Source organism: Callorhinchus milii, unplaced genomic scaffold (assembly GCF_018977255.1).
Source record: "Callorhinchus milii isolate IMCB2004 unplaced genomic scaffold, IMCB_Cmil_1.0 Scaffold19, whole genome shotgun sequence".
Taxonomy (NCBI): Eukaryota; Metazoa; Chordata; class Chondrichthyes; order Chimaeriformes; family Callorhinchidae; genus Callorhinchus; species Callorhinchus milii.
Window position 1 is genome coordinate 1529609 of NW_024704760.1, and position 70077 is coordinate 1599685.

At 49.6% G+C, this 70077-nt stretch overlaps 3 protein-coding genes across 3 annotated transcripts in view; all 3 read left to right on the forward strand.

Moving 5' to 3' along the window:
- The first annotated feature begins 1557 nt into the window (after positions 1-1557).
- On the forward strand, positions 1558-32304 carry pik3c2b (phosphatidylinositol-4-phosphate 3-kinase, catalytic subunit type 2 beta). Its single transcript, XM_042342106.1, has 32 exons — positions 1558-2619; positions 2749-2840; positions 3375-3529; positions 4911-5031; positions 6245-6356; positions 6527-6606; positions 6911-6974; positions 7405-7551; positions 8087-8120; positions 8372-8567; positions 9985-10107; positions 10550-10717; positions 14509-14620; positions 16510-16652; positions 19064-19252; positions 19911-20004; positions 20526-20620; positions 22013-22193; positions 22321-22428; positions 23267-23359; positions 23679-23808; positions 23929-24065; positions 24563-24732; positions 25169-25325; positions 25456-25565; positions 26047-26248; positions 26782-26906; positions 27591-27708; positions 28552-28633; positions 29471-29577; positions 29723-29848; positions 30421-32304. Exons 1-32 carry the CDS (start codon positions 1609-1611, stop codon positions 30613-30615), a joined length of 4977 nt encoding a protein of 1658 aa, XP_042198040.1. The 5' UTR covers positions 1558-1608; the 3' UTR covers positions 30616-32304.
- A 3711-nt stretch (positions 32305-36015) lies between these two features.
- LOC103182443 lies at positions 36016-44459 on the forward strand. Its single transcript, XM_007899466.2, has 3 exons — positions 36016-36159; positions 36328-37905; positions 41273-44459. Exons 1-3 carry the CDS (start codon positions 36016-36018, stop codon positions 41462-41464), a joined length of 1914 nt encoding a protein of 637 aa, XP_007897657.2. The 3' UTR covers positions 41465-44459.
- A 4140-nt stretch (positions 44460-48599) lies between these two features.
- plekha6 (pleckstrin homology domain containing, family A member 6) overlaps positions 48600-70077 on the forward strand; it is a 59805-nt gene continuing 38327 nt past the window's right edge. Inside the window, 4 exon segments of the mRNA XM_042342118.1 lie at positions 48600-48710; positions 49885-50065; positions 50342-50418; positions 50594-50651. Coding sequence (XP_042198052.1) covers positions 48602-48710; positions 49885-50065; positions 50342-50418; positions 50594-50651 — 425 coding nt within the window. The 5' untranslated portion in view covers positions 48600-48601.

Consider the following 70077-nt stretch of genomic DNA (forward strand, 5'->3'; position numbering starts at 1 on the left):
GATGGAATCTGAATTGCCGTAGGAACGGGGCTGACTTACCGTCTCCGCCAACCGACTGACGGGAGCGGGGTCGGCAAACCGGGAGCCAAGCGACCGCAAGGCTCTCTCCCGGTCTCCGTCGCCAGTGGTCGGGAAGGAAGCGAGTAATAAATCGATGTTCATGTGCGCCTTCATGTGATCAAATCGTTCCCAATTACCTGTTCCAGGAACCCGCAGAGCAGCTCACAGCGTAGAGAGGAAACTGCTTTTTCATATAAAAAAAATGATCTCCGTGGCAACAGCTCGTAAACCGAACCCTCGGTGTTGTGTGTGCGTGTGCGTGTGTGCGCGTGTCCTCTCTCTCTCCCTCTCTGTTATGCGTGTCTCTCTGTGTCTGTGTGCGTGTGTGTGTGCGTCTCTCTCGCCGTGTCTCGTGTGCGTCGTGAGTGTGTCCGTGTCCGGAAGGTGCTAATTAAATAGCGAGTCCTCCCTGCAGTGTGGCGTTCGCGTTTATTAAACGGGGGTTATACGAGCTGGCACGATAATAATAATAATAATCCTTGCATTTAATGTAGCGCCTTATCACCTCGCTGAGGCGTCTCAGTGCGCTTCACAGAATACACTGTCAAGTGAATTGACCGTGTATTTTGTGAGCGAAGCGCGGAGATAGAACGCTCAGCCATTTTCCCCGGGACTTGTAAGGGTTGGTTGATCTTGGCCGCTCTGCCCCGCGGCAGGTGTGGTTGGTGTGTTTCGTGTGATTGAAGTGAACCCGGGGGGTGAACCTGCCGGCGAGGAAATGACCGTCAATTAACTGGTCGGCAGGAAGCAGCTGGCCTGATCTAATCAGGATTTTTCAAGCCCACAGAATGTAAATAGTTTTGAGTTGAAATAAGGAAGGTCTACTCTCTCCCTCGGCAACTGTCCCCCATCCCCCCCACCTCCCCCCCGCCTCCCCTGCCGTTGGGGCGGTAGGTTATGTGCCTTCTGGGCCACTTGACACCCTGCCTTTATTGCTATCGCTGCAAAATTTATAACCGCCTTTAAAATGGTATCGGAGATGGGAGAAATATTGGAAAAGGTAAAAATGGGAAGGGCTGGGAGAGAGAGAGAGAGAGAGAGAGAGAGACGGGAGTGGGGGGGGCAGGAGGGAGGAGAGATTGGAAATGGAGCCAATCGGACAGATCTAGAAGACGTGAAAAGTGCTATATCAAATGCAAGGATTATTATTATTATTATATCCAAAATGTTGGGCAAAGTCAAGATGGGCCAAATGGCCTCGCTCTGTGCTGTAAAAACTTCCTTCAGCTTCTTAACCTGACCCCACCCTCCCTCCCTCCCTCCCTTAACCTTTGCTGCCTCTGTAAAGTGGGTGAAAGTTGTTCTTTGTGCGAGAACGAGTGCTTTAACCTTTTCCTCTCCTGTGTTGGTATTTTAGGAGATCCTGGTGATGATTTGGTCCACACTTCCCTCTCGTTCCTGAAGGGATAAGATCAGCCCCTCTCCTACCCTCTCCCTCGGCAACTGTCCCCCAACCCTCCCCTCCCCTCCCCTACCCTGCCAATCCCTCTGCCTACATTCCCCCCTCACCACCTCCCCTCCCAGTCTGGCTCGATCTCGCTATCCACCATGTCCCGACCGACGGGCAGTGAGGAGCGTTGGAAATGTTGGGAATTCTCCGGGATCAGCCGGCAGGAGCTGGTGTTGGCGGAGGCCCTCCAGATGGAGTACGACGCTCTCTCGCGGCTCAGGCAGGACAGCGAGCACCCCCGGCAGGAGCCCAAGGACAAACACCTGCCCGGAGTCCAGCTCATCTCCTTCGACACCCACCCGGTGGATTATGGTCAATCGCGCAACGACAGAAACTGTGTGCTGGGGTCTCTCGGGACACCCGGCCCAGACCCCAGCAAGGCCTCCGCTCCGTCAACCCGGGGGGTGGCTTGTTCCTCATCTACCTCCATCCCAGGACCCCCGGACCACCCGAGTCAACAAAGCTCTGATTACTACCCTCTGTGGAAGGACCTGATCCCCACTGACGTCAGCGTCAGCCCAGCCCCCCAACGTCCCTCTGGCCCGGACCCCCTCCCCAGGGCGGGCGAGACGTCCTGCCAGCCTGGGGGGGATTTCGCCGTCATCGACCGCATCCCACCCGTGCCTCCGCGAGCCCCCCTGAGCTCGGGCCGCAGCAGCAACACCAGCAGCAGCAACACACCAACGGACCCTTGGTCTAAGACCCTCACCGGCGACCACCTGGAAAAGCGGACCCCCCCCAATGAGATCAACCTATTCTCCTCCAGCGGAGACTCCAACAGCAAGATCCCTGAAGCCCCCAGCATCTACTCCGAGGAGAGCTTCGACCTCATGGACTACGACGATGTGAACGACGCCATCACTAAGCTGAACCTCATGTCCACCTACGGCGAGGGCTCCAAGCTGATCCGCGTGGGCAGCATCAGCCCCAACTCCATCCACAAGGGGCTGGAGCGCAAGCGGGAGGCAGTGGGCAAGCCCGTTAGCCGCAGCAAGACCCTGCCTCCCCAGGTGCCGCCCCGCACCTACATGGCCCGTCACGGCAACCAGAACAACGCCCTACACCAGGGCAAGGGCAGGCGGGTGTCTGCCGACCCTGCGAGACCTCTCGTAAGTCTTTGGTTGTGGGAGGGGGAGGGGGGGTTCTTTTCTCTCTCTCTCTCTCTCTCTCTCTCGGCCGGGGTTCTCAGTGCCTGTTTGTGTTGGGCCAGTCCTAAGTGTCACCGTTGGGTCTCGCAGGGAACCTTACGGCAGAACGGAAGCTACGAGCTGTTCGAGGTGTCGGAGGAGAGGAACGAGGAGGTCGCCGCCTTCTGTCACATGCTGGACTTGTGAGCATTCACCTTCTTACCTCGTGCCCGGCCCTCTCCCCCCCCCCCCCCCCACCCCGTCTTGCTTTCCAGGGGTAACAATCCCCTCCAAAAAAAGAATGTGGTCACTCAATCCACGACTGTTTGTGGGGTGGGGTCAATGCTGTGCGCAATTCACTGCCGTGTTTCACCCCCAAAATACAGTCAATTCACTTGGTGTTATATAATAATATATAATATTATAATGATTCTTTTATTATATAATAATAATCCTTGCATTTGATACAGCGCCTTATCACGTCGTCTGTAAAGTGAAGCGGTTGTATATTTTTGGGGGCGAAACCCGGCAGCCAATTGCGCACGGCAGCGTTCCCCACAAACAGTCGTGGATTGAGTGACCAAATTATTCTTCGTTTATTAATTCCACAAGAATAAGTATTTTGTGAAGCCCTTTGAGTGCGTCTCGAAGACGTGATAAGGCGCTGTATCAAATACAAGGGTTATTATTATAATTATTATATTATTATTATTATTATGTTTCTCTCCGCTCTCCAGGCTGCGAAGCGCGTATCACAACGAGGGTCCGGAGAACACAGGCTTGATCTGGAGCCCGGCCCTGGTCCAAAATGACCAGCACAGAGCCGGGGTCAGTCTGAAGGTCACCGTCAGCTCCAGGAGCCTATCGGAGCCACTCACCTTCACCTGCGACAGTGAGTGACCTAGTTTTCCCCCCCGAGTCCTACCGCCTGGTCAAGCGCTCTGGGACGCTACCCCGTGTGAGGGGCGCCCTATAAACCCAAGTTGTTGTTGTTGTTGTAACCCTGCAAGCCAAAGCACTAAGGGGTAGGGTAGTCCCAGTTGGACGACCAGTGGGAAAGCTTGCCAGGCAGTTCTATCAATGGTAAGCCATGCGATTTTAGTCGGTTAGACTTCAGCAGTTACCCAAGGCTTGGGGAGGAACCCAGAGCGTGTGGTGGGGTAACTGCTGGAGCCTAACCAGCTAAAACTGCACAGCTTACCCATTGATGGCACTGTCCGGCTCGGACCATCCTTCCCGTTGGGGCTTTGGCTTCCGGGGTTATTAACAGGAGCTGAGTGGGGGCATCGCCTGACCCCAGAGACTGTTCTGCACCCATAACAAAGCCTTATAACAGTCTTGTCGTGTAGCTCTCTTGTGTTCGACGTTGGGAGAGAAACTGTGGCAATGGGCCAGGGCGCAGGGCTTGGGAGGAAAGGGAAGGTTAGAGGAGCCCACCATGCGTCTGAAATCCTGGGAAAGTTGGGCTGGGTTGGCAGGGGTGGGGCTGTGATTTTCACACGCTGCCATGTCTAGACTTGTCACAGCTATTTTGTTTGCGGTGACCAAACCAGTTTTTTTTTTGTTGCAAGAGAGGGAGAGGTTTCCATCTGGGAGTTGGGCTGTGGTCAGGAGAGAACGACGGGCGGTTACCACCAGGCATTGGCCCAGTAACCAGCCCGGCTGGTGTGGCAACAGAGCAATTTGTTCATCTGAAATGGACCTCAGCCAAAACAGTGAACAACTCACTCCCTCCCTCCCTTCCTCCCTTTCTCCCTCCCTCCTTCCCTCCCTCAACCAGCACCACATTACAATTGGGTCCCAACTCTATAAATATATATATACATATATATATTTACATATATATAGGAAACCTCACATTAGTCATATTAGTTGGGACCATATATATATATTACATAACTTAGATGTGTCTGTAAATCAATCTAAAGTTCCCAATGTTAAGGGGAATAACACTCTGAGACGCCATCCGGCCTGGAGGGCACTATATAAATCCAAGTTGTTGTTGTTGAATGTTTGTGTGCATCCCAGGAATTCCTGTAGTGCACAATCATTCCCACGTGTCGTGGTGTGTTGCCACGCCAACAAGATCGCGGCTTTCGGTCATTCAGGGTTCCTCACCGAGGGCACGGCTTGTTATCGATGATCTTCTGTGTCCCTGCCTCCCCGCACCCCACCCCCCCACTCTCCCCGCCCCTCCTCCCTACTCCCCCGGTTGCTTTGCTTTGCTGTGATGGTGGGTTGGCCTCGTTGTCACTCTCGGTGCTGTCTTGCAGGCGGCTCCACCGTGGACCTGATCGTGTACCACGCGCTCTGCTACATCCACGACAGCCTCCGCGGGATAGACGTGAATCACTTTGTCCTGAAGCTGTGCGGCCTGGAGGAGTTCCTGCACAAGTCAGTCTAGGTGTTGGGCTGCAGTGGGGGTGCCGAGTGTGTGCGCGTGTGTGTTAGGGTGGGGGTGGGGGGCGATAGGCGTATGTGTGTGCACACGAGTCAGGGTTGGAGATTGTGTGTGTGTGTGTGTGCGGTGCTGTGAAATGGACTCGGCCTGACAGGATGTGTGGGATGGAGAGATTAATACGAGGTTGATTGTGAATGGGCGAGGAACACCGGACGCAACATCCTGTCATTTCCATTTCTTTCATGTGAGCTGGCCGTACCTTGACATTATTGGGGGCGGGGGGGGGTTTGGGGGGGTGGGGGAGGGGAAACCCACCCCAAACCTTTATGTCTAAGCTCCAAAAATTTCATTTATTTGTTTATAACAAAAAACACATTGCTTTTCTTATTCCAAATGAAATCGAAAACATCAAGCGCTCAAAAGTTCAGGAGCTTGTCCACTACCCAAAACAATCAGACGACAGCTGTTACAGAATAATCCTTCCATTTGGCTCAGAACCTCAAAGCGTTTCACAGGGAATCACTGTCGAGTGTAATGACTGTGTATTTATAGGTGTTCGTGGCAGTTTGTTTGCTCACACTTACCCGATAGTGTGGTCTAACCGTGTGTGTGTATTTATGTGTGTGTGTATTTATTGTGTGTGTGTGTATTTATTGTGTGTGTGTATTTGTGTGTGTGTGTATTTATTGTGTGTGTGTATTTATTGTGTGTGTGTATTTGTGTGTGTGTGTGTATAGTTGTGTGTACATATACACAGAACTGCTGAAAGAGCCAAAGAGATGTCCAGGGATACAATACAGTATACACTTGTAATGGCTCCTTTCATGTCGAGATGACGTCTCAAAGCGCTTTTTACACAGCTGGATGGGCAGTTGAGCCGAAAGTGATGGGTGGGTGGAGGGGGGGGGGGTGGGGGGGGAGAGTGGGTGAGTGAGAGTGAGGAGGGGGAGGAAATATGTCAAAAAGCGCAGTTAATGAAGTAAGACTTGAGATGGGCTGTGTGCGTGTGTGAGGCGGGAGGGAGGGGTTGGGGGGTGAGACGCAGGGAACTTGGTCTGAGCTGGGGTTCCAAAGAGCGGGGTTGGGAGGTGCGGGGGGGGGGGGGGGGGGGATGAGGGGAAGAGTGGCTGAAATCCAGCTTGCCTGCCGAAAGTTCTGGATGATGCAGCCCCAAACCTGCGGTGACTGAAACCTTTTCTGTGACAGTAAACAAACACTGGGAAGCCACCAGTACATCCATTTTTGCCGCAAGTTTGAGGTGGACATTAAGCTGCAGCTGCTGGAACTTCAGACCATCAGCCGGAGCCTGAGCCGCACAGTGAGTGTCCGTCCCTCCGTCCGGGGTCTCGGCTTTGTTCCCCGTCGTGTTGTCGCTGACCTGCTCACCGGCTCGTAAACCCGCGCCCCCCACCCCCTCCCTCCCCACCATGTCCACCCAGGATATCCCCACCCCACTCAGTCTCACAGGCTCCTGCCCTGTTTTCCCAGATCATCGATGACCAAAATCCTTCCTCCCTCAACCATTATATCCACCTGCAGGAGAGACCACTGAAACAGACTGTCACCAGGTGAGGTTTGCCCACAGACAGAGCTGGGAGCATGAGCGGGTTACAGTCTCTGTGTATTACCAGGGGCAGCGCAGCCCCTGGGAATCCACCTGATTTAGTTAGCGGGTGGGGAGGGGGGTGGAGGAGATGTAACATTGGATCTCCCTGGGGCTAAACGGGCAGTCGAGGGATGACAAGGGGAGCAGGATGTGACGATGGGGGGGAGCAATGATGGGGGCAGGGTACGATGCTGTGTGGGAGGGGAGGGCAGGGTGGGTGGGTGTAGATGTGAGGGTGTTGCTGATTATGACTGTGTTGTGTACAGACAAGCTCTCAGCCTCCTGTTCGACACCTACCACAACGAGGTGGACGCTTTCCTGCTGGCAGAGGTAAGCCCTGAATTCCACCCGGTCTCAGTCTGCGAGACCACTTTGCGTTACTCCACACGCCTCTGTTTACCTAGTGGTCAGTAGGAACCCGGTTGTTAGTCGATTGGCAGATGGATCACTTTCCCGGCATAATAATCCCTTCAACACAAATAGTAATACTTTGGTCACTCAATCCACGACTGTGTGGAACACTGCCGGACACAATTGGCTGCCGCGTTTCGCCCATAAAATACACAGTCACTCCACCTTGACAGTATATTCCATGAAGCGCTTTGAGACGTCTCAATGATGCTATTTAGGCGTTGTATCAAATCAAAGATTATTATTATTATTACTATTAAGTTTGTTTGGATGAAGAAGACTCTTTGCCCCATTTGATCTCATCCTCCCCAGAACCTCCTTAATGCCTCTCTTGCCTCTCGTTTCCCAGGCTGACTATTCACACCAGGCTGAGCGGGTGGTCCAATCTGTGATGGCCATTTGCAGCACGCTGGCCCTCGTGGAGACCAAGGAGATAACCAACGCCTTGAACCAGCTTCCGCCCTGCCCCTCCCGGCTCCACCCCAGGATACAGAAGGTACATCTCCCAACACTCAGGCCACCGTGAGCAGAGCATTCCTTTTGCTGCTCTCTGAAACTCTCCCCAGATCCCATCGCCTCACTCACACCTTCTCTTCTCTTCCCGCCTTCCAAACCCTCTTTAAATACTCTTCGACTCCCTTTCCCCCCCACCCCCACGTCTTGGGTCAGTCAAACTGTGTCAATCAATTCACGGCTGTTCTCGTTGACTTTGCCGTGTCCAAATTTGGCTGCCGTGTTTGCCCGAGAAAATACAGAAAGCTTGTGAAGCGCTTTGGACATACTGTGTGGAACGCCAGGATTGTTTCATTCCCCATCCCAGCGCTCCCCTCCCCTCACCCCCCCACCCCCAAATAAAAGCCTTGTCCCTTTATTTTGCCATCGCTGTTGTAGAGAACAGGTCCTTCCTATGTCTACACCGCAGAAGTTGGGTTAAACCCCAAACCCGGTCGTGTTGAGCTATGATGTACAGCGATGGTGGATCAGATCGGATGTTTGTCTCTGTCTAATCACTCGCTTCCATCTCTCCACAGGACCCCAATGCTCTGTCGAGAAGGGAGGCCCGAGGTAAGCAGCTCAGGGGGTTTTTATATGTGGGGGTGGGGGAGGAGGGGGTAAAATACATGATGCTGTGATGGGAGGACGGTCGGGCGGGTTTTCTGGAAGGATGAGATCAAAAGGGGCTTTCTTCAACCCAACCTCTCTCTCTCGTCACCTCATGTCAGAGATGGGTCGGAGCTGAGCGCTGTCTTCTTTTCTCTCTCTCTCTCACACACTTTCTCACTCTCTCTCTCTCACTCTCGCTCGCGGGGTAACAGCGAAGATAGTGGAGTCGCTGACTGCCGCCATCTTGGAGCTGGTAGAGCTTTACTGTAGCAGCTTCAACGCAGACTTCCACACGGGGCTGCAAGGCAACCGCAAGCACTCCCCCACCCAGAGCGCCTGCCAGGTGGACAACCCGCTCAACTTCACCATCTACGCTGCTCATCGCATTCCCATCTCATGGGCTACCAGGTAATAATCATCATCATCATCATCATCAGACTAACGATAATAATAACATCAAATGGAAAGATCGTGGTAAGTGAGTCATACAACTCATAACTGGTGACTGGGTTAGTTAGTGCTGTGTAATGAATGGCCGATGACTCCAGCTGGGACACCAACAATGAGCATTTGCTGCTGCTGCTCTAACCTAACGATTGGTGGAGAGCGAGATCCATCCCTGCCCTTCCCCCACTCCCCTTCCCCCACTCCCCCACCCCCACTCCCCTTCCCCCACCTCCACTCCCCTTCCCCCTCCCCCAACCCCGAAACAACTAAAGGTGCTCAGTGGCCGTATCAATTGCTTTGGAGTTGGAGGAGAAGCAGTGATGATGTGTGTGTGTGTGTTGGGGGGGGTGGGGGGGGCAAAGTTTGCTGAAATTCCTGGAGACATCACCAATTTTGATCTTTCCGCGAAGTCTCGAGTGATTGAAAGAGGCTGACACAAACTGAGGCTTCTTCTCCCGCCCCCCCACCCCAGCCCAACTCCACCCTCCCTTCCCCCTCTTCCCCCAACCTCCCCCCCCCCCCACCAGCCCCCAACTCTGGACACCAAAGCTTTTGTGCGTCTGCTAATACTCGTTGATTGATGATTGGTTCCGATACCCTGGGAAACCCTGCCTGCCCTCTGCCCTTTTGTCCCCAGATGTAATCCGCCTCCTACGTGTCGCTAGGCACCTGTCACTTGCTTGCCGTGCGCTGGGAAGTGTCGCTGAGGCGTGCTGGAATGGGCAGATGTCATCCTGACTCTGTGTGGCTCCCACACCGCCCTGGTGGCTGGCGGGGGGGGGGGGTGGGGGGAGGGAGGGAGGGAAGGAAGAGCATTCCTCCGCTCCGCTGTGTAAATCTCTCCTTGTCACTCTCTTGAGCAGCTCAGAAGAGAGAGAAGAGAGAGAAAGAGACACACACACACGTCCTGGCTCTCTCCGTTTCTCTCTTTTTCTTTCTTTCTCTGTCTGTCTGTCTGGATCCTGAAAGAGAAGGGAGTTTCTCCCAGTGTCCTGGCCTCCAAATAATATTACTCATTCACTTTGCGGCTGTTTGTGGCACATTGCTGTGTGCAGATTGGCTACCATGTTCACCTACAAAATGCACAGTCACTACACTACATAGTAAATCGTGATAAGAATAACAATCCTCGAATTTGGTCTGGAGCTTTATCATGTCGGAAGGACATCTCAAAGCGCTTCGCAGGATTTACTGTGAAATAGAGTGACTGAGTGTTTGTGGGCAAATGCGGCAGCACAATTATTATAATTATTAATAGTCACTATTATTATAATTTTCTCTGCTGAGTGAGACGAAGCAAAGTTGGGGTTGGTGTCTGCTGCAGTTTAAGGGTTACATGTTCTGTCTGTCTCTCTCTCTCTCCTTTTCTCCCCTGTAGTTATGAAGATTTTTACTTGTCGTGCTCACTCAGCCATGGAGGAAAGGAACTCTGTAACCAACTCCAGACTAAGAAAGCTCACGTCTACAAATACCTCTTCCACCTGCTTATTTGGGACCAGAAGTGAGTGACTGGACAATGGGCGCATACAATGGGATTGAGATCGATTCCCTTACCCGTACAGCCAGGAATCTTTTTTTCTCTCTCTAAAGTCACCAGCGCTGCCTGGGGAAACTGAACTGGTTTCGGGAGGGGGGGGGGAGAAATCAAGTCATTCAGCCCCTCGAGCCTGTTGTGCCGCTCTGTAAGATGATGGCTGATCCGTACCTCAAACTCCAAAGAATAATAAATAATTTTAAATGCTCGTACGTGAACAATGGACCGGTTGGTGAGGGGTCGGGGTGGGAGGGGGGGAGAGGAAGGGGAAGGGAAACTGGAGGGCAATCAAAGCCAAATCCCAGGGGGAGGCCACCCCGGAGATCTGGGGGCTGGGGTGGGGAAAGGGAAAATATTAGTAAAGGAAGATTCTGACTTCATCTGATATTTTTTCTCTCTCTCTGTTCAGTATCTGTTTCCCCATTAACGTGAACCAGCTGCCGAGGGAGACCCTGTTGACGGTGTCGCTCTTCGCCTTCCCGTTGCCGCCTCCCGGCAGCTCGTCGGAGGGGAACAAGCAGCGGCGAGCGGCCGAGACCATGGGCTGGGTCACCATGCCTCTCTTCAACTTCAGACAGTAAGTCCGAGCTAAAGCCGCCGGATATGGTCACAAATTCCATCCAGGATTAGCCAGGAGACCATTACATCTTTTTTGAGGGGGGGGGGTTTCTGCCACGTGCAGAAACCTATCACCGTTGCGTAAGAGTATCCAAACCCAAATGAGAACTCCGTGCATCCCACCTACACATGGGAATTCAAGAGATAGATTGTTGGAATGGAATGCGCTCTCTCTCTCTCTCTCTCTCTGGAGGGACATATCCTGATTACTTGGAGAATATTAGGCACAAGTTGGTGAGAGCCAAAGCTTTGGGGGAACTCCAGAGTGTGCGTTGGAGGTAACTTCTGGAGTCTTAACCAACTAAAACTGCACAGCTTGCCATCAAGTATGCTGTCTGGCACATTAGTCACTAGTTGGTTGATTTTATCTTAATTTAGATAGCGGCGAAATACAGGACACTTTTGCTGAGCTGTGTTGTTGGAGGCGCTGTCCTTCAAATGAGATGTTAAACCAAGATCCACTTTCTCGCCTGTTCAAACGGATGTTAAGACTCCTGCAACCCTGTTGGAAAAGCAAAGGGAGTTTCTCTCTGGGGGAGGAGATCCTGGCTGACAATCCCCCCCCGTCCCCAACCCCAAATAATCGGACAATTCAAAGATTGCTTTGCAAATCTCTGCTGTGTGAAAAAAGAAAATCTTTCTTTCCCATTCTCTCCACACACTGGAACTAGTCATTTTTTACATTGAGCAGATGGCTTAAATATAAAACCTTTTATCGTTTGGCAAAAAACCCTAAAATCCTAAATTACCATGAAACATCTTCGAGAGAAAGAATTTACTTTGGCCTCTCCCCCAATCACTATAGACTGGCCTCGGGTGAACTCCGAACGTTACTCTGTATGTGGAAGTTGTGTGCTGAAACTAACATTATTCCTGTATCTTACTGGTTAGAGCGCCCGCAAGCGAGAGGACCTGGGTTCAATTCCCGGGCAGGGCGAAGCGTTGGGCAAGTTTCCTTACTCCACTCGCCTCTGTTTACCAGCAGTAGGTAGGAATCCGGTTGTTAGTCGATTGGCGGATTGCTTTTCCCGGGGTAATAATCCCTTCCAAAAAAAACAATAATAATAATAAATATTTGGTCACTCAATAATACATGACTGATCGTGGGACACTGCCGGGTGCAATGGGCTGCTGCAGTTCACCGACAGAATATACTTCCTCCTCCCCCCACCTTTTCAGGGTATCCTGCGAAGCGTTTTGTGTCGACTCGGTGATGTAATAAGGTGCTATATCAAATGCAAGGATTATTATTATTATTCTCATGTGTTTTTTTAAGTGCTGAGCTCAGGGGTGTTGTTTTCAGCCAAGCTTTAGCCTCTGGTGACTGTTGGGCAGATTGAACATCTCGAGTTGTATAAAGGATCATCACGGGACTCGCTCGTTGGCTCGCAGGGTGGACAGCACCCTCCACGCAGGCCAAGAGCACAGCTGGAGTTTGTCAAAGTGCTGTAAGACTGCCAGATGTGAGCTCGCTGAGCCATTTATCCAAGCGCCCTCCAGTGCTAACGGCATTCATGTCAGAGACTCTCAGATTCCAGCATCTCGAAATTTTGGGTGTTTGATTTATATGTAAAAAAATATTCTCTGGATAATTTGTTTCTGGAACTCTCTTCCCCCCAAAAAATCTCTCCCTTGCCTCCTGGCAACTCCCCCCCCCCCCCCCCCCCACCACCCCAACCCCTCTTCAAAGCTCTTGTGAAAGCACAACTACAGGAGTGAAATCCCATAGCTCAGTGGTTAGAGCGCTCGCCTCGAAAGCGAGAGGACCCTGGTTTGAAGCCCAGGCAGAGTGAAACCTTAGGCAAGTTTCCGTACGCCACGCGCCTCTGCTTACTGAGCAATAAGTAGGAACCCGGTTGTTAGTTGATTAGTGGATCGCTTTTCCGAAGGGGGTAATAAACCCTCCCCCCAAAATAATAATAATGTGGTCACTCAACCCACGACTGCTTGTGGGACGCTGCTGTGCGCAATTGTCTGCTGCCTTTTGCCCACAAAATACCCAGTCAATTCACTTTACGTGTATATTCTGTGAAGCGCTTTGAGACGTCTCAACGACGTGATAAGGCGCTGTGTCAAATGCGAGGACGATTGTTATTCTTATTATCATCTGTTTGACCATTGCGCTTGTTAATGCCTTCATGTTCCCCCCCCCCCACACCCCCTTCCCACCCTGCTCAGTGATTTCTGTTTTCTCTCTCCGTCTCGTGCCTAAGGCGTCTATCCTCTGCGAAGCTGCTACACAAGAGCACGTTGCCGTTGAGACCTCCAGTCGCCTACCCTCCCTCCCCCTCCCCTTTCCCAGCGCACTGTGAGAGAGAGAGAGAGATGGAGGGGAGGGTGGAGGGGGTTCCCATGGCGATAGCCAGCTGAGCATCCCTTGGAGCTGAGCCGGTGTTGTCCTCCGGCTGGAGCGGTTGCTGGGACAACCTCGGGAACAATAGCTCGTCTCTCTCCCAGGGGCCGAATGAGAGGGTGGTGCTGCGTGAGATGGTACTTCAGCCATTCAGCTGACGTCTTGATGTGATGAGGGGGAGGGGGAGGGAGGGAGAGAGAGAGAGGGGCAGAGAGAGAGAGAGGAGGGGGATGGAGAGGGATGGGGGAGGGGAAGTCCGTTCACTCCTATTCAGAGAGTTCACTGAACTGAAACTCGTTGCTCCACTTTTCTTTATATATCGTGGCTCCACGTCCTGAGAGCTAAACAGTGAAAGGTTATCGCCACTGACTGGTTGGCGACTCGGCAAATAAAGTGGGCGATGGTGGTGGTTGAGGGGTAGGAAGGCGGGTGGGGGTGGAGGCATCAACTCAACATTATTACTGGAAAGATAAAGAGCGGGGGGGGGGGGCTGTGGGGGTGAGGGAGGAGATTAGGGCTTTAAATAACACAAAGAATTTGCAGGAGGTGAACTGCCAAGTGGAGTCGTTACAATAGAACTCTTGGAGGTTTAACATGTCAATGAACATTGGAGTAGATGCCTCCAATGAGATGTGTGTGTGTGGGAGTGGGGGGGCCGGGGGGAACATGACACAGCCATCATGAGCAGAATGGTCTCCTGTTGTAGTAGTAGTAATAATAATAATCCTGGCATTTGATATAGCGCCATATCACGTCTTTGAGACGTCTCAAAGCGCTTCACAGGATGCACTCTAAAGTGAGTTGACTGAATGAATGAAGTTTACCAACAGCTAAGGATTGAGTGACCAATTTTTTTTTTTAATTTGGGGGCATTTGTTGGCCAGAACACCAGTGGGAAAGAGAGAGATGGAACGAGAGAGAAACTCCCTTCGCTGTTCAAATTGTGCCTTTATTATTATGCTGACGATATGATGGAGCTGATGAGTTCAGCCCCGAGTGATTTGTGTGGCTTTGTTAAGCCCTCCATGGCCTCGCCCCCACCCTACCTCTGTGACCTCCTAACCCCCTACCAACCCGCCCGCTCCCTCCGCTCAGCCGGCTCTGGCTGCTCCACGTCCCCCGGCCCACCCGCCCCACCATTGGCGGGAGAGCCTTCAGCCAATCTGCCCCCAACCTCTGGAATTCCATCCCCCAGTCACTCCGCCTCGCCCCCTCCTTAGCCTCCTTCAAGTCCCGCCTCAAGACCCTCCTCTTCGACCGTGCCATCGGCCACCCCCCTTCCCCTCCCCTCCCCAGCTCGGGTCTGAAATGCTGTACACAGTCCAGCGCCGTGGGACATCCTCCCGATGTGAAAGGCACTAAACAAATATAATCTTGTTGTTGTTGTTGTTCTCCAGGGTGTTGACGTGTGGACGGAGGCTCCTTGGGCTGTGGGGTGCCAGCCAAGGCATGATCCTCACCAGGTCCAGTGCCTCCAACTTCACCCAACCAGACAGCGTCATCCTACAGGTATGAGCGACTGTGTCCAGGGCGGGAGCTGGGGCTGAGGGAGCAGAGGGGTAATCACTGACTGGAACAGGGTTGGCCAGGAAAGGTGGTTGAGGCCGGGCCACTGGGACTTGTTTAAGAAGCAGCTCGACGCAGTGATAAGGGGACGGGATGCAGCGAGGGCGGGTGGGACGGCGAACGACAACAACAACTTGCATTTAGGCCGCGCCCGTGCTGAGAGCGTGAGCAGGAGAGCGCAGGTTAGACATACTGTAGCGGCAATTTCATGCAGAAAATCCTTGCAGGGAGGACTCGCATCTGGGAGTGATAAAGAAGCCAGAGAGCCCTGAGCCTGTCTGTGCTGGCGTTGTTCCCCGGCTTTGTGCTGATGTGGCAGGCAAGAAAGGCAGGGCAATAACCTGACGTTCTATTTCCCACCCCCCCACCACCGAGGCTTGACTCCCCCCACTTGTCAAGCACTCCGGGACACTACTCTGCGCAAAGGGCGCTATATAAATGCAAGTTGTTGTGCTTCTGCTTTAACCCTTCACTCAGCTGACATCTTCCCCCACCACCCCCCTCCCCCCATAACAATGCCACGAAATACACAGTCACTACACTCTGCAGTATATCCTGTGAAGCGCTTTGAGACGTCTCGACCACGTGATAAGGCTCGGTATCAAGTGCAAGGATTATTATTTCCTCTGTGTTTCTCTCTCGTGCGTAAGGGGGTTAAAATAAGCCCACATTTCCTGGTTGACCACAGAGCTGCTCGCTCCCAGTCCCCTGGACGCTCTGACGGACTTTCCAGCCAAATAGTGTGAGCGCTGTGTGTGTGTGTGTATGAGTGAGGCACAGCATAAAGACATTAGAGTGGTGGTGTAATCACAAGGAAGCTGCCTTGCGCAAGCGAGAGAGGGGGTGTGAGGCGGGAGCGTCTGGATACCAGATACACCTGCATCCCCCGCTTCCTCCCTCCCTCCGACCCCCCCCCCCCCTCCGCCTGGAGGCACGAGAGACACCAGAAGAATGGAAACTCTCGCAGGCACCATGCTGGATGTTGGAAAGTTTCAGCACTTAATGGGAGGAACACTGGCCCGCGTTACAAAGGGAATGTTACAGGGCAATTATCGACACCAAAGGCAATTAGCTTGAGCCAAAGCGGGTTGGGAGCCGAAGCTGATTTTATGGGAATTCTCTGAGAGGGCGACTGAGTCAGCAGGCGAGGCTACGGTAATAGAGGTGAAAGCCAAAGTCCAGCAGAACAGAAAAGGATAGGCTTCTGCCTTCAAAGCACTCAGAAGAGCCCAGGAGGGTTTAAGACCAGATAGAGTGGGGGGAATAATGTTCGTGGTTCATGTCTTTGTGACGCTGTGTGCGATGGGGCGGGTGGCAGAGAGACTGGGGCACTTTGAAACGAGGGAGCTATTGGTGTCTGCTGTATCCACCTTCCTGGCTGCTGGCCCTCATTCCTGCATTCCCTGTGCAGATGTTTTTATAAAGGAGTGCCGTTCGGACAGAGTGGGATCAGGGAGATTATTTGCATTTGGTGTGTGTGTGTTTCGCCCACAAATTACACAATCCACTTTACAGTAATAACCTGTGAAGCTCTTTGACGACACTAGAAAGCGTTGTATCAAATGCAATAGATGATTAATCATTACTGTGTGTCTATTGGGTGTATGTGTGTATTGGGGTAACATGCGTTTGCACGTGTGTGTATTGGGGCTGCGCGTGTGCGCGTGCCTGAGTGAGCGCTTGACGTACGACAGTGCGAGGCTTGAGACGTTCGGGTCGAGGTGAAGGCGATTATAATTTGCACCGTTTCGTAACGGGTTTGATGTGCGATTTTCATCCCGTTGCGTGTAAACTCGATTGCCCCTCGATCCCTCTCACCCTCTCGTCGGCAGATCGATTTCCCCACCTCTGCGTTCGAGGTCAAGTTCACAACCCCTGCACCGGCCACGTTCAGCCCGAAGTACGACTTCAACAGCCTGGACAGCGTGTCGCGGAAGAACCTGAAGGAGGTGATGCAGAAGAAGTCTCTCTTCTGGTAAGCAGCCGTGCTCTGTCACGACGATTTATCACTGCAGTCGCAACAGCAACAGCTTAAAGCATTTACATAGCGTCGCCTCGCGCAGGGAAAAAACCTCCCGGAGCTCAACACGGAAGGACTCGGTGGCGGAGGAAGGTTTTCTCCCGGTGCCCAGGTTAAATCGACGGCTGTTTGTGGGACATTGTTGCCTTGCCACGCGTCTGATTCATCTTTGCTCGCAAGCGAGCTCCCTGCAAAGCGCCTGTCGTGGGGCGTTTTGAGGTCGCGGGGCGCTGGATCGAACGCGGGGAATTTTATTCCTTGACAGGAGTGGGTTGGGTTGAGTTGAAGCTTCCCGATCTGGAGCATCACGTCAGTGGCTGTTCCCTCACGTCAGCGCACAGCTGGGAGCAGCAAAAGGAAACGGCATTTCTATGAGTCTGTCCGAATGGCAGGAAAACTGACTTTTTATTTATTTTATTTTCTTCCCCTTCTTCTCACTTCCCGCCCCGGTTACCGTTGGCAAAGTGGCCGGGTTTCCTCACTGACTGCAGGAAACCACCCCCCACCCGAGAGGCTGTGACACACACACACACACATGCAGTGTTGGCGACATTCCCAGGAAAATCTCCCCTCCTTGTTGTACGATCGATGTCCGAAAGGGAATTATTTCTCTCTGTCCCAGAGACTCATTCAGTGCAGTGGCCTGAGCAAATGCTCCCACAGTCACAGGTCACCTTTAATCAGGTTTTAATCAGGGTGTAATCCACTTTGATCAGAGGTAATGAGATTACATCAGCACTGTAGGCTGGTGCGTCAGCCTGGCTCTGTCATCTCTGGGGTCTGAAGGTGTTCGTCTCGAGACACGCCTCGTTGACCGAGTATTCGATCATTATTTACCCCTTTCCCCCCCACCCTTCGGCTCCTGTCCCCCACCCCCACCTCCTAGTTCAAATGCCCTTCCAATGGTGTTCAACCCACAACTGCACAGTCCATTCACTTTACAGCGTATCCTGTGAAGCGCTTTGAGACGTCTCGAAGTTGTGATAAGGCACTGTATCAAATGCAAGGATTATTATTATTAATGAGCGCTTTGGAACATACTGCAGATGTGAACGGCTCTATGTAAATGTAAAATCTTGCGGGTTTGAGACCCCACATCGGGGACTTGGAGCATTCTCGACTGTCACTCCAGGGCAGTGGTTGGGGGGGAGGGGGAGAGAGAGAGAGTGCCACAACCCTGTTTGGATGAAACTAAGGTCCCGTTTGCCTATTGGGATGGACGTTAAAGACCCTGTGCATCTGCGCTCTCTGTTGATCGCTCTGTCGGAGATGAAATGTGTAGGGAGGGGCGGGCAGGGATTTGGTGAGAAGGACTCTGGTGGCCGGCTGTGTGTGTTCTCTCTCTCTCTCCCTTTGGTGGCTGTAACGTGATCCGCTCCCGATGTCTCTTGAGATGCTGGGGGAAGCCGTGTAATCCAATAGCCCCTGAGACAGTCACAGGAGCCGTTCGCCTCGCCTTGCGCCTACCACCTGGGTCCCTCTCTGTGTCCTCTGCTTTACTGCTAAACACCTGAAGCTGGACAAAGAGAGAGGAGGAGGTTAGGTTAAGCTCAACAATGACTCCGTGTAACTGTGTATTCCTGGGAGTCCTGTAGTGTAGTGGTTAGAGCGCTCGCCTGACAAGCAAGAGGACCCGGGTTTGATTCCCGGGCAGGGCAAAACCTTAGACAAGTTTCCTTACTCCACACTCCTCTGTTTACGTACCAGTAAGGAGGGACCCGGTTGTTAGTCGATTGGCGGATTGCTTACTGAGGGATAATAAATCCAAAATAAATAAAAAAAATTGGGGTTACTCAATCTACAACAGTTTGTGGAACGTATAATTATAATTCCAGTATTATTATTATTATTATTATTATTATTATTCATGCTTAGAGGGGTGAGGGATTTATATGGCATAGTCTGCCATCTAGTGTAGCTAATCTTAGAGCATTGGATCACATCCTGGTTTAGCAAAGAGCAGAGATGTGGGATGGCGGAGGTGGGGGAGAAAATGAATGGTGGGGGGTGGTGCGGGGTGGGGGGGGGGGGTGGGAAAGGGAGGAGTAAATGGTGAATAGTTGGCATTCCACCTCGTCCTGGCTTACGTAAGGCCACTTGGTCTTAAAATTTAAGATGCCTCAAGAGTTTGTGTGGGGGGAAAAGCAGCCTTGATTTAATTTAAGGGCGCTAATTGAAGCCAATTATCTTAAGAACTAGGGAAAAGGTGCCCCTGCGTGTCCCCGGCCTCTCGGGTTACCCCGGGGTCCCCCTGAGGTCAGACGGTTTTGTGCAGTAATGTCATTGTGTCTTTGATGCCTGGCAATGACTGATGATGTCCCCCCACCTCCCCACCCCACCCTCCCCACCCCACTCCACACACACAGGCTGAACGAAGCAGATAAGAAGTTGCTGTGGGAGAAACGTTACTATTGTCACTCGGAGAGCAGCTGTCTGCCCCTGGTGCTCGCCAGTGCCCCCAGTTGGGAGTGGGCCTGCCTCCCTGACATCTACATGCTACTGGAGCAGTGGCGATGCCTCACCCACCTGGACGCCTTGGGGCTGCTCCACGCCACGTGAGTACAGTTCAGAGGAAACCTAGTGTTGTCTGTGTGTGTGTGTGTGTGTGTGACGCCCACAGCGCAAATAACGTACCATCAAAAAGTGATCCGAAAGGCTCCTTCCAACAACCGAGCGCCCTTTCCTGAAACGGGATGTAAGCGCCACAATTTGTCCTTGTTTTGTGTTGAATTGGGGAATTTTTCTTTTAACGGCCTGCATCGCACAAAAACTAAGTCGAGACTTCCCGCTACATCGCCATCGGAGGTGCCATCCCCCGGATGAAAAGTTAAACCGAGGTCCCACCTGGCCTGTTCAGGCGATCGTTAAAGATCCCGTGGCGCCATTCGAAAAGCGAAGGGAGTTTCTCTCTCTCTCTCTCTCTCTCTCCCGGTGTCCTGACCGACAATCCCCCAAATCAAAAAAAAATTGGTCACTTGTGACCACTTGGCTGTTTGTGGAACATTGCTGTGCGCAATTGCTCTGCCGTGCTTGCCTGCAAATACACGGTTACTTCATTTCACAGTAAATCTTTCCGATGGGATAAGGCGCTGTATCAAAAGCAAGGATTATTGTTGTCCTCGTACGCCTCTTTCCCCCGGCCCCGGCTGATGTTCCCTCTCTCTCTCTCTCTCTCCCCCTCTCCCTCTCCCTCTTCTCCTGTGCGTCTCTCAGGTTCCCTGATCAGAGGTTGCGACACACAGCCGTGCAGTGGATGGAGACCATGTCTGGGTCCGAGCTGGTGGATTTCCTGCCTCAGTTGGTTCAAGTAAGTCCCGCATGACGGCATCGCTCACAGATGTGGACATGAGTGAAACAATGTGTGTGTTTATCCGGAGAGGCAGATTGTCAGCAAATTCAAGAAGGTGTTAGACCCGTCTTTGAGGGGGGAAAATCAACTGAGAAGTTACTTATGAAACTGTGTAATGTAAGGTGTTTGTCTTTACTTTGGTCAGGTGTGTTTTGATAGTCTTCTCCAGCCTTGTACTTCTTTACTTCTGATTGGCTCAGTTGGAGGCACTCAGTTGGTAGAAAATCCCCCTCCCCGAGATAAAAATTTGGGGTTAAATGATCTGCCAATTTTGGTCTGAAAAATTGGCAGGTCATTTACCCACAAATGCAGTCAATAATCACGGCATAAATTATCCGACTTGTCTTGACGTTATAGACTTCGTGTCAAATGCAAAATCTGTTAATATTCCTGTCTTCCAATGTGACTGCCAATGTACTGTGTGGTGTGACATGTCTTGTCCTGTCTTGTATTAATGGCACTTGCCTTATGTCCCTCAGGCTGTGAAGTACGAGTGTTACCTGGACAGCCCTCTGGTTCGCTTCCTCTTGAGACGAGCCATCTGTGACGTGAAAATTGCCCACCATATATACTGGTGAGTAGTAGACCCAGCTAGACTGTGACATTCACCACCACTACTCTCCCTGACCCTGGGCACTCACGGCCAATTGCAGAGCTGAGCTGTCATTTTCTCTTTGGTTTGGATGAGGAACTGGATTAACTGGTTTTTGCATGTATTGCAGGATCGGTTCTGTGTTTACCACAGCCACATCCTGCCACCTGCTCCTGGCCTCAATTGCTGACACATCGCACACGGTCGCTGTTGTCTCCCAAGACTTTGCACCAAATGTTTTGAACCAAATCTGTCTAGTTTCATTTTCTGAAACCCAGTACAAAAACATCAGCCTGGCTCAGGCAGTGGCACTGTCTCCTCTCTTGATTGACAAGTGGGTTCAAGTCCTGCCTCGGGGACTTTGAGCTCACAGTCTCGGCTGACATTCCACTGCAGTTTTGGGGATGTCGTCCTTCGGATGAGATGTTAAACCCCCAAATTTGGTCACTCAGTCCACAATAGTTTGTGCGATGCTGCTGTGCACAATTGGCTGCCGCGTTTCGTCCACAAAATGTACAGTGAATTCACGTTACAGGATATCCTGTGAAGCGTTTTGAGACGTCTCAACGATGTGATAAGGCTCAGTGTCAAATTATTTTTGTTGTAAACCGAGGTCCCGTCAGCCTGGTTAGGTGGACGTTAAGCATCCCTCGATGCTATTGGGAACGAGAAGGAAATTTCTCCCCGTGTCCTGGCTGACAATACCTCAGATAAAATTAGTCCTGGCTGCCTGTGTGACATTACTGCTCACAAATCGACTGCTGCGTTCGACTATAAAAATACACGGTCACTACACTTTACAGTACGTGCTGTCAAGCTCTTCGAGACGTCCTCCTGACCTGAAAGGCACTGTGTCAATAATATAATAATAATAATCCTTGCATTTGATATAGCGTTTTTCACGTCTTCTCGACGCCTCAAAGCACTTCACAGAATATACTGTAAAGTGAATTGACTGTATATTTGTGGGCGAAACGCGGCAGCCAATTGCGCACAGCGATGTCCCACAAACAGTCGTGACTTGAAAATGACCCATTTATTATTTTTTTTGTTTGTTTTGGAGAGATTATTATTAGGCTCCGTGTGGAGTAAGGAAACTTGCCCAAGGTTTCGCCCTCTGCCTGGAATTAAACCCAGGTGTCTCGCTTGCAAGGCGAGCGCTCTAACCACTGAGCTACAGGACTCCACAAATGCAAGGATTAGAAATATTGTAAAACAATGACGCGTAGCAAATCAGACAATATTGCAAATGAACACATCGCCCCCTCTCTCCCCAGCCCACACCACTGTACGACATCTTTTTGTCCCCGCGACTGTGATAAGACAATGATCGTCTTTCTCTCTCTCTCCCCCCCTCTCTCTTGCCCTGGTCAGGTTGCTGAAGGACGCGTTGAAGGACTCGGAGTTCAGTGCCCGTTACCAGCACGTGCTCGGGGCCCTGCTGTGCTGCGTGGGGAAGGGCCTGCGGGAGGAGTTCGACAAACAGACCAAACTGGTCCAGATCCTGGCCAAAGTGGCGCAGCGGGTCCGTGACTCAGCTCTCTCCTCACGCCAGGTGATATTCCCCCACTATGTACCGGTGACGTTATTTACGTGGGCGCTAACTGTTGTGTTCATGCAAAAGTCGTCCGATGGAGACCTTTGTGAAGAGTGTGACGCTCTGGCTCACTTGTGTGTTGCAGGCCGTGTTACGTGAGAATATGGAGGAGATCCAACATTTCTTCAAGGTCCAGAACCATTGCCGTTTGCCTTTGAACCCGAGCCTCCTGGCTACAGGGGTCAATTTGCGGGTAGGTTTCACCTTGTCAGTGTATGGGATGCGGAGTTTCCCCACAAGCCTCATTCGGGTAGGGCACCACTCAGGTTACAGAGGTGTAGGAGAGAGGCTGAGACCATAGGAACAGGAGGAGGCCATTCAGCCCCTCAAACCTGTTCCACCATTCTGTACCTCAACTCCAAATACCCGCCCTAAGTCTGGGATTTGCTGTTTGCTGTCCCCAAAATTGGGTTATGCGTTCGAGCTCCATGTCACAACTTTTGAACGCAATCTCCACCGCTGTACCGGTGGGAGGGGGGGTAGCGCCCCATCATCATTGCTGCCCTCCTTCAAGTGAGATGTTCAACCGAGGCCCCATCTGCCCTTTGAGAGGCGAAGAAGTGAAGCATTAGAAAGAAGACCTGGGCAAGGATACGAGTTGGAACAGGAGATGTCTGTCGCGATGGGATTTGACGTTAATTCTGAGAGTTTATAGGAAGAACAACCTGAAGGACAATGTGTTTGGATTTGTATTCATCCAGAGATGGCCTTGTTTGGCCTCTTCTTCTCACCGATTCCAAGTCTGACTTTTTGCTCAACCTTTATCTGTTCTGAGCTGCCTCAGACCGGCCAGTGTCAGTAAAGTCTGTGCAAAAGGTTCACCTGGATCGTGCTCATGTTATTGCCATAATACCCGATTGTTTATTGCTAAGCAAATGTCTCCTAAGGTTGTCTTGTCGTCCAACAGATGTAGAAGTTAGAGCCTTGTTGAGATTCTCTTTAGAGATGTTGCTGTTTGTGGTCAAACCTCCTTGATAACTGTTTCGTCCCTACCCCCACCCCACCCCCACATCCCTCTCTTCCTCCCCCAGGATTGCTCTTTCTTCAATTCCAACGCGGTGCCTCTGAAAATCTCCTTCATCAACGGAGACTCCAATGGGGACAACATTAATGTCATTTTTAAGGTACGTTTTGGAATAAAGCGCTTCGAGATCCTGTCCATACTTCATAGGCTGTTTTCGGGACCTTGCTATGAGCAAAATACAACAACAACTTGGATTGACACAGCGTGGCCCTCATGCAGGGTAGCATCCCAGAGCGCGAAATACAGTCACTACACTCAGCAGTAATTCTACGCGAAGTGCTTTGAAACGTCCCGTTCGCGGTTTAAAAATGCGAGTCCTCCCTTTCGAATTAACCTCACTGGGAGGTTATTTGGAGTGAGCGGCACTGTGTAAACGTGAAGTGTTGGTGCTCACTGTTGTCGTTGTGGTTTGGGGCCAGACTGGAGATGACTTGCGGCAGGACATGTTGACCCTTCAGATGATCCACATCATGAACAAGATCTGGCTTCAGGAAGGCCTGGACATGCGCATGATCTTCTTCAAGTGCACGTCGACTGGATGTGATCGGGGTAAGTAAAGCCTGTCTCACTGGCGGGGAGTAGGGGTATCGGTTTGGAGCACTGCGCCAGCCGCTCATCTAATTCCCTTTGTGTTCCTCACCCGCCACCACCCCCCCACACCCACCCCAGGGATGGTCGAGATGATTCCGAACGCGGAAACCCTACGGAAAATCCAGGTGGAGCACGGAGTGACGGGGTCCTTTAAAGACCACCCCCTGGCGGAGTGGCTGCAGAAGCACAATGCCAGCGAGGAGGAATATGAGAAGGTGAAGAGTTTCGAGCAGGTTTCCTATTTCCCCTCTCCCCCACTCCCACACCCCCTGTGGCTTTTTTTGACACAAAACCATTGCCCATCAGTCCTTCAGTCTCTCTGCCCACCCCCTCCCCCACTCCCCACCCTTTGGAAATCCATCCCACAGTCCTTTCGCGTTGCCCCCTCCCTCGTCTCCTTCAAGGCCAGTCTCAAGACCCTCTTCTTCGACCGCGCCTTCGGTCACCCTCCTACCCCCACCCTCCTACCCCCACCCTCCCTGCCCTCCAATTCTAGACTGTCCAGCGCCTTGGGACGTCCTCCGGACATGAAAGACGCTGTACAAATGTAATGTGCTGTTGTGTTTACACTGTTTATTATTATTTGGTCGGGGAATGGGACTCTGGAGTACCTCAATCGATGGCTCTGAATCATTCAGAGTCTCTCGGAATGAGCCCGGCTGACCGGCACTGTGGCTATCTAACTTCCCCTGTTTGTCGCCCTTGCTCTTAGGCTGTGGAGAACTTTATCTTCTCGTGTGCCGGCTGCTGTGTGGCCACCTATGTTCTCGGCATCTGTGACCGACACAACGACAACATCATGCTGAAGACCAGCGGTCACATGTTCCACATCGACTTTGGCAAATTCCTCGGCCACGCCCAGATGCTGGGGAACTTTAAGAGGTGAGCGGGCGTGTGGGCTCCATAATCCACTAGTGTAAGGGTTAGCTCACTCACATCGTGAGCGAGAAGACCCGGGCGGGGGACCTTAGATAAGGTTTCCTTACTCCACGTACACGCCTCTGTTTACCTGGCAGTAAGTAGGAACCCAGCTCTTAGTCACTTTCTGGGGGAAATAATCCCGCTAAATAAATAAATAATAATAATAATCTGGTCGCTCAATCCATGACTGTTTGTGGGGACACTGCTGTGCGCATTTGGCTGCCGTGTTTCACCCACAAAATATACAATGACTCCACTTTACAGCATATCCTGTGAAGCGGTTTGAGACATCTCAGCGATGTGATAAAGCCCTACATCAAATGCAAGGATTATTATTATTATAATTATTATTGTGCTCGTGCTCAATTTCAAACATCCTTCTCCTGTCTTCCCGCAGGGATCGAGCTCCCTTCGTCTTCACCTCGGACATGGCGTATGTCATCAACGGGGGCGACAAGCCCTCCAGCCGCTTCCACGACTTTGTGGACCTGTGCTGCCAGGCCTATAACCTGCTCCGCAAACACACGGACCTCTTCCTCAACCTCCTGGGGCTGGTATGTTGAGGGGGAGTGGGGGGGGAGATAAACAGGTGGCGATTCCCCACCTCCAAATACAAGACAGGACAATATTCAAAGAGAACTTGACGATTCCCTTTTAACCGGACGCTCTCTCTCCTCTCTCCAGATGCTTTCCTGCGGGATCCCAGAGTTGTCCGACGTCCAGGACTTGAGATACGTCTATGATACCCTAAGACCTCAGGACTCGGAATCCCACGCCACCACCTACTTCACAAGGTATTCCGAACTGTTTGCCTACAAATTATACAGTCACTACACCCCACAGTAAATCCGATGAAACGCTTGGTGAGATGTCCTCTTAATCAAATGCCACAATTATTATAATAAGTTATTATTATTATTATATGTTATTATTAATAATGATGATAATGGTGATAATAATTGTTAATAATAGTAGTAATAATAATTCAGAGCTCGGGAGTGGTAACCCTGGCTAGTTTTCCCACTGGCTATCCCAAGGCCAATTGTAGTCCCAACCACTGCCCAAACTCACATTGACCTCCCACCCACCCACCGGGTCTCTGGAGATTATAATAATAATAGATTGGAGTCTCGCTGTCCAGAGTGGGGTGGGGGGGCTTAACTGATTCAGCCGTTATGTGGGGGGAACTGCTAGTTTGCCTTGACCCTTGTGTTTACCTCTGGCTTCCCTGATGTGATACCCTCTCTCTCTCTCTCTCTCTCCCTCTCGTTCCAGGCTGATCGAGTCCAGTCTGGGCAGTGTGGCTACCAAACTCAACTTCTTCTTCCACAACTTGGCTCAGATGAAGTTCGTCGGCACCGACGATCGGCCCACCTTGTCCTTTGCCCCAAAAACCCACACTCTGAAGAGCGACGGCAAAATCAAGATGCTGTTTGTGTGTCACTATCAGAAGATATTCAACCCCATCAAAGGATATGTACGTGATAGCTCTCTTCCCTCCTTCCCTCTCTTTCTCCTTCTCTCGCTCTCTCTCTTTTGCGTCCTGGTTGCTGGGAGTTTGAACACATGTTAGAGCACTCGCCTCACAAGCGAGAGGACCCAGGTTTGATTTCTGGGCGGCGCGAAGCCTTAGGCAAGTTTCCTTACTCCACACTCACGCCTCTGTTTACCAGCAGTCAGTAGGAACATGGTTGTTAGTCATTTGGTAGATAGTTTTCCGGGTCACTCAAAAATTGGTCACTCAATCCATGACTGTTTGTGGGGACGTCGCTGTGCACAATTGGCTGCCAGGTTGGCCTACAAAATAAGCAGTCAAGTCACTTTATAGTATATCCTCTGAAGCGCTTTGAGACGTCTCGAAGGCGTGATAAGGCGCTGTATCAAATGCAAGGATTATTATGATGATGCCCTATTTCCGTACCGAGGTTGAGAGAGGGCCAGCCCGTCGTGTTGTGTGTCACTGTGTCGGTGGTTGGTCTCTGTTAAGTTCTTGCTGTTCTCTCGCCGCAGACATTTGTTGTGAAAGTGGACCGGGAGGGTCAGCACGAGGCCACCTTCGTCCTCAGGACCTTTGAGGAGTTCCACGAGCTGCACAACAGGCTCCGGCTCATGTTCCCGGCCTCCAAACTGCCGAGGTAAGCAATTCATCTGGATCTCGGGAAAGGGCTGCATTCTCTGCTCACCCTGTGTCAGAGACGCTGTCCTTCGGATGAGACGTTAAACCGAGCTCCCGGCTGCTTGTTCAGGTGGTCGTTCGACACTACAGTAAAACTCGCACAAATCTTCTCTTTTTATAAATCGTATAAAATCGCCCAAGTCACACATTGACCCGAGTTCCATTTGGTTTCCTATCGAAACCACTTGGATTTCTTTGCGCTACTTGTATCAATCGCCTCCTAACTCGTAACTTGGGTTTCATTCGACTTTTACAGTTTGCCGGCAACTCGGACGTTGCGTAAGTTTTATTAAATGTTGTGGTCCCTGATTGATACGATTTATGCGAGTGTTGCTATACTCTGAAAAGGGAGGGGAGTTTCTCTGTCCTGGTGTCCTGGCTGACAATCCCCCCCCCCCACCCCACCCCCAATAAAATCCATCATTTGTTTCAAGACTGTTTGTGGGACGTTGCTGTGCACAAGTTAGCTGCTGGGTTTGTGCCTGCAAAACAGTCACTACAGTCACAGTAACACCCCGCGATGCAATTCCACAATTCGTGGCAATGTTAGATTTTAAGGCAGAATAGACTCGAGAGACTTCACAGGGTGGAAGCTCAGACCTCCGTGTGGTTATCTTCATTTATTGATTGATTTTATTTACAGTTTCCCCAGCCGGTTCGTGCTTGGACGCTCGCGGGGCGAGGCAATGGCTGACAGGCGTAAAGAGGAGCTGAACGGTTACGTCTGGCATTTAATAAACTGCCCCCCAGAGGTCGCTGAGGTACGTGTCTGACCCATAACTGGCCGTGAATGTTAACCGAGTCAGAGTCACAGGGTTGTGTGAGTTCAAGCTTGAAGTCGGAACGTTTCACTGAGCAAAGAGGAATAAGGATTATTCTAATTATGCTCATGTCACATACAAAGCCCTCCACGGCCTCGCCCCACCCTATCTCTGCGACCTCCTAACCGCCTCCCAACCCGCCCGTTCCCTCCGCTCAGCCGGCTCTGGCTGCTCCACGTCCCCCGACCCACCCGCCCCACCATTGGCGGGAGAGCCTTCAGCCACTCTGCCCCCAACCTCTGGAACTCCATCCCCCAATCTCTCCGCCTCGCCCCCTCCTTAACCTCCTTAAAGTCCCGCCTCAAGACCCTCCTCTTCGACCATGCCATCGGCCACCTCCCTTCCCCTCCCCTCCCTTACCCCCCCACCAACCCCAGCTCGGGTCTGAAATGCTGTTGCTCTGTCCAGCGCCTCGGGACGTCCTCCCAACGTGAAAGGCACTATACAAAGGTAATCTTGTTGTTGTTGTTATTACAGTTTAAACCGTTCTGTAGAGGTAATGGTTTTCAGCGATGGTCAGCCAGACCCTGCCCCATTAACACTGCCCCGTTGCATTATGAACGGATGTCACTTTTTGTAATATATTTGAGCTTCCGAAAATAGCCACTTTGACATTTTATTCACCAGGTGTATTGTCGAGAGCCGTTTCTGAACTGTCTTATTAAAGGTCCCACTTGCGCCACTAATTTTGGAACTGCGTTTGTTTTTACATTGCCAAATGCAATTATTATTATGATTATTATTATTATATTAATGTCTGACACTGGCTGTGATTTTCCACAGTGTGACCTGGTCTACACTTTCTTCCACCAACTCCCGAAGGATGACAAATCAGGAAACACCAGCTCGCTGCCAAAAGCAACAGGTCTGCAACCCTCCCTCCATCCCTCCTTCCATCCCTTCATCCCTCCCTGAATCCCTCCTTCGCTCCCTCCCTGAATCCCTCCTTCACTCCCTCCCTCAATCCCTCCTTCGCTCCCTCCCTCAATCCCTCCTTCGTTCCCTCCCTGAATCCCTCCTTCGCTCCCTCCCTGAATCCCTCCTTCGCTCCCTCCCTCAATCCCTCCTTCGCTCCCTCCCTGAATCCCTCCTTCACTCCCTCCCTCAATCCCTCCTTCACTCCCTCCCTCAATCCCTCCTTCGCTCCCTCCCTCAATCCCTCCTTCGCTCCCTCCCTGAATCCCTCCTTCACTCCCTCCCTCAATCCCTCCTTCACTCCCTCCCTCAATCCCTCCTTTGCTCCCTCCCTCCCACAGATGTATTTCCATTCCCACACATCACATGCTCAAGATTCCACCTAGTTTTTTTTTAGCCCTGGAGACCATTTTAAAACCTTAAAACGTTTCAGATTGCGGAAACTTCTTAAGCTACAGTCTTAATTTGGAAGTCGTTTTTCCGCGGTTCTTTTTATGAGAAACCCCAGCCTCCGAATAGAGACCTGACTGAAGAATTCTCCACGATCCCGGGCCACCTTAAATTTTTAGACACAAAAGCTAAGCCTATGATTATGATAATAATAATCCTGGCATTTGATACAGCGCCTTACCACGTCTTCGAGACGTCTCAAAGCACTTCACAGGATACACTGTAAAGTGAAGCGACTGTATACTTTGTGGACGAATTCCGGAGCAGGTTCTGCTCGATGGTTGTTCAGAGTTTTCCATCCCGGTTCACGCTGTTTGTTTCTCTTTCCCTCCCCAAGACGTGCCTCCAACTCCACCGATGGGCAAAGTGGGCGGGGAGGTAAAACTCTCTATCTCGTACAAGAACGACACCCTCTTTATCATGGTGATGCACATTCGAGGTCTGGTGAGTATCGAGGGCAATGGGTCTGATCTGACTGTGTCAATGTGAAGGGGTCATTGGAGAGGTTCACACCAAGACGTCCTTCCGCTCGGAATGAGGTGACCTGGCCCCCCCCAGAGAGCTAATGCCAATATCATTGACCCTACAGGTTCTGCAGGATGGGAAGGACCCAGATCCTTATGTCAAAATCTACCTACTCCCAGACCCTCAGAAAACCAGCAAGCGGAAGACAAAGATGGCACGAAAGACTTGCAACCCGACGTACAATGAAATGGTAGGTCAATGGATCATGATTAGGACAAGGTGAACGTGGACAAATTGGATGGGGGTGGAATGATTCTGGTGGTCACAGGCACATAACTTATGCCCCCCCAGCCCCCATTTATTTAATTATTTATTTAGTCACCCGGAAAGTATTAGGCGCAGACTCAAGGCTTGAGAGGGGAGTCCCCAGAGTGTGCGTTGGGGGTAACTGCTGGAGTCTAACCAGCTAGGTCTGCGCAGGTTGCCATTGATAGCACTGTCTGGCAAACTTTGGTGCTGCTTGTCCAGCTAGAACCACTCTACCTGTTAGGGCTTTGGCTTGCAGAGTTAACAGGAGCTGAGTGGGAGGATTCCCTGCTCCCAGTGATTGGTCTGCCCTTCCAGGTCCTGCCGGTCTTCACCATTCACCATGGTTAAAGAGTATCCAGAGTGTGAACCTAGAGTGTGCATTTGGGTAACTGCTGGAGTCTAACCAGCTAAAACCAAGTACCTTGCCATCGAGATCGAGAGCACTGCCTGACAACCACTGCATATAAACACGGGACTGATGTTAACACGGGCCGATTCCTTGTTGTTTTCCAGTTGGTGTACGGTGGGATCCCGAGAGGAGACGTCCAGCAGAGGACCATCCACCTACGTGTACTGAGCGAGGAGGCATTCAGGGAGAACTTCATGCTGGGCGAGGTGTTCATTAAGCTCAAGGACTTTGACCTGAACCTCGAAGCGGTCAGCTGGTATCACCTGGGATCGACTACCTCACAGGGGACTTTGATCTGAACATTCTGGGGCTACGCCAGCCCCTTAGGACTCTTCGATGACCGAAGATGAAGTCGAGTCGTGGGTGGGTGGTGAATCGAAATGACAAAAGATGACCACTTTTTTTTTAAACAAAAAAGAAAATGTTTTGGATTCGTCGATGACGAGATGAGACTGTTTCAAGGGTCTTGACTTTCGGGCCTGTTTATTCCTGGAAACGTGTTTTAACGACACACACGACAACAACAACAAAAACACTTAAAAACCCTCAATCTGGAGGACCAATAAGGCATGATGTTGCATGCGCTGAGAGATGCAATCAGTTTGCTCCCAAGTTGTGTATTATTACACTATGAAACGTGAAGGTAAAGGTTTCGTGCTGTCTATATGCTTTTTTTTTAAAAAAGAAAAAAAAGAAGGAAAAAAACCCAAAACGTGTGGTTTTTTTCGTGTTGTAACGAACATTTTGTTGCCCGATTTTTTTTAGGTTTGTATTTTGCACTCAAACGCAAAGACTGAAGCAAGCCAAACAAACCGGGTGGCGGGGGGGGAGGAATCGATCGAAAGCTTGAGTGAGAACGTCCATTGAGTGAGTGAGTGAGTGATGGGAGATCAAGGGCGTACAGAGATCACTTAGTCAAGAATTTAGGAGGTCTCCTCTGAGACAAATTGATTTCAGACCCTCTGCTGTGTGTGTGTGTGTGTGTGTAAGTGTGTCTGGGGGAGAGCGAGGTGTTTGGATTAAATTGTGTTGCAATGAATTGTCTAGTTGAATTGCTTGCATTAAGCTAAAGCCCTCCCCCAAAACCTTGCACCATCTCTGGTAAATTCTTATTTGTTGGGGGGAGACCAAGGTTGGATGGGTGAGTGGGTTGGCAGCAGCTCAATTAGGGATTGTATCTGGGATGTCCAGTGAGCCGTGCACCATCTCCATCCAGAAACCTTGCTCAGTTTAGCAAAGTCATCTGATCGGCAAGGCAGGAACATTAATGGTTAACTGGGGAACACTCTGCCCCGTCGCGCTGAACGGTCACTGATGAACCTCTTCGGGGTCCAGTCGTTCCCCCATTAATCAGAACTAAAGTCAATTCCTTGTTTTGTTGGGGGAGACATCTGTGTGTGCCTCCCCCACTCTCTTTCCATTTACTGACCTTGCTACTGCCTTTCTCAATCCATCCCCTACATCCTTCAGTGCACGTGTGGTCACTGACTCAGCCTGCCCGCAGTCCTTCCCTCTAATCCCACATCACTTCTCAGTCAGGCGTGAGAAAGTCATTGTAGTTATGTGAAGACGAGGTCGCAGATATACAAACCTGTGTTCCTTCTCAAACGTACTTTGTGTTCCCACTTAAGATAAGTTGCTGATAACCCCCACTCCTGTCCACAGCCCTCACCAACCCCGGTGTTGAGGTTAGTTCTATGCTGCTCTCTTCCTTCCCCTTTCCCCACACGCCCTTTTCTACCTTGGATTGAAGGAGAAACCTTTGTGGAAAAACCCTTGCCGTGTTTCGGTTTAAACGTTGTACATACGCCAGAAAGCAACTCGACCTACTGAATTAATTTTATTAACTCCGTGGGCGCTGTTATGTTCTGTAAAATTTGTTCATAGATTGTTTTGGTCCCTATTAAGTAATCTCTGTTTGATTGGCAGAGAAGAAATGCTGTTGGATATTTAAAAAAAAATAAAAAAATGTACTTGATGGTTTCCAATTCAGTGTCTCGTTCATAAGATGTTTCAGGGACATGACACAAGATACATATACTTGGCCTTGAGGGCTTTGAAAGTGAGGACCAGGATCTTGAACTGTATCCTCTGTTTGATGGGAGTCCCTTCGCCTCGCTCCCTCCCTCGCTTCCTTCAAAGCCCATCTCAAGACCCTCCTCTTTGACCACACCTTCGGTCACCCTCCCACCCCTACACACCCTGCCCTCCACCCTCCTGATCTCAACCCCCAGCTTGGGTCCAAATCCCTGACTGTCTGGCGCTTTGGGACGTCTGCCTGACATGAAAGGCGCTGTGTAAATGTAATTTGTTGTTGTTGAACATGAATGTGGTCTTGCAGGTTAAGACTAGGTGGAATTTCAGGCTTGTAATGTTCTTGTGATCACTAGAATTCACCTAAGTGTTGCTTTGTTTCATGCAGAGAAGTAGCTTGTTCCCTTTGATGCTTTTTCTTTGAAATGACAGTTCCTTTTAGCAGTAAATGTCGGTTGTGGCTTCCTGCTTTCTGTACCTTATCTTACAAGAGCCCCGGCTGCCCACGGATTTTCAGTTTCATTCCGTGTCACAGTTGCTGTGGCCACACGTATCAAATTTGTTTATGCAGTGTGTGCTGTTGGATAAGAAAAGGGAGTCAGATAATCAGAGCTCAAGTGCTGTCTCTTGGTCATCCGCCCGCCTGCCATGATAACACTTGCATTCAATGCACTCTGGGACACTGTCCTGTGTGAGGGACACTATATAAATATAGTGATGCAGTGGGTGTCACGTCATCTAAAAAAGCCTTTAACAGCAATGCCTAAGTGTAAGGACTATTTTTTTTCCCCGCAGCAGCTGTTTTGCATGCAGCAACATCACACGAAGAGCGAGTCATTGGCCAGGAAAGCAGAAGAAACTTGCTTTTTTTCTTTCGAATTCTCTTTTTTTTCGAATTGTGTCATGGGAATTTTCAGGGCAGGAGGTGGAGGCGAGGCGGGCAGCCGCGATTGTTGTCCCACCTGAAGGCTTGCACCTGAGGCCATGCAAGTGCTGCCGTGGCGTGTCAGCTTAGACTTGGAGCTTGGACCTACAGCTTTCTGACCCGGTGTTGTTTACTGAGTCAGGCTGAGTTACTGCACATGCGAACACAACACCAAATCTCTGCCAGTAACATTCCGTAAACAAATCTTTTTCGTTGTTGAACACACAAACAGATTGGTGGAAACTGAGCCAAAATTATGCTTTTAAGACTCTCCTCCCCCGGGGGCCGAGAGGCAAGGGCGTGTTTTTGTTCCATGTTTATGACACTTTACCTTGGCGTTACGCCCATGAGCAACACCTAACAAAGCTGCAGAGAGGCAGCCTCGATGCTCACTCCAATCATCGGAATCACTGAAATATAATAAAAATCCTTACATTTGATGCAGCGCCTTATCACGTCTTGGAGACGTCTCAAAGCGCTTCGCAGGATATACAATGAAGTGAGTTGACTGTACATTTGAGGGCAAAATATATCTTCCTAACGAGTAAGTGGAAATCTTCACTGCTGAACCACTTATCTGTTGGGTTTGCGTGTGCAACAATCGCGACACTTCAATGTAAGTGGGATCGGGCTGAGCTGGTGGAATGTTGGGCTCTAAGTTCAAGTTCCATGTGAAGACGTGAGCTCTCAAGTCCAGGCTGACGCTCCAATGCAGTACCAATGCAAGACTGCACTGTTGGAGGTAGCTATATCCCCCACGTAGCTGGCGCTTTAGCTAATTGCTTCTACTCTTTCTGAAATTTATCTTCAGCATTGCAGATAAAGCGATTAAAAACAAGGGCCCGCACGCAGGTGACATGACTTTGGATGTGGGTATCGTATGCATTAAAAAGCCAGTGTCTTCAGGGGAAAGTGTTTGGCAAGCTTTTCGTTACAGATTTAACGCTGCATTGATCAGATAATAAAGAAAAAGTTTGCTGTGTTCACCAGGAGCAACTTCAAAAAACATTTGTGCCTGCCTCTCTATGAATAAAAGGTCAGCCAAACCATGTTTCATAATGACAGCAACCTTTAAATGTACCTGAATAATCTTTTATGGTTATAAGGTTTAAAGTCCAGTGTACTTAGTGGAAACTCATGAACAATTTGCTGATGTGTTTATGGCGTTCAATTAACCTTGCTCTCTTTACATATTTCTTAATGTTCTGGGAATAGAACATTTGCTCCTTTGCACATCAGAGCAGGGCGGACACAGGGCAAAGTTCTTCCTAAACTGGTGCAATAAGTCTGGTAGTTGAAGTTAGTTCAATTTCTCACCTCTGAAATAATGGATATGGAAATCATATTCAAATAACTGCTGTATGTGTTTACGTGTTGCCCATTCCACCATCGCTCGGCAGTCGATCCTTCAGCCTCTCCGGCCCCACCTTCTAGAGCTCCATCATGGGGACCCTCCGGCTCGTCCCCTTCAAGGCCCGTCTCAAGACCGTCCTCTTTGACCGTGAATTCAGTCATCCTCCCACCCCCAACCCCCTTGCCCTCCACCCCTCTTGACTCCAAACCCCCAGCTCAGGTGCAACCTTCACTACTCGGCACCTTGGGACGTCCCCTTGACGTGAAAGGCACTGCACTCCTATTTGAAAGTAGTATTTAAAAATATGACTAGTGCAAAGAAATTATTAATAATAATCCTTGCATCGATGTAGCGCCTTAACACGTCTTCGAGACGTCTCAAAGCGCTTCACAGACTATACCCCAAAGTGAATTAACTGGATAGTTTGTGGGCGAATTCGACGTGGTTTTGGGTAGGACACTGAATGGGACTTGGGTGCACGTGTACGACTTAGGCGATTACTTTATACGATTCAGAGTTTTACAGTAAATTCCGTGGGGGGTGAAACGACAGTAATAAATTGGTCACTTCAACCCACGACTGTTTGGGGGGGGGGGGGAACGCTGCCGTGCGCGATTGGCCGCTGCGTTTTCGCTCACACAATATACGGTCCACGCGCTTTGCGGTACGTTCTGTAAAAAGGCTGTGAAACGTCTCGAAGACAACGATAAGGCACCATATCAAATGCAGGGATTATGATTGTATATTATTATAATAATAATAATAATAATAGGAGTCCTGTGGCTCAGTGGTTAGAGCACTCGCTTTGCAAGCGAGAGACCTGAGTTCAATTCCAGGCAGAGGGTGAAACCTTGGGCAAGTTTCCTTACTCCACACAGAGCCTAATAATAATCCCTCCAAAACCAAAACAATAATAAATTGGTCATTTTCAATCTACGACTGTTTGTGGGACATTGCTGTGCGCAATTGGCTGCCGCGTTCGCCCACAAATATACAGTCAGTTCACTTTACAGTGTGTTCTGTGAAGCGCTTTGGGACGTCCTCCCGACGTGAAAAGCGCTATATCAAATGCAATGATTATTATTATTATTATATTATTGTTATTGTTGTAATAAGTGACATCGACGCCTCCAGGGGTGCAGTACGGGTCCTCCAAGCCAGGGCGGCAGCAGAGAGTGGCGGGGGGGGGGGGCGGGTGCTCTCCTGTCCGCGCTGCGCACCCTCCTCGAGAGAAGCTGATGAAACCGCCGCCATTGCAGCGCTCGGCTCGGCTCGACCGGTCAGCAGCAGCCGCCGCCTCCGCCGCTCCCGGGGACCGGGGGAAAGAGACCGCCATTGCCGTCGCCCCGCTCCGTCACCGACCCCGACCGCACCTCTGACGCGGCAATGGCGTCCCCCAAAGCCTCGTCGCCACCATCCCCCGCGTCGCTTCACAGCGCCCGTCGGCGCGGAGCTGTTTTGGCGCCGAATAATCGAAGGAGCCATCAAAATGGCGGCGGCTGCGGCGGCGCCGTCGTCGTCGAGACGACGGTTCGTAACTGAGGAAGAAACCGAAAGGAAGAAAACCGTCTGCAAACCCCTCTCTCTCCCTCTCTCCCTCTCGCTCTGTCCCGGGGAAGAGCCTTATTTTTTCGCAAACGTTTTTTTTTTATTTTTGTGTCCGGGGTTTCCGAGGCGACGTTTTTTTTTTCCTTTTAGATATATTTTTCTCTCTCGAAAATGAACCGGGACCTCGGGGTTCACCTCGGGCCCGAGCCCCGGGCGGGGCCCTCGGCCGGTCGGCTTGAACCCGACCGGAGCCCGTGGATGCTCAGGCTCCTCTCGGCCTTCTTCCCCAGGCCGAGCCTCGCGCTCTCCCACACGGGACCCGGACCCGAGCCCCGGGCGCCGGACGAGACCGGGACGAAGGCGGGCGAGGCCGCCCAAGCCGAAGCCCAAGCGAGCACGGGCGTGTTCTCGGGCGGCCTGGTGTCCTCCGTCCTCCACTGGCTCAAGCCCCCCGAGCAGGGGCTGGTCCCCGGCCCCGCAGCGGCCGAGCTCTCCCTTTACCGCGACGCCGCCCCGGAGGAAGCCCCGCGGCCTTTGCTTCACTCGGCCGAAAGCCCCGGGGTCGGGTCCTCGCCGCCTCCCGTCTTTCCCGCCCCGGGCGTTCTGCAGACGCTTTGGGACAAACTTGCCGGCGGTGCCCCGGAGCCGCCGTTCCGTTCGGGCTCGTGGCGCAGCGCCGCCGTCAGCCCCCCCGGGCCGTGCGGTCGCCCCGGGGGGGGGATGGCGCCGCACGAACCCCCCCGGGACTTCGCCGGTACGAAAATGAAAGCCGATCTGACGTTGCGTTTGGGTCGGGGCAACGGGGATTGCACCGACCCTGTGCACCGGGTGTGGTTCCCGGAAAGGTCTGGGCTTCACGTCCAGACAAAGGCAGACACACGGGGGTCAGAACTGTTGCTCCCAGATGTCGGGATAAAGGAGAAGTCTGCGGAACTTTTCCATCACGTTAGGGACCTGTGCGTTGTCACTCCGGAGCAGGACTACGGCTACTCCAGTTTGGAAGAGGAGCATAATTATGCCCAACATAGGGGCGTCTATTCGTGTCGCAGCGGTGAGACGGAGGCCGCATCGGAAGACAACTGCTCCAAAAGTGCAGGTGATTCGGAGACCTGTGAAGTTGTAGTTGCAGACCATGAATTTGTATTGCAGGGATCGGTTGACTTAACCATGACCTCAGATAGTTTTGAGGCCTCTGATGGCAAATTATCCATAGGGTACGATGAATGGGACAGTGATAGTGAATCCGAGGACGCTGCAAACGAAGAAGCAAACAGTCCTTCCATCCCTAGACCAAGATGTTCCAATAAAACCATAGCCTACATTTTAGGAGGTAACTCCAGTGATGAGGAGAGTGAAGACGAGGAGGACAAAGCTAGTGATTGGGATGACGATGGCTTTGACAGTGAAACCAGTTCCGATTTCTCGGATAGCGATTGTTCCAGTGATGAAACAGAAAAGCTGTGGAATTCTTTTTCCAGCAGTTGGGATCCATATAACCCTTTAAATTTCCAAGCCTGTATTAAAACAACAAAAAGGCAGAAGAAAACTTTGCCTGAAAATCCTGAATTGCATCAAGAGACTACATCAGGGTCAACATGTCCTCAGCAGTCTCTGTCTTCCCTTGTGGACAGTGATACAGCAATGGACAGTGGGTTTTCTGAGGCAGTTCAAAATCAGCTGCGAGAAGTAGTGACTCAATTGATCTCGGGCAGAAAAGGTTACAAAAAGGTAATTTTTAAAATATTGTGTTTAGTGACATGGATTGATTTAAGAAAGTGAATTCCAGAACTGAGACAGGCCTGTTGGTGCTTAAGCTTCGTAATACTTTGGCTTTGAAGCATTTGACATAATTTCCTGAAATTTCTGCATTTGCACCTATGTTCAAACTTTCACATGGGTTTAATATGTGAAAGGCAATTAACTGACTTTCAAATGTACAGGAAGTGGAGCTGTATCAATTCATCATGTTGTTTGTTTCTATCGAATTGCCAGGAAGCCTGCAAGTGGATGGTACATTTAATCTTGTGCAGATCCGGCTCTGTTCATAGTTCAGTGATGGTGCTGGTGGGGAATGTATTATAGTTCTTAGCTTTATACATATTTGGTTAAAACATGGTCTGTATATTAAATCGGGCACAATTGATTATTGCAGTAAGCTAGCACATGTTAGGAAGGGCTCTCCTAACTTTCTGATCTTAAGTGAGATCTGGGTAGGAAACAGAAAGTTCCCAATTGTCACAGCAAGTTATCTGAGAATTGGGTGCAGCCTATTCTATTTCCGAGAGCTTTTCTAATGCTGCACTGTAATGATTACAATGATTTAACAGGAAGTTAAATGAGTAAGCTTTGTCTGAGGCAATATGCAAAGCTTATTCATGTTTCTCGGTAAATTTGACTACCACACATAATCAAATTACCGCATGTACACTCCCTTGGCCTTGTTTCAACTCTTATTCATCCCATCCATTTTATAAGGAGCTTAAATATAACCTCTGTTTTTGGACTTTGGACATTTGCTTATTTTATATTCCATATATGGATTAGATCTCAATGTAAGATCTTGTCCATTTCGCTGTTGAGGATTCTATTATGAGGATGGATTTTAGTTTAATTGCCTAATAGCTCCATTAGTCATGATAGGAATATGATGAAGTGTGCCAAAGTATGCCAGATTTAGGTAACTTTGAAAACAAACGTGTTTAAACGTGTACAGTTTTTAAAATTAGGTTCACAAATGCTATTTTGGTAATCATAGGCTAAATGCCAAGGCTAATTCAAAACCAGCCGAATAATGGTTTTGGTATTCGGGCAATGTAGGGCAAGAGTGACTTGTGTTAAAGGAATTTAGGATGATTCCTCTACTGCTGGCTGGCTTGTTGCATGAAAGTACAGCCCCAGTATTTTCAGTGTTTCATTTGTAACTATAATCCTCTTATTGCTTATATCCAGTTAAACTGGACTTTTAAAGGCAGTTGGAGTTGGATTTAATGTAATATGGTGTTTTAAAATGCAAATTTTATTTTCTTATCAGAATTTATAATCCTTCAGAATATTGTAGTGTAGAGTTATTCCAAATTGGACAGTTTGTTCCACCTGTTTTTTGGTTGAGCAGCCCATTTGCAATCCAGAGCAAGTAAAGCAAAATTGGCGGCAATTCAGAAACCATAACTCGTACTCAAATTGATTACACAATTGTCAAAGTCAGGGTCACAACAATTTTTTGTTGTCACATACGTGTAGTGTAGTCTTTATGTGTAGTCAAGGTCCTTGCAAACCGACTGATGTGAAAACTGGCTTGGTCAACTCCCTGCCCTGTCAGACAAAATGAATTCCTAGCTTCTTTCAGTTTGCTGACATATTATATAGTAGGTGTGGCATTGCTACAATCTGTAGTAAATGCCGCGTACATTGGTTCGGTTCCAGGGCCTCTGGTTGTTTGTTAGTAAGTGTTATAAGGCTTTATTTTCCTCAACGAGAGACTTGTCTACTTTTTGTCATAGTTCTGGTTACCGTCTAATGACTTGGTACATTCCTTTGAGCAGGTATCTATCGAGTTTATCCTGTTTGCTATTTCATTAAAGTTTCAAGTTACAAATTCTTCAGATTCCTACCATTTTTCTTCCTGAAATGTATTATGTAGTTCCAGTCTTCTGGTAACACTGCCCGAATTGATATTCTAAGTGTAAACATGCATGGTATAACAAAATATAGTGCGATTATATAGTGTCTCTTATTTAGGATAATGTCTTGAGTGTTTCGCAGAGCTGAGCAAGCAAGGCGTGTGTGTGTGTGTGACCGCAGACACAGTTGAAGAGCTAGTTTTTTAATCTGGGATTTCAAGACATAAAGGGGGAGAGACAAAGGGACGGAGTTCCCTCCAGCAGCTTTCTGAAGCCAATGCTGGTTGCCATGGTACGAACAGTATGTTTATGGTTTTAAGAGTTAAAAAAAATGTTTCTATGATATTGGGGAATTGCACTCTTATATAGCATCTTAACGATTCCATGCAGATAAAATATAATAAACTTGAAAAACAATACCTTGTTACATAATTTACCCTTGTCTTTTCATCCATAACCACACAAAATATGCTAATAGTGCAGGAGGTATGTAGTTTGTCTCAAGGCTTATATATGTTGAATGTAAAGTATGTATAGAGCAATGTAAATATTTATGAAATGTAAAAGGTGGAAAATAAGATGGTACCTTTGTGTTTGTTGTCCAAGAGATAAGGTGAACACAAGTTTGATCTGATTGAGTTAGTAAATTTGTTCTGATCGGCGTTGTCTTCCTTGGAGCTGCTCATGAGTCTGTTCTATTTCTTTGGTTGAAACACAGCCTATTTATCATTCAGTTTCATTGTGCTCGTGTTTGAGATGTAGCATTCAGTAATTCAGCTTTATGTGTAGCATTCTGTAACCAATCAGTCAATTTAGTGGTCTATTAATCTTCTAATTACTATTTTGCCTTTGTCATGCATGATACAGTAGGCGCCTTGTTTAGGCTGACTCCCAGTTAAGTGTGGAGAGAGGAAAATTGATCTGATGAATGTTATTTTAGGATGAATAGAAATTTCCTTGCTGGCAGTGAACTGCTAGTGTGCTTCCAGAATGTTTTTTCTAAATATAAGTTGAATGCCAGCGTCTCATCAGTGAAAAGGCACCTGGAATTCTTGCGAGAGGATTGGTTTCTTATCTTTAATTTGCAGCAGGATTGTGGGATCTTTAGGCCACATTTAAATTAATTCCGCATGTAGTTGGATGTCTTAATACATGCAGGGAAATAGTGGTAAATCTGTACCATAGAACTAAATTTCTACACAGTGTGTTATTAAACTGATAAAGATCCTTAGTTGAGGCTAGCGTTAAATTATTTGTCCCCTCCATTTTGTTGCTGGATACATATTCTCGGCCCTGCTTGTGAAAGCCTTGAGGTATTTTTTTGCTGGGTGCTGTGAAACGTGCTCACTAAGTAATTTCAAGAGTGACACCATATAGAGTTGTTGAAATGGAAATTTATTGCAGCTCTCGTGTAGTAAACGTTACTGGCCTTGACTAGAAGAAAATGACTTTTTTGCCTTTCTTCCTGCATTTAGGTTGCCTTTGATGAACACGTCATTGAGTACTATGTGAGCAGTGAGGAGATACGTAAAGGCCCCTGGGAAGAATATGCTCGGGATCGCTGCAGGTTCCAGAGACGGATCAGAGAGACAGAAGAATCTATTGGCTATTGTTTTACCTTCGAGCATCGACAGAGTGTATTGGAAAGGTTACTAATGGACAGCTGATGACCTCCTGGTGTGGACGGACTATTATTACATGGAATAAATAACTCATTTATTAATCATATAGTCTGTTTAACAAATCAACCCTAAAATGCATACTTACTTTAATCATTAGAATAAGGGGCAAGGAGAAAACAGCTTTCATGTATTGATCATCAAGAGTAATTTCTTGAGACGATGTCTGCACTTTAATATTCAAAGCTTGATGGTACAAGCTCTTGTAGGTGGCTGTGTTCGATTTTTGGTCGGGGGAACTTCCACGCTGGGGTCTTAAATTTGAGCTCTGTGCTTATCCTTTACATTTTATCAAGGGATTTGAGGTGCGTGTGTTTTGCTCAGCGTTTGTCATCGTTAATGTGTTGAGTGATTATTTGAAAGCCTGGTTTTGTTCGGTGTTCACAAAGTGAGCGCCAGCTGCTTTTTGCATTAAACAGCAGCACAGAGTAAATTATTACCACGTGGTGTGGCACACCTGGAGTTGTATTTGTCATCTGCTGAAGTTGTACGTCTGTTGTGTCAGCATCTTGAATCGTCTGGAGTGTGTTGTTGCACTCATTGGGGCAGCATTTGCAATGAAATTTCACTCAACCAAGCTGGTGGAAGAACTTCTCGTGCTTTAACGTTCTTATTCTTTCAGGGTAGACGGCTTGAAACCTAGCCCCTTGTGAGTACAGGGTTACAACTTTGAAGCTAGTTTGTGTGAAAAGGAAGAAAAACATCAGTAATGCGGTGGAGGGTGATCTTCTGTGGTTAGGACATTCTGTCGTTCCCTTTATCAGTCACCAGCACTTAATGAATTATTACTTAGAAAATAATACTCGTTTGACTTGGGATTTTCTTCAGTGCGACAAGGAGGGTGGGGAAGCTTTTATTGATGCCGAACAGCTTGTTTTACAGGAATGAAAAGGGGCTGGTGTGGGGGGGGGGGGTTGAATTATGACAGAGTAGCGGAAAGCAAACTGAGGACAGAGTAGCCATATGTGTCTACATTTAGATAAATGTGCCTTTAGTTTTTACTAAACTCCCAAGATCGGGTACATGTGGATCATTCAAATTGGGTACAAAATCCTCAGTCTTCTTTACCACACCTACAATAGAGAGAGGTTTCTGCTTTAAACATACACTCAGCTTCATTTTTTTTAAAATCTGTTTTCAGTGTTGGATTTTAGTGTAGGTGGAAGCTGTTGACCGACTCCAAACTATTCCTCCGATATTGTGCACATCATCACTAATTTTCACGGATTCCAAATTATTGTCGATTCACTTTACAGTATATTCTGTGAAGTGCTTTGAAGACGTGATAAGGCGCTATATCAAATGCAAGGGTTATTATTGCCACAGCAGACGATTGTTTTGAAATTCATTTAATAGCGTTCTTGGCCATTTACATGTTTTAAAATATATTTTTACAGCTTGCTTTAACTCACTAAGAAAAAAAGTTTTGTGTGTTTCACATAGTTTACATAAACGTGTCACAACTGGAATCCAAACCCCTTTTTGTTTTTCAAGTTCAAGATCTGTTTGTTTCCTTTATTCTAAACTCAATCCACAAAACTTGGTGAGAGACACTGCTGTGTACAATTGGCTGCCCTGTTTTTGCCCACAAAATATACAGTCAATGCACTGTGCGGTATATTCTGTGAAGCGCTTTGAGATGTCTTGGGGACGTGATGAGACTATATCAAATGCAAGGTTATTATTTGCTGAATTTGTTCTACAGTATTTTGCAAGTTTGATTCATTTCAAAATGTTTGTGTAATGAAACACATTTGTCGTGCTGGAAGTGTTTTAAATAATATATTAATAGATATTTTCTGATCGGTTCATTGGCACTAGGAATTCTACCACTTGTTTGGCAATGGGGTTTGAATTGTTGGTCAATCTGGGACGAGGATTTCTGTTTTGAAGGGATTAGCATTTGGAGAGGAGCGAACAGGGTAAAATAGGGGCATGACCTGCTGTGAATAATCAAGAGATAATCTCATAGAATCTTACAGCGCAAAAGGAGGCCATTCGGCCCCTCATACTTGTATGGCTCTTTGAAAGAGCAAGCAACTTGTCCCACTACCCCGCTCTGCAAATTTTTCCTTTTTAAGTAAAGTACCTTTCCAATTCCCTTTGAAAGCTATTATCAAATCTGCTCCCACCATCCTTTCGAGCAGTGCATTCCAGACCATAACAACTTGAAGACAGAACCAATTGGCTTCAAAAGCAAATCCTGTCTGCATGGACCTTGGAGCCAGTTTATTCATTCCATGAAGTGAAGTGTTCTAAGGCTGCCAAGCACATATCACATAGAGCAGGGGAAGAACGAGCATTGCCTATATTAATGCAAAAACACTATATTTATGCAGAACATTGTTTGACTCCAGCTACAGGAGTAAATAGCACTTGCCTCTCAGGTGTCTTAGTCACAGGCCCTTCAGAAGTAGTGGTGAAGCATTGGACTCCGAATAAAAAGATGAGTTTGAAACCTAGCTTTGATCCTTTATCACAGTGGTGGACAACCCATGGCCCAGGGCGACTGAGCTGTAAATGTAAGCAGTTTCAGGATAAAATTACAAATCATGTTTGCTTTGCGCAACATTGCAAACATTTCCATTCCTCCCCCTTGTCTTGTCTCCTTCATATAGTGCAATATCTATTGTGTTTATTTGTTTGTGTATGCGATCATTAAGATTGGCCCATTTGCAGTGAACAGACTTAAGTTTATCCCTTTACGTTCCAGTTGCAGCTATTTATTAAACCTATAATCCTTGTATGTAATTTTATGAGGCAGATTTGTACTTATTTTTACTGATTGTTCATTTACAGCACATTTTACCAGTTTCCAAATTAGGATGGAAGTGAGGACTGTAAATAAGTAATGTGTATTTAGTTTTTCCCCTTCAATGAAACAACTTAATATGTAAATCTTTAAGCGATCAGGTTTTCAAGCTCCTAAATAACCCCACAATTGTTGTGAGATCACAAATAAAATATCAGCATCTTGAGCACGTCAAGTTATTTTACTGTCGTCTTCCGTTAGTGAGCTTTAGAACCGCTTTTATATCACTAGTTTGTCTCGTGTCGAGCCTGATTTCAGAGGTAACTGGTAATGTACAACGGGCACTTTCCTAACTCCAGGTCTGCCTTCAGCAAATGCTCTATATATTTTTAAAAAAAGCTGACCCTCTTGTAGCAAACAGCTGATGGTTGATGTCCTTGTTTGATAACAGCAACATGCACTTATATCAGTGCCCTCCGTGGCAGGGTAGCGTCTCAGAACACTGATACATATAAATCCTATCAGTTCATTGTGACCTCGACTCTTATTGACCCGGCCTTCACTATACTTGTGTATACATGTTTGTCCCTTGTTCTGTGGCGTCCAGTGATTACTGGAGCATTTGTGGCGATTGTGCCTTCATTGCCGGTGGGTTTGTCTCTGTCCCAACAGAGGACCCGAGCTCTTTCCCTCTGACGTAAGCAGTCTCCGAGGTTTTCCGTGTCATCGGATAAGGAGGGAGCTTCAGATCTGTGTTGCAGTCAGTGTTCAGTGATCAAAAGAGTTGAGGGAATGAACGTTCCAGCTCTGGCCTGCACAGCTGTGCGGGAAAAGCACAATGGGTTACACAAACTGCATTCTGAACCCTTTCACTGTGTTGCACAAAGAGCCTGTCACATGGCGTGCGTATCCCCCTGCCACCACCCTCGCTCTCTATAGACCACATCACACAATATAAACCCAAAGCCATTGTACGCTTCCACTGTTGCGGTGAGTAACAGGCCAGCGCTGGTCATTGCAGTGCCATTAACCCATTCCATTACCGCGTGATGGGCCAAATAACTCCACCGATTTATGCATGTCGTTCATTACAAGTGCAGGTGACTGCTGCGTTTGCCCACAAAACACAGTCACCGCACTTGTGTTTTGACATAATATTGCTCCAGCTGTTTTGAGAGAAGGAGCCATAAAAATAGATGCCTTTCTATTGTTGCTTTAATTCCCCATTCCAGAATCGTACCTATCGAACATGTACACATTCGCGAAAGTACAAATGTATGTATGTTCCTTCTCTTCCCCCCCCCCCCCCCCCCCCCCCCATAGAAATTTCCAGGATAAAGCGAGGGGGAAGCAGCATACAAACCCTTCCCCCAAGTCTCCAAGGTAATTATAGACCCAGTAGAGGGTCACACAGACAGAGAGCAGCATTGAGAATATTGAGAAAGTTATGATTTATAACCCCTTCCTTCCGGCAACCCCCACCCACCCCAGCGCTCAAGGTCTTAGCCATAAATTGTAGTGTGGGGAACCTCCCATCGTATTACTGTGTCATACATAACTAGTATTCCCATCATTAGTAACTGGGAGTTTCGGGTTATGGCAGAACCAGTGGATGCTCCAGACAAACCGCTGCATGTGTGCTGTACTGTATTGGTGAGTATGCACAGTTGCTGGGTGGTAAGTACGCATGTCTGCCGCTACTTTCTCTGCTGCAGCTCAGTACTCCAGCTTGAATTTTTTTTGGGGGTCTCTTCGCTCATTCTTTGTCATTTGCCTGCACTTTGCTCCGTGTCTTCTCTTGCTCAGTAAAGTCTTTACCGCAAGGTCATTAATCTGTAAAACCGGTTGGGCTGGTCCTAATGGCATTCAAGGTTGGGTTTAGAATGTATGTGTCACCACAACTACCCAGTAATCAGTATGGAATCCACGGACAATGACTCCTTTTAACTGTCTAAAAGCTCACCCAAGAAAGTATACGAAGATAATCAGCCTCGGCTCCATTTGTGGCTTTATCATTTTGTTGCTCCTTTTTGCAGATATTTCAAGGGTAACTTATTAAAAGATCTCTTACTTGGATAAATGATAAACTCCGTCAGACCCTGAATGTTTTAAAGATTAAGTAATGTGTGCCAAGTAAAGCTGCTCCTCCTGACCTTTTATCAATGCCTTGCAATGATCTTTTCACTCTTAACTCTTTCACCCGTCTGCTCACATGCCACCCAACTGCCTCCCTCCCTCCCTCGCCCTCCCTCCCTCCACCATCAATGGCCGAGCCTTCAGCCAGGGCTCGAACTTTTCTTCCAAAATCAACTTATTTCCTCTCTCCCTGACTGCATTCAAAACTGTCTGAACTTGTCTCTTTGAAACCCTACCTTTGTGTTCCCCTTCATAATTATTGAGCGCTTCTAAGATGTTCATTCTAAGTGAAAGGGACTATATAAGGGCAAGATTTTGCTTGTTGCTTTAACTGCAGCGGAAATAAAACCACAGGCATGAATACACAGCACAGGCTGTACCACTCAGTACTCCAGTCATTAAGGAGCTTCTCTGTTGCAATGACTGCTCACAGTCATTCTCATTGTCCACCTTAGAAATTGCGACACGACAGGCAATTGTGAAATGTACAGTCATACCTTGCATCGATAGTCGAGCCTTTCTTGAAGCACATTAAAACAACTTAGCCAATTACAGTTGTCAAGTGAATGTTTGGGTATCTTAACGACTGTTCCAGTTAATGAACCGGTTCGAAATGGTATCAGAAAAACATGTCTTTACTCAGGAGAGTTAGACCATGGAACACACTCGCTCAGGAGTTGCACAGGTGTTGATCAGGGTGTTTAAAAGGGAGGTGGATGGGATGCTTGGGAAGATGGGGCAGAAAAATGGGATTAAAAGATTTGCCATGATCTAATAAAATGTCGGAACAGGCTTGATGGGCTGAATGGCCTCCCTCCTGTTCCTGTAGTCCTGGGTAAAGGTAAATTGTGGCTCTTTCTAAATCCACCAGCATTAACTTTCTTTTTATTCCCTTAGCCGTGTGCCGGTCTCCGAGAGTAGAAGAATCTGGTTCCCACTGAAGATGCATTGGTCAGTTTCTCCACAGTGGCTTTGCTCGAATTGCCTGAACAGTCCAGCACACACAGGTCTTGTCCATTGGGGAGGGGGCGGAGGAGGTGGGGGTGTCGTAGGTCTGGTGATTATCTTATTCTTTCACAAACTAAATAAAGGTTTCTCAGTAAAGTCTGCTGCCTGAGTGTCTCATTGGTCGGAAGGAAGTTTTGAAATAATGTAAATCATGTAAAAAAAAATTAAATTTTGTTGTTGAAATTCTGCATCTACAACAACCTGCATTTACACAGCGCCCCCTCACGCAGGGCAGCTTCCCAGCGCGTGTGACAGTGGCGGAGCCGGACGCTGAGCTGGGGGGGGGTGGGGGTCGGAAGAGAGGGGAGGCGACCGTAGGCACCGTCAAAAAGGAAGGTCTTCGGGCGCGATCTGAAGGAGGGGAGGGGGCAAAGTAGAGGTGTGTTGCAGAGTTTCGGAGCCAAAATAGCCCTTCGCCTTCCATCACTGCGAATGTTAGTAAAAGTATTTCTTTGTCTGCAAGCAGGTAAACCATAAACACTTGCCCTTGGAGTGTTTGTTGCTGATATTCGAACATACAGCTAACGCAAAGTTCCAATTAAACCCCAGTATTTCCACCCGTAACAATGAGGGCGATTATCATTGGGTGAGTTTGGATGCAGGAAGCAATATTGGGGGCGGGGGGGGTGGGGGAAAGCTCCACATTCTTTGAAACTGTTGCCGTGGGATCTTTTAAACGTCCACCTCAATAGCCTGAGGAACGTGGGAGTAAGTCCATTCAGCCCCTCGAGGCCTGTTCCGCCATTCTATCAGATCACGGCTGATCAGCACCTCAACTCCAAACCTTAGTTTAATGTTCCGAGAGGCAGCGCCATCAATAACACTGCGAATCCCTTCACTCCTGCACCAGGGTGCCAGCTGGTCAGCCCAGCTCTTGGTGTGGATCCAACCCGCAATCAAATTCAGAGGCTGGGCTCGGTGTAGACTTGATGTAGACTGCCATCTAGTGCGAATGACTGTGGTCGTCTAAACAGTTTTCCACTGAACTACAGTAGTACAGTAGAGTGATTCCACGACAAAGTGATGTAAATGCATTCGGTGGATTCTGCGTATGGACCTGGACAAAGTGAGATAACTGGGCTGAAGGGCTTTGATTTTTTTTCCTCCCTGCTACCTTGTGACCTGATGCATAATAAGTCCTTTCCATCGTGGGCTGGGTTGACAGTCAATCATGTCGCACCAGCTAGTGTCAGCAGTTTCAGGAAGAGAGCATGAGCATATTGACAGGGATGGCAGGACAACATGCCCGTGGTCACGAAACATCAGACATGGCAACTGCGGTGCAACTTGAGGCAGCAATCGAGAGAATAAATATTACGATGACTCCTTCAAAGTCAGGTAATAATTAGTGCTTGCACTAATAATTAATAATTAGTCTTCCTAACCCCCTACCATCCTGCTCGCTCCCTCTGCTCAGCGGGCTCCGATCTGCTTCACGTCCCCCGCCTCACTCCCCCCACTATTGGCCTTCTGCCATTCTGCCCCCACCCCCTGGAACTCCATTCTGCAGTCCCTCCGCCTCGCCCCCTCCCTCGACACCCTCAAGACCCTCCTCTTCGACAGTGCTTTCGATCTCACTGCTTTCCCCCCCCCCACCCCGCCCTGCACCGTCCTCGACTCCGACCCCCAGCTCGGGGTCCACAACTGTGTCTGTCCAGAAACTCCCTTCTCTTTTCTCTTTTCCAATAGTGGGACTGGACCTTCATAGCCCCCCCCACACCCAGAAAGAGGCAGAGAGGGACTCCTCTCATCTGAAGGACAGTGACTCAGACACACAGCATCTCCCACCCACACAACCCCCAGCACTGTACTGAACCATCAGCCAACGCCAGGGGTCTCTAACCGGTTGATTGTCACCAGGTGGCATCTCGTTCACCCTCGATAAAAACAAGAGCCGGGAGCGATACTTACCGCGGTTTAAACATTAAAGTTTATATTTTTATTTCGACGTGACTCAATGGCGGCACAATTCTATTGTTCCTTCCTCGCGTTTTTCTGATCGTGTACAAGAGCGCCACTGAGTGGTGATCGATGGTCGGGGGCCGTTGGTTTCAGGGTGAAGAGCCCACAACCTCATGATAATAATTAATAGTGAATATAAATCAGCCTTGCATTTGAAACGGCGTCTACTGACGTCCTCGAGAGGTCTCAAAGCGCTTCATAAGATTTTGCTGTGAAGGGTAATTTATGAAGCGATCCGCCAGTTGACTGACTAACAACCGGGTTCCTACTTACTGCGGAGGTAAACAGAGGCGTGTGCGTGGTGTGTTCACCTTTTGTCCTCTCACTTACGAGGCGAGGGCTCTAACCACTGAGTTACACAAGACTCCAGATAATAATAATCTACATTATCTGGGGGGGGGGGGTGGTGGTAATTATGAGAGACAGAGACCCACTGAGCCTGAGCCAAACTGATCACTCCACAGTTGAGCAGGAGTTGGGTTCTCACAGGGTTAAAGCCATTACCTGTGCTAAGTGCAGACCCATGTGTTTAACTCTAACCTCTCTGTAGGTTCCGCAGCTCTTAGGAGCTGCCGGAAGGAGCAGCAAATCTCCCAAGACGAGGAAACGGTCTCCCAACTCCTGGGGGAAAAGGGGGGAAAAAAAGTTTGGGGGAGAGCCATGGCTTTGCAAAGCCTCCCAGACGAGTGGAGTTACGGGGTCACCAGAGACGGGCGAGTCTTCTTTATAGAGTTGAGTAACTTTTTATCATTGGAAAATACTTCTGTTAAAAAGTATTTATCACGTTGCTTTTCGTTTTGTTTGTTGCCCTGTTGGAATTGGTCATTGATTTTTCCTTTGCCCCCCACCCCCCCACCACCACCCCATCCCAACCCAACCTCCTCTCCCTTCCTTTCACCAAATATTTTTTTCCTCTCTCTCTTCTTTCTTTCTCTTTCTCCATTTCTCTTCTCTCTCCCCTCTTTCATTCTCTTCCCTCTTCCCCCCTCTCTCCTCTCCCCACACAGTGATGGGAATCTATTGACCACTTGGCTTCATCCCATGTCAGGACAGGCAATGCAGACAGGGAACAGATACAGAACAGGTAAGGGAGACTTGTTTCACTTCCCCGGAGGGAGGGAGGGAGGGAGGGAGGGAGATGGAGGGAGGCCAGAAAGTTTCTTAAAAGTTTTGTTAAGCAGCCAATTTTTTTTCCCCCTAAATTCCTTGTTTATTTTTCTTTTGTGTTCTTTTCTCGCTCTTTCTCTCTTAACCCTCAGTGCTGCCTGCTGGGTGGGAACAAGCGTTCACCTTCGAGGGTGCCACTTATTTCATCAAGTGAGTACAAAGTTTTATTTTTCTTTGCACAACTTTTAAGGTGGGGTTTGTTCGAGTCGCTCGTCCTGGTTGTGACACTGTTCACGGGGAGGTTTTTTTTTCTCTATTTAATGTCCATCAGGGTGAACTGTGTTTACCTTCTCCACACACACACACACTTGAATTTACTGATCTGGTTTTAAATCATCTTTAATTGGTGTAATTATCTTAATAATTCCCATTAGCGTGCTCGCCTCGCAAGCGAGAGGAACCAGGATCAATATTCCCACGTGTAGCGAAACTTTAGGAAAGTTTCCTTACAGCCACACGTCTCTGTTTGCCCGGCAGTAAGTAGGAACCCGGTTGTTAGTAGATTGGGTAGATGGCTTTCCGGGGGTAATAATCCCTCCAAAAATAAGACCAAACACATTTTTACTGCGTCCACAACTGTTTGTACGCAATTGGCTGCTGTGTTTCGCCCACGAATACACAGTCGATCCACTTTGCAGTATGTCTTGTGAAGCGCTTTGAGATGTCAGAAAAATGCGATGAGGCGCAACATCAAATGCAAGGATTATGATTATGATTTAAAAATTGCAATGTTTAACACCTTGCTGCCACGTTCACCTCAACTCGGAACGATTTTCAACTTGGTTTCCAATCAGATACAATAAGCAAAAAAAATCCAGTGCCCATTCCCCCCCCACTCAGACTCACATATTTCTTTACCCAGAAGGTAGATAACGATGATGAGGGGTTTCCTAAGAAGGGCGTTTGAAGCTGGGACGCTGGATTTATTCCAGAAACAGCTCAATGATAAGAGCCCTGAGATGCTTCCCTGGTGAAGGGCGCTATGTAAATGCAAATTGTTGTTGATGCTGTCATTAGGATTTGGTTCTGTGGGTGTTCTGTAAGGACGAGATGTGATGTCTGTCACTCAAAGGATATCCCTGCACTTCTTTGAATTGATTGAAAAGTTTACTATATTTTCATCAGATGGTTTTAACTGCTCTGCAAATTAGTACTTGTGCGGCTTCTCCACTTAAATGGGATTATAGCTATTCAACGCCAATTAATTGTTCAATTGCTAAAGCACGCAAAATGTCAGATTAGCGCACTAACAACCAGATTAATGCCTTTCATCGGTGCCGCATCCATTTTAGTTTGCAGCTACGTTTTTCTTGGGTTAAATTCTCAAACATCTTGTCATCGGGTGGTTAGCATTCTAACATCATTCAGACTAAAATCTTGTGTCCCGGATGTTGTGTATATGAATATACATATACTCTGCCCGCCATCAGCGGGTGAGACATTAACTCGTCTGTGCTCTTTGGAACGCTATTCCTCTGCCTTGTCCGTTGGCCTCTCCGCCTTCGTAACTAACTTTAAGACGTTTGTCTTCAATCATGAGCTTTCCTCTCCCCTTCCTCAGTTTCCCCCCTTCCCTCTCTCCAGTCAGCTCTTTGAGGCATCCTCCTGAGGTGCAAGGCTCTGCACGAATATCCATTTTTTGTTGATGTATGACCCTGGGTGTGCGCATTATGCGTATTCTGAGTCAAGAGCGCATTTATAGATTTGAAAAAATCGGTTACTCAATGCACGACTGATCGTGAGACACAGCGAATCGCGACTGGCTGCCACGTTTCGCCCACAAAATAACCAGTCGCTTCTGTGAAGCGCTCTGAGACGTCTCAACGGAGAGCTAAGGCTCTATGTCAAACGCAAGGATTGTTACCATTATTATTATTATTATCATCATCATCATCATTTATTATTGATGACTCAGTCGGAAGGCGAACGATTCAGCGGGGCTGTTGTGCGGAGCTTTACGGGGGGGGGAGGGGGGGGTGGGCGGAGAGGGAGACCGGCCTTCCCTGAGCGAGGCGAGCGAGACCTGTGCAGACATGTGCAGGACATACTTCGCCCGCTCTGGTGACGTGATTGATCTGATGAAGAACCGATGCAAGTCTGAGGCAGGATTCTTGCCCTCGCAATGCCGCAGCGATACCAAGTGAGGGCGCTGTGGCCCCTCCCCCGGGGCAGGGGGGGGGGGTGGGTGGAGGGGTGGGGGGCAGCACAGCGCCGCCTGGCGGCAGCGTCGCCGTATTGCGCCCCAATGGTTGACAGTAAAATAAGTCAACTCGGGGCGCAAAGGCAATTTGGTCCGTTCTGGCCGTTCTGGTGCTTCCGCAGCAACCGTCGACTCCGATCCACGCCTTTGCTCTTTCCACGTAGCCTTTTGCACGTCATTCACGGGGCGGTGCCCTGCGGTGTCCTCCCGACGGGAAAGGCGCTTGTTACAGACGTCGTTTGTTGCCGTTAAGTTGGTCACTCAATCCGCGAACCGTGTGTGGGGACGCCGCTGCGCGCAATTGGCTGCCGCGCGGTTCACCCGCACAAATACACGGTCGGTTCACTTTACGGTGTATTCCGCGAAGCGGCTTTGAAAACGTGAGAAGGCGCTGTGTCGAACGACATGTCAATCGAAGTAGTATTATTGTTGTTTTATAGCACTCTCACTTCTGAGTCAAAAGGTTGTGGGTTCGAGCTCACAATCTAAGCTGACGCCAGTGCAGTGCTGGGGGAGGGACTGGTGGCGGTGGGGGGGGGGGCGGGGAAGCAAGCTGTGTTGTGAGACATTCAAACCCAAATCCCGCCAGCTTGGTTCAGGTGAACGGTAAAGATCCCATGGGATTACTTGCAAGAGGAAGGAATCCTGGCCAATAATCCTCCTGGGAAATGGATCCTTCACTTGGTGGCTGTTTGTGGGACTTCACTGTGGGCCAAAATGGCTGTCATCTTGACCTGTAAAATACGTAGTTGCTACCTTAAAGCAGCTTGGAGATGTTTTGACATCAACAGACTCGATATCAAATGAAAGGATCATTGTCGTATTCTTATCCTTCAAATATGTTTTATCCCCTTTTTTGAGTGATGTCTGTGGCTTTCAAAGCCACATGTGCCAACGTGTTTCCCGGGCTTATTCTGGCTCCTGTGTTGACTTGCACATCATTATCTCAGCTTCAAATTATTTCAACCTCGTCAACATGTCCGGCGTTTCCTGCCCGGAATTGACGGTGTCTCCTCTGGGCACTGAGTAACCTCAGCTCGTTTAATCACTCGCTCTGTGTCTCTCGTCACTCCGTAAAACTGGAGGGAATTGGGGGAACAGAAGAGGAAGGGAGGGGGAGAGAGCGCGGGGGAAGAGGGGGAGGCGGGTTTCAGATTCCTCTCGTCAAAGGGGTGTTTAAATACTGAGCACAAATTGTCTGCCATGCTCACCTACAAAATACACAGTCGCTGCACTTTACAGTAAAATCCTACAAAGTGCTTTGAGACGTCTGGACAATGGGTTGAGGCCATTTTCTTTGAACGTTTCCCCCTTTGAAATGAAAACCCGAGTCTGCGCTGAGATTGGATAATCGGTGCTGCCTCTGTCTGCGCTGGGATAAAATCACAAAGGAATTCCTTCATGAACATTAAACCAGCTTTTTTCCCTCTTTGTGTAATTAATTTTCCCTGATTAATATTTAATGCCTGGCAGGACGAGAGGCTGTTCAGAGTGCGGTGCCTTTCACGAGCTCCGAGTCCTGACGTGGGAGCTTGAACCCTCCAACCTCCCGCCTCGACTCCTCCATTCTCAACAACAATTTGAATTTATATAGCGCCCCTGAATGTATATAGCACCGATTATCTCTCTTCCTCTCTCCTTGTCTCTTTCTCTCTCTCGCTCCCCCTGTCTCCCCCCACCCCCCAACCCACCCCCACTCTCTCTCTCTTTGGTGTCAGGCGACTGTTGGTGTGTGTGTGTGTGTGTATGTGTTGTCTCACTGTGAAAGCGCTTGTCTGCCATCGATAACAGTGGTCAGGGGAAAGATCTCCTATTATCCTCCTGTTGTGTGTGTGTGTGTGTGTGTGTGTGTGACTCTAGCGTGACTGGTGTGTGTGCAGGTGTGAGATTGTAGTCTGTCTGTGTTATGACGTGCTTTACGAGTTATGGCGGTTCGAGGAGTGTGTGGTGGGGAGGCCGGTGGCCACTGATGTACGTAAATGGTTAGGATGAAAGTCCTTGTGCTTTGATGGTTTACAGTGACATGAGACAGAAAGCATCTTCCAGGTGGTGGGGGTGGGGGTTAGGAGGAGTGTTGGCATTCTTGCAATGCTGAGTCAAGCCGGAGTTAAGTAACCAGAGGAACTAAATTCCTCCCGGTCTTAGTCTGTCAGGCATAAATGTTAATTGGCGCTTTCCATAAAGGTGGTTTGTTGTTGTGTTTATTATATGGTACCGTTCACCTAAATACTCGGGGTGAATGGTACTGTATCGGGGATTGTCTTGGAGAGCTTTTAAGTTAAATTAGGTTCACCTTACGAGTTTGCGGAGTTTTAAATTAATCTTAAATTGTCTGTCTTTCTGTGTGTGTGCCTCTGTGTGGATGTCTCCCTCCTCCCTGTCTCTGTCTCCTTCTCTCCCTTTCACCGTGAGATGTTCCAGGCTTTACTGCCCCTGAGCGCGGGACAGAACCCGAGGCTAAGATGCCAGAAAAGCAGTAGTTGTGCTGTTGTTAAGGCGCTACGTTGCGTTGTGTTGAACAGCGGTGAACTCCAACCTTAATCCAATCTCTTCAGCTCGACACCAACAGCAAAGTCGCAGTAATCAGCAGCTTGTGGAGTCATCAGGGCTGCTAGTGACTAGGTCCCTGCGACAGATTAATCTCTATCCGAAGCTCTCTCTCCCTCGCGCTCTCTCTCTCTCTCCCTCTCTCCCTCTGCTCCTCTCTGATCTATCTCTGTTGGTCACCTCTCCATCTGCCCGTGTGATGGGAAGCTTTCAAGTGAAGGCAACCGGCGTACGATTACTGTCGCCTTCCACCGAGAGCTTAATTTTCCCCGGTTGGGGGGGGGGGGTGTCATAATCCCTTCAAAAAAAATTAATAAATAACAACAATAATAATAATAATAATTCGGTCGCTCAATCCACGACTGTTTTGTTTGTGTGCGGGAGTCGAAGTCGTTGGGGCGCAAATTGGCTGTCACTTTTCGCCCACAAAAATACGCAGTCACTCCGCTTGACGGTATATCGTGGGAAGCGCTTTGCGACGTCTCGAAGGCGTGATAAGGCGCTGCGTCAAATGCCGGGATTATCATCGTCATCATCATCATCGTTATTATTATTAATATTACTGAGATATTAATTCCTAACAGAAATCCATCGAATTATCTCCTTGAGAGAAAGGACAGGACAGGAGGGGAGAGTCGGGGAGGGGAGACTGGCAGAGAGAGGGGGTGGTTGGGGGGGGGGGCGGGGGGTGAAGGGGTTAACCCTGGGCAGATTAACGTCAGTGTCGCTGTTGTTGCACAATGAGCAGCGGGCGAGAGGCTGGTCCTCACGTGATGGCAGCCAGTACCTTAGGGGATCCCTTGGCCTCTGAGCATGCTCAGCTCCGCTCGGCCCCAGTCAGATGTCCTCGGGGCCCCAGAACCGCGGCTGATCCCTCTCTGAGGCAGCCGGGCGGGAGGGGAGGGGAGGGGAGGGGAGGAAGGGCCAGAGAGCGACGGACATCGTAGCAGCATCAGCGCTCAGCATCGCTGGAGCGGGTTCTGACAGCCGGCAGCATGTCGCTGGGTATTTAAACGAGCCTCTGCTCTTCTCTCATCGCCTCTCCTCCCGGCCGGGCAGGTGCGCGTGTGGTGAGTGATGAGATGCGCTGACACCGAGAGCCTCTTGCGTTGTACCTATTGATCTGCTCTCTGTGTGTGTCTCTGTCTCGCTGTGTGTGTCTCTGTCTCGCTGTGTGTGTCTCTGTCTCGCTGTGTGTGTCTCTGTCTCGCTGCGTGTGTCTCTGTCTCTCTGTGTGTGTCTGTCTCTGTGTGTGTCTGTGTCTGTGTGTGTCCCTGTGTGTGTCTGTGTCTCTATGTGTGTCTGTGTCTCTGTGTCTGTGTGTTTGTCTGTCTCTGTCTTTCTGTGTGTTTGTATCTGTGTGTGTGTCTGTCTGTGTGTATATCTGTGTGTGTGTGTCTCTCGCTGTCTGCCTGTATTTGTGTGTCCCTGTGTGTGTTTGTCTGTATGCGTGTGTATATGTGTGTGTGTGTGTGTCCATGCGTGTATCTGGGGAGCAAATGATCTGGTCCTGTGCATCTCAAAACACTGCCATCGTCCATTCCCTCTCTCCCCCCCACCCCCCCACCATGGCTATAGGAAATTAATTCTTGACCTTGCTGATAAAGCCCCCACCTCATACACACAGAGACACTCGCTCACTCTCACGCACACACACACACACACAGTCACACACACAGTCACACACTCTTACCGTGCAACCATAGCAACCAGTTAACCCCAACTGGCTTTCCTGTATGAATGCATGAATGAGGCTGATTATGTTATGTACCTGTTATCTGAACAACAGCACAGGGTGCGGGAGGCTGCCAAGCATGGAGATTGTGTGTGTGGGGGGGGGGGCAGTGGGGGTCTCTGTGTGTGTGTGGTGGTGGGGTCTGTGTGTGTGTGTGGCGGTGGGGTCTGTGTGTGTGTGTGGCGGTGGGGTCTGTGTGTGTGTGTGTGGCGGTGGGGTCTGTGTGTGTGTGTGTGTGGCGGTGGGGTCTGTGTGTGTGTGTGTGGCGGTGGGGTCTGTGTGTGTGTGTGGCGGTGGGGTCTGTGTGTGTGTGTGGCGGTGGGGTCTGTGTGTGGGGGTGGGGTCTGTGTGTGTGTGTGGGAGTGGGGTCTGTGTGTGTGTGTGGGAGTGGGGTCTGTGTGTGTGTGTGGGAGTGGGGTCTGTGTGTGGGAGTGGGGTCTGTGTGTGGGAGTGGGGTCTGTGTGTGTGTGGCGGTGGGGTCTGTGTGTGTGTGGCGGTGGGGTCTGTGTGCATGAGGGGAGGATGTTGTTGAGGCTATCAATGGATTGAGGTGATTACGTCTCGCAAACACAGTGCTTTGAGCTGCAGTGAAGTGAGCTGGTATTTTGCTTTGTGTTTGTGTACGAGTGTCTTTGCCTCTCTGTGCGTGTGTGTGTCTGTCTGTTTATGTCTGAGTGAATGTGGCTCTGTATCTCTGTTTGTATGTATCTGTGTGTGTGTGTGTGTGTATCTCGGTCTGTGTGTGTGTGTTGAACACAGAGCTCTCCATCTTGCTGTTTCTTTATCGACCGCAGATTAGTAAATTCGGGTCAATTTTGCAATTATTTCTTAATTCAGAAATGATTCGGTTAAAATCTGAGTGAGGCCTCGGCGCTCTGAGCTTGTGTCTCTCGCAACTGAAGAGCCCGGCTTCGATTCCTGGGCAGGGCAAAACCTTTCCTAACTCCACGCGCGCGCCGCGGTTTACCCGGCAGTAAATGGGAACCCCGTTGTTAGTCGATTAGCGGATGGCTTTTCCGGGGGTAATAACCCCTTCAAAAAAAAATGCGGTCCCTCAGTCCACGGCTGTTTGTGGGGACGCTGTCGTGCGCAATTGGCGGTGTTTCACCCACAAAATATCCAGTCAAACCACGTTGCAGTGTATCCCGAGAAGCGCTTTGAGACGTCTTGAAAACGTGATAAAGCGCTGTATCAGATGCCAGGATTATTGTTATCCTTATTCTTATTAAGGTACCGGGATGCGACGTCGATAGTGGTTGTCTCTGGGTTGCTTTCGCCCCTCGTTGCTGCTCCCTGATGTGATCCAGAGACTGAGTGTAACGGATACTCTCCGCTCTCACACAGCCCCCGTGTCTGTTACAATCCATCAGGGAGATTCAATACGTTGGCTAATGGTTAAACGCTTGCCAATGCCCGAAGGCATGGACGGTATGATTCAATTACTTGTGTCACCCGTGTTAACTGCACCGACCAACACCAGGTCTGCGTGTGTAAGTGTGCGAGCGAATGCGTACGCGCATGAGGGCGTGTGCGTATACACCCGTGTGCGAGCGTGTGAGCGAGTTTCATTTCTCATCGCGTTGTCAGTGAACGTCTCGGTTTATTGAGCAGGGACGGAAAGTGCTGCCGTGTGATGATGATGATGATGATAATCATAATAGTAATCCTGGCATTTGATACAGCGCCTCATCACGTCTTCGAGGGGTCTCCAAGCGCTTCACGGGATACACTGTAAAGTGGAGCGACTGTATATTTTGTGGGCGAAACTCGGCAGCCAATTTAAGGGATTATTAACGCCGTGCAAAAGCGATCTGCCAATCGACTTAACGACCGGGTTCCTACTTACCGCGAGGTAAACAGAGGCGTGTGTGTGTGTGTGTGTGTGTGTGTGGAGTAAGGAAACCTGCCCAACGTTTCGCCCTCTGCCTGGGAATCGAATCCAGGTTCTCTCGCTTGAGAGGCGAGTGCTCTAAAGCCTACACTACGGGGACTGCGCACATTATTCCGCTCCACTCCTGTAACTCGCTGAGCTGTAGCTGTAGCTGTCGCTGTAGGCCACAGACTGTCTCTATTGTTAATCGGTGACAGAAGCCTGAATACCAAGGGGCTGAGCTCTGCGCTGTGACTCGTGTTGTAATCGGTTCTCGGAGACGGAAAGATGAACAAACGGTTATTAATAAGGTTCGCAACCCATTGTTGCCTTGAATAATGCAGGAGCCGTAAGCCTTAATCACCCGGGAGAGAAATCTTAACATTCGTCACTTAATAGTCAGATCATCGTGTCGGGCTCCTGGTTGTTAAACCTATATTGCCGAGGGTGGGGTGGGTGGGGGTGGGGGTGGGGATGGGGGGAGACAGGGTGTCAGTCGGTCGAGGGAATCTGCGGCTAAGGCCACTGCCACAGGAAGCCGTGAGCTGCGTCCCTATGCACTGGAGTCCTGTAATGTAGTGCAGTGGTTAGAGCTCTCGCCTCACAAGCGAGAGGACCCGGGTTCGATTCCCGGCCGGGCCGTGCGGAACCTTAGGCAAGTTTCCTTACCCCACGCACTCGCCTCTGTTTACAGTCGGTGAGTAGGAACCCGGTTGTTAGTTGATTGGTGGATCGCTTTTCTGGGAGGTAATAATCCCTTCAAAAGAAATAATAACTTAGTCACTCAAACCACGAGTGGTTTGTGGGGGTCCTGCCGTGCGCAATTGGCTGCTGCGTTTCACCCGTAAAATATACAGTCACCACACTTTATATTATCTCTTGAGAAGCACTGTATCAAATGCAAGGATTATTATTATAAATCATCTCCACCTTTTGTGTCCGGTCGAGCCTCTGAACTACGGCGCTCTTGTGCTTTTGAGCGCTTGGGTGGCTGTGTGTGGCCCCCACCCTCATTAAACAGACCCAAATACAGCTGAACTCTTCTACCCCCCCCTCACCACCCACACCAACCCATCCCCCCAGGGGAACCTTACGCCCTCACGTTAACTGTGACGGAATTGGTCCAGACTATTGTCTCCTGTGATCGGGTTTCAGGACGTCTAATTTACTGCACTTCTCTCGGGAGGAGGGGTGGGGAGCGTGGGGGGGCGCGGGGGTGTAGGGGCTGGAGGGGAGGGGAAGGATGGGGAGTGTTTCCAGTTGCAGTTAATAATCACTTCGACACGGCTAAACCATCTTCAGTCAAACGGCTTGAACGACGTATGATAATCCTCGCACTCGGAAGTCGCGCCAGTAATCTCTAAACATCATCTCAAAAGTGAGGGGAGTTTCCCCCTTTTCTCCCCGCACTTCCTCCTCTCCCTCTCTCCCCCCCCCCCATCCCCACTCGCAAAAGGGGATTATCAACCAGGACACCGGGAGGGAGAGAGAGAGACAGACTTCCTTCTCTCTTCTCCCGTCACTGGGATCTTCGGTGTCCTCTCCTCTGACCTCGCTGCTGAGGCTCAAAGCGCTTCACAGAATGTATTGTACGGTGGAGTGTATTTTGTGGACGAAATGCGGCAGCTAATGGAAAAGCGTTTCTCTCTGCTGGTGTCCCGGCCGACAGATATATGTGTGTGTGTGTGTGTGTGTCCAGGTCTAGGGGGGGTCGGAGGGGCTTTGAATATTTGTAAAGGAGCTAAAAATTAATTGGTGCTGCGGTGAGAAACTGCCTCCACAACTATCCTCACACAACTCAGGAGTTACGGGCAGTAATTCACCCATCCCTTTCCCCCCCCCCACCCACACCACCTCCCAACCTCCTTGGGCCCACCGCCCCCCCCCCCCCAAAAAAAATGTAGTCCCTCAATCCACGACTATTTGTGGGGACACCGCTGTGCGCAATTGGCTGCCGCGTTTCACCCACAAAATACGCAGTCACTCTGCGTTACAATATATTCTGAGAAGCACTTTGAGACGTCTCGACGACGTGACCGGGCGCTGTGTCGAATGCAGGGATTATTATTATTAAGTCCGGGCATCAATGGAGGCCATTAGTGGAGGGAATGGAGACGGTTCCCCGGAGACGTGTTACGTGATCCGCTCTATCTCCGAGCCTTTGTTTAACAAAAACTCAGCCCGAGGGGGGTTTCAGATCCACACAAATGTGCTCGAACGGCTTGTGTTAATCTATTATTCTCTGCCTCAATCCACAGCCCCCCACCCCACCTCCCCACCCCACCTCCCCACCCGGCCTTGCACACTCGTTACGAGATTGGCGTTAAGTATCTCCCACGGCGCTATTGGAACAGAGAAGGGAGTTTCTTTCTCCCGGTGTCCTGATAAAATCGGTCGCTCACTTCATAGCAGGATCTCGCTGGGGTCTTTTGTGGGGCGGGGGGTGGGCTGGTGGTTGGGGGGGGAGTATAATGGAAGGTGGTTCCCAACAGGGTTTAAGCTAACCCAGCGCAGCCCAGAACCATAGACTGCGGTCAAAGTGAGGGGTGGGGATCCCAGACAATCATAGCCAGAGTCGGTTCCTGATACAATTTCCGGGGGGGTGGGGGGTGGTGGGGGGTTGTACAGCACTTGTCGTCCTCCTCTGTTTGATGTGGGGGTATTCTGTGTGGGGGATCTGTTTGAGATGGGGGTGTGGATATTTTGCTGTGGAGGGGGGGGGAGAGAGAGAGAGAGAGAGATGTGAGTGTCAGGATTCAACAAGATGTAATATTGTACAAGAACTCGATTCATTATTTATTTGTGCTTCACTCTGTATTGCTTTTCAACGTTCATCCGAACGGACTGGGAGCTCACCTCGCAGGCTGGTATGGTGTTAAGTCGATCGGCAGATCCCTTATTAATCCCTCCACCCACACTCCCCCCTCTCCCCCCACCCGAATAAAAATGGGGTCACTCGATCCGCGACTGTTTGCGTCACACCGCTGTGCGCAATTGGCTGCCGCGTTTCGCCCACAAAGTACGCAGTCACTGCACTTTAAAATACGCAGTCACTACACGACGTGATAAGGTGCTGGATCAAATGCAAGGATTATTATTATTATTATTATTACTACTGTGGCGCTTCTCGTGCAGTTAAATCCGGTGACTCCCTCTTCCTGATCCCTGCCCTCAGCTGAGCTCCCGCTCGCTCATGTTGGCAGCCTTGCCGGGGGGGGGCGGGGATAGGCATTTGTGTGGCAAATTGAAACCAAAAATCATCAGGGACGATAATTAGCAGTTTCCGCTGTCAAAACTCGGAGCGCGTGTATCTTTGGGGTAATTAATAACGACAGATCTGATCTGATCTCCTCGGTAACACCTGAGTTTGGCAACACTTTCTACTCTACTTGTCCGTAGACTGGTCAACCGACCCTCCTTCGGGCAGTGAAGTGACCCAACTCGAGCCATTTTCTGCCCTGTGTAATATTATTACGGTAATAATAATAATAATAATAATAATCCTTGGGTTTGATCCAGAGCCTTGTCGCCGCGTTGAGACGTCTCAAAGTGCTTAGCGGGATATATTATTATTATTATCCTTGCATTTTATATAGCGCTTTTCACGTCTTCTAGATGTCTCAAAGCGCTCCACAGAATAGACTGTAAAGTCGATTGACTGTATAATTGTGGGCGAAACGCGGCAGCCAATTGCGCACAGCAGCGTCCCCATAAACAGCAGAGCAGATGTGGATTGAATTATTACCCCTGGAAAGCGACCTTAACCTCCTGACTGGGATAAGGCAAAGGGGAGAGAGAGAATACTTTCAGCTAAGACAGGCGCCACTTGAGTTGAGTCGATGGTGTAACACAGGGAGGGGAGGAGAGGGCTGGGTGGGTGGGTGTGTGGGTGGAGAACCTTCTGCCCGTTCTCTGACTGACCTGACTTTTGTGTGTTTTGTACACATATGAAGGAACGATTTGAGGTGAGGAGAGGAGCCCTGCGGTTTTTCTCTGCGACGTGTCTGTAATAAACTGCGTGGCAAAGTGCCGTACAGTGCAGAATTTAATATTTCATCAAAGCCCTTCATTAAAGGACGGAGTCTGGCCCGCTGTGAAAATGTGGCGCAGTTTAAATTCCACAGCTGTGAGGCTGTCTGTTGTTGCCTGCGACCGAAAATCTGCTGCTTGTTTCCTCGCCTTCCTCTGTCCGGCTCGCGCTGCCCGAGGAACAGGAGGAGAACGTTCAGCTCACCCACGAGTCCCCCGTCGTGTAGCGGTTAGAGCGCTTGCCTCGCAAGCGAGAGGACCCGGGTTCGATTCCCGGACGGGCAGGGCGAAACCTGAGGCAAGTTTCCTTACTCCACACACGCACACGCGCGTGCGCGCGCCTCTCTTTGCCCAGCCGTAAGTAGGAACCCGGTTGTTAGTCAATTGGCGATCGTTTGTGGGACGCTGCTGTGCGCAGTTGGCTCCCGCGTCTCACCCACAAAATACGCAGTTGATTCGATTTGCAATGTGTCCCGTGAAGCGCTTTGAGACATCTCGACGATGTGATAAGGCGCTGTATCAAATGCAAGAATTATTATTATTATTATTATACCCCTTCACTTCCAATTCTCTCTCTTGGAAATGGAACTCTTTTGTTCAACACTGTAAAACCCCATTCTCCCCCCACCCCCCCCCCCACCATACACACACACAAACAAATCAGGCAGATCGTTTGAGGTGTTATCTTTGTCCCCCTCTACACCCCCTACCCCCCACCGCCTCCACCCCCAGCCCTGCGCTGGAACAACTCTGAGCTCATCGTCCGTGACATGGGGCTTGCGCCTGAGGGTGACTGGGTGCGTGCGAGCGTGTGTTCGAGTGCTGGTGTGCGGCTCAGTGTTAGAAAGTTCAGGGTTAAGGTCACGGGGAGGGTGGGAGATAATACTCTCCAGCTCAGCAATGCCCGGTATGTTCAACACTCTCACTGATCAAAGCCCGTGATCAAGAAAACAGTGGGTCCCACACCCTTATCTCCTATCTTGTTGCACTGTGAGCGGGTGGGGTGGAGCGGTGGGTGGGGTGGGGGTCAAAGCACTTAAAGGGATGTCGAGAGATTGGGTGATGGGCGGATGGAAGGACCTTGCACCAATTTAGAAAATCCGCTCCGACACAACCTCATTCTGGGAACGCCATCATTCTTGACCCCCCCATCAAATCAATCCCCTTGGGAGGGGAGAGGGAGTGAGGGGGAATGGGGACAGAGAGGAGTGGGGGCTGGGAGTCAGGTGGGAACGGTCTGGCTGGGAACGAGATGGAGCAGGAATTGAATCCGACCTTATCAGGGAAATCGATGCTGAGAAGAGACCAAACACGTCCTAACCACTAACGGCAGTGAATAATGCAGAGCTGGCAGAGCAGATTGTTCCTGTGCTGATGGATGTGTGTGTGTGGGGTGGGGGATGTTTGGTGTGTGTGTTTCTGGGGGGGGATGTTTGGGTGTTTGTGTGTGGGGTTGGGGAGGTTGAGGGTGCGTGTGTGTGGGTGGCGGGGGAGATTATAAAGGTCTCTCGGGTGGGTTTCATTTGACGGACAAAGCCTCCGATAATGCAGCACTACCCTCTCTCCCCCTCTCTGGAGCGTCAGCCCGGACTGGACTGTGAGAGCTCATTGCACCCCCCCCCCCCCAACCCGCCCCCTGGATGTGCGGGTTGGAACCGATAAGCTGCTGCCCCAGAGGCAATCGCCCACAAAATACAGTGTCCTGTACATATATCCTATGAAGCGCTTTGAAACGTCTCGACGATTTGATAAGGAACTGCATCAAATGGAAGGATTATTACTAGTATTAAGAGCGAGAGCGGAGCTGGGGGTGGGTGGGGGTGGCGGGGTGAGCTCTGTGGGGGGTGGGTGGCTTGGGGAGGGGGTGTCTATACAGAAGATCGCTGGTCTCTCGGTGTTAGACTCACACTGTGGGTTTGGGCTGGGCGCTGCGTTGAGCTGAACAGACAATTCGGGTCCTCAACAGATTTGCTCTCTCCTTCCTTGTGTGTATATGTCTCTCTCTCTCTGTCTCTTCCCCCCCCCCCCCCCTCTCTCTCTCTCTCTGTTTATTATTATTTTGAGGAGAAACTTATATTTATTCAAGATGAAGTTATTGGCAAATCACCCAAGGAATGTAGAGAGAGAGAGAGAGAGGAGAGAGAGTGCGTGACTGTGTGTGTGTGTGTGTGTGTGCGCGCAAGGGGGTGAGGGCTGTGTGTGTGTGTGAGATGGGGGGGGTGCTGTGTGTGGGTGGGGGTGGTGGGGTGGGGGGGGGGGGTCTGTGTGTGCGTGTTTTAGCTTTCAGGCAAAATCAGTTTGGAAAACTATCTTCCCAGATGAGATGTTTAAGTTCCTTTGGCCTCCGCCTCCCTCTGCCCCATTGACTCCCTCCCTGTGTGTGTGTGATAAGAGGGTCCGACTGCAATGTTATCACACAGGGACATGACATGTGCAAAGGGACTGCCAGGATGGTGGAAGGCAAACTGGATGGAACTCGGTCTTCTTTCGCCCGGTCAAATTCTTATGTCCTTCTGCGCCGTGCGCTGTTTATCCGAGGCGCGAGCGTCGGTAAACGTACACTATTGTCACAGCAAGAAGCCGCGTGTACACACCTCACTTAAACAAGACACAAAGAGCAGCGAATGTTCATTCAGTCCTGGTGTTGTTGTCCCCCCCCCACCCCCCTTATTCTCTGGGGGTGTGTTGAGTGATGAGAGCGGAGCAGTGAAAGGCGTTGATACAACCTGCGCTCAGACAAAGCGCTAACCGGCCTCGCATTTCACCCCCACCCCCAAGAGGAAACGTCTGAACTTGTGTGGAGGCTGAGAGCTCGTTTGTCTTCCAATCAGGAACCCTATTGTGGCTGGGAGAGAGGGGAGACTCAGGCTTAGGCTGGCTGCAGATCAGTGACTGATTTATCCGGCTTAGCGCTTTATACCTGTATTTAAATCCCACTTGCAAAGAAGCCAGGGACACCCAGAGCGAAATGACTGAATGGAACATTCATTGTTCGTTCTCTGGGGTTTGCTGTTGAAAGCCAAAGCTGAGGGTGTGTACGTGTCTATAATCCTTCCATTTGATACAGCGCCTTATCACGTCGTCGAGAACCTCTCAAAGCGCTTCACAGAATGTACCGTACAGTGAATTTATTGTGCATTTTGTGGGCGAAACGTGACAGCCAATTTCGTGGAGTGAGTGACCACTTTATGTGTGTGTATGTATGAGGGGGGGAGTGTGTGTGTGTGTGTGTGTGGTGGGGGGGTTGATGTGAGTGCGTATACACCTGTATTGTGTGTATTTGAGTTTTCTCAGTGTGTACATTCAGATATTTATCTTATTGATAATCTTTAATCTGCAGAATTAGCCGAGTCTCTGAATCTCTCCGTCTTCCCTGCAGATGAACAGAGACTCTTATATTTGCGCTCCAAATCAACAATAGGCCAAATTGTCTGGTGCTTTAGTCAATTACAGGGTGCTGTTTCCCTGTGTGTGTTTGTGTGAGGGAGAGAGGGGGTTTATCTGAGGATTACTAATTTTCTCATCCGTTGATCCCTTTTCCAGGTCTGTCTGGATTGAGGGATCTGTGAAATGTTTAATGCTGGGAATATCTTGCTTGTGTAATAACAACAATAATAATAATAATCCTTGCATTTGATATAACGCCTTGTCAAGCCTTCGAGACGTTTCAACGCGCTTCACAGAATATTCTGTAAAGTGCATTGACTGCGTGGTTTGTGGGCGAAACCCGGCAACCGATTACGCATAACAGTGGTGCGTGGAGTGACCAAATTATTATTTTTGAAGGGATTATTACCGCCTGGAAAAGCAATCCGCCGATTGAGTAACAATCGGGTTCCTATTCATTGCCAGGTAAGCAGAGGCGTGTGTGTGGAGTAAGGAAACTTGCCTAAGGTTTTGCCCCGCCCGGGAATCAAACCCGGGTCCTCTCGCTTGTGAGGCGAGCGCTCTAACCACTGAGCTGCTGGGCTGCGCTACAGTTTAATGCTGGGCGTAGCGGGCTTGTGTAAGCTATAACTGTGGGTGACAGAAAGCCCCCCTTTACACAGAGGCATCAGGAGGTTCTAACTCTTGGCTACACTCAGTGACTTGACCCTGTGATGGGAGGAAGGTCGGGTGGGGTGGGGGGGGGGTTGCGTTCTGGAGGATGAGTGTTTTTCTGTGTGAGCCTGGCTCATGGTTCCATGTCCTCTCCACGACCAGGTCTCTGACCAGCTGCCCTGCTGAGATCTGGCGTCAGTCGCTGTGCTGGACAATCACTGGCTTTCGCTCTCAGCAAACTCGCCGTCTCACTCTCATACCCTCACTCTCCCCTCTCTGAGCCTCCCCATATGTGTGTGTGTATGCGTCGCTCTCGCTATGAGATTCTGTCTCTCTCTTTCAGAGAATGTCTGTCTCTGTCTGTCTCCCTCTGGCTGAGTGTGTGTGGGGGTGGGTCTCATTCGCTCTCTGGGACTCTGTTTGTTCTTCTCTCTCTGTCTCTCTCTCAATGATATTCTGTCTGTCTCTCTGTCTCTCTCTCTTTCAGTGAGACTGCTCTCTCTTGAAGACTGTCTCTCTCTCTAAGAGAATCTCTCTCTGTCTCGCTCTTCAGAGACGTTCCCTGTCCCTCCGCCGCTGCTTTTCCCCTGCATTGCACAACAAGCATCTAAAACGATTCTATTCTTGTCATCCGAGAGACTGTGGAGACGGGAACAGAATATAAAGACTGTAGAACCGTATCAATGTTATCGTTGTGTGAGGACATTCCATTAATGGGAGGGAGGGAATGAGTGAGTGGGGTGGGGGGAGAAATCAACTTTGTTTCTTGTCTTCATTACTGACATAACCCTGAGGTGACCTGGAATCGAAGCCTATTTACTTTGAGTCCGATCCCTTTCCCTGCCCGGCCCGTGACCACACAAAGTGTGTGCAAACGGTAGGGTCGGGTAGCGGGCAGATTGGCCGGAGTTGGATTCCTGATCACCAGCTGGAATTCCCCAGGAAAAATAAACAACTCAGGAAACTTGGGGAGAGCAAAGTGCAAACCACAAGTATCATTGGGACGGGAGGTTTGGGGAGCAAAGAGAGTTCAAATACCATTTAATTACAGATGTTTTTTTCTCTTTGCCGTAGTTTCTATTTTCTGGGAGAGGGTCACGGCGAAGGGCTGAGCAACTGCGGTATAACACGCTCCTGGCGTGTCGTTCCCTCACTCTGTGGAGCTTCGAGTCTCTGGAGGAGTGGGTGGTTAGAGCTCTCGCCTCGCAAGCGAGAGGACCCGGGTTCGATTCCTGGCCGGTGCAGGGCGAACGCTTAGGCAAGTTTCCTTACTCCAGACACACGCACACACACACGCCTCTGTTTACTTAACAGTAAGTAGGAACCCGGCTGTTAATCGATTGGTGGATCGCTTTCCTGGGGGGTAATAAGCCCTTTTTAAAAAAAAAACGACTCAATCCCCGACTGTTTGTGGGGTCACTGCTGTGCGAGATTGGTTGCCGTGTTGCTCCCACAAAACACACACTCAATTCACATTACAGTATGTTCTGTGAAGCGCTTCGGGACGCACCATCGAGGTGATAAGGCACCGTGTCAAATGCGAGGATTATTATTATTATTATTATTATTATTCTTTATATTATTATGTTATAGAATCTGAACATTCTCGGTGTCAACCTCGGCAAAGGATGTTCGGAAGCGTGGGAACGGATTAAGTACTATAAGCAGCTATTTCACTCCCCGCTCACCCACCCCAGCCCTTGCCATTTGTTCCAGGCTTTCATCTGGAATGTGTTTTGAAAAGCATTTGTCAAGCGTTTGGGAAGTCTCTCTCTTGTGCTGGGAAGTTGCTCTCGATTCTGTGAGCTCTGTGCTAAGTGACTCATCTCAGCCACTACTGGCCTCACTGCTGCTGCCCACTGGCTAGAGAGGAGAGATCATCAGCCAGGGGCGACCTATCTCGCCCCCACCCCCAGCGAGGATGTGTGTGTACCTAATACCATGTGTGTGTTGCGTGTGTGTGTGCGTGCGTGCGCGCGTGCGCGTGTACTTGTAATAATGCACACAAGGACTTTTATTACACCCCACACTTACCGACACACACAGTGTTATTATAAATAACAATAACAACAGCGCCTTGTCACGTCGTTGAGACGTCTCAAAGCGCTTCACAGGGTACACTGTAAAGATGATTGATTGTATTGTGTAGGCGAAGGGCGAGCGCGTGTGTCACAATAACACTCTGTATATGCATGACATACACACAGTCGTTATACACGCAGCGTTATCGCACACAGCCTGCCTGCCTGCCTGACTCCCTGTGTCTCGCTCGGCTTGTGGTTGGCAGAGGAGCCTCGGTGGGCGGGCGGTTTGGCTCCCGAGCTTTGAGGTGTTGGGTTTCAGAGCAGGGCTGAGCAAACCTCCCACAAACACGCACACACAGACTGGGTCCAGCCTTGACTCCACTGGTTAGACAGCGAGCACAGGGACGCACAGTACAGAGCGCACAGGGACTCATCTCTACCACAACAGCCGTGAAACAACAAGGCTTTAATTCCCCTTTGGCCTTTTCTGGGCATTTTGTTTGTCTACAGTTCTGACCGCTGAAGGTAGGTTGTGTCCTAGTGATGTTCTCTCTCTATGTCTTTGTATCTCTCTCCCTCTCTCCCAAGCTGTGTTCCTGGCAATAGCAGGTGTGTGGATGTTTGAAGGAGAGAGTAGGATGGTGGAACAGAGTTTTTCCACCAAGCAGATTTTTTTCAGGTGGACTGACAATACTACTACTACTAATAATAATCCTTGCATTTAATATGGAGTCTTATCACATCTTCGAGACGTCTCAAAGCGCTTCACAGGACATACGGTCAAGTGAATTGACTTATGTTTCGTGGACGAAACGCGGCAGCCAATTGCGCACAGAAATAATCTGTGCTTGACAAAGCAGTAAGCGACAAGGCTGATAGAAACAGCCAGAGGCGAGCTGTCACACACGCACACGCACACACACGCACACACACACACACACACACACCTGGTGGAGCAGACAGACAGGTTAAGCCAGTGGTTGCCCAGGTGTGGTGTAGCAAAGAGATGTTCTGTTGTCTAGTAAACAGCTGTGGAACTCATCACCCATGATGTGTGTGTGTGTGGAGGGGGGGTGGGGGGACGGGGTTAGGGAGGCAGAGTGAGAAACACATTTTTATTACAATTCTTA

Excerpts from the sequence above, each read along its gene's own strand:
- pik3c2b (XM_042342106.1), top strand. The coding sequence starts at position 1,609 with ATGTCCCGACCGACGGGCAGTGAGGAGCGTTGGAAATGTTGGGAATTC. Across the intron at positions 8,121-8,371 it reads GTCGAGAAGGGAGGCCCGAG|CGAAGATAGTGGAGTCGCTG; the intron begins GTAAGCAGCTCA and ends GCGGGGTAACAG. Across the intron at positions 24,733-25,168 it reads ATGCTGGGGAACTTTAAGAG|GGATCGAGCTCCCTTCGTCT; the intron begins GTGAGCGGGCGT and ends GTCTTCCCGCAG.
- LOC103182443 (XM_007899466.2), top strand. The coding sequence starts at position 36,016 with ATGGCGTCCCCCAAAGCCTCGTCGCCACCATCCCCCGCGTCGCTTCAC. Across the intron at positions 36,160-36,327 it reads CCGTCGTCGTCGAGACGACG|ATATATTTTTCTCTCTCGAA; the intron begins GTTCGTAACTGA and ends TTTTCCTTTTAG. Across the intron at positions 37,906-41,272 it reads GCAGAAAAGGTTACAAAAAG|GTTGCCTTTGATGAACACGT; the intron begins GTAATTTTTAAA and ends TCCTGCATTTAG.